Source organism: Bidens hawaiensis, unplaced genomic scaffold (genome assembly GCF_021521415.1).
Source record: "Bidens hawaiensis isolate Kalapana, Puna unplaced genomic scaffold, B.hawaiensis_p1.1 tig00052391_1, whole genome shotgun sequence".
In the NCBI taxonomy this organism is placed as follows: domain Eukaryota; kingdom Viridiplantae; phylum Streptophyta; class Magnoliopsida; order Asterales; family Asteraceae; genus Bidens; species Bidens hawaiensis.
This window is the reverse complement of record NW_027499418.1, coordinates 32,533-104,621: the sequence shown is the minus strand read 5'-3', so window position 1 is coordinate 104,621 and position 72,089 is coordinate 32,533. Positions and strand designations below refer to the sequence as shown.

The 72,089-nt window shown below is 36.2% G+C and overlaps 2 protein-coding genes across 2 annotated transcripts; both read right to left on the bottom strand.

Annotated features, from left to right (window-relative positions):
• Window positions 1–31,259: 31,259 nt before the first annotated feature.
• LOC143599585 (uncharacterized) lies at window positions 31,260–33,131 on the bottom strand. The gene is made up of 3 exons (XM_077077499.1): window positions 32,642–33,131; window positions 32,489–32,547; window positions 31,260–32,004 (listed from the first exon to the last, which is right to left on the bottom strand). Exons 1-3 carry the CDS (start codon window positions 33,070–33,072, stop codon window positions 31,808–31,810), a joined length of 687 nt encoding a protein of 228 aa, XP_076933614.1. The 5' UTR covers window positions 33,073–33,131; the 3' UTR covers window positions 31,260–31,807.
• A 17,442-nt stretch (window positions 33,132–50,573) lies between these two features.
• Window positions 50,574–51,179, bottom strand: LOC143599586 (uncharacterized). The gene has a single exon (XM_077077500.1). The coding sequence runs from the start codon at window positions 51,177–51,179 to the stop codon at window positions 50,574–50,576; it is 606 nt and encodes a 201-aa protein (XP_076933615.1).
• Window positions 51,180–72,089: the final 20,910 nt, after the last annotated feature.

The window sequence follows — 72,089 nt, the reverse complement described above, 5'->3', positions numbered from 1 at the left end:
CAAACGGGACGAAAAACGATGAAAATGGTGGGGAAATAAGCGAGATCTCGCTTTTCCGGCGAGATCCCGTTATTCCGGCAATGGCGGCGTCGGAAAGGCGGCTCTAGAGAATGTGGGTACGAGTATATCAGAGAATGTTCTGACATTCTGACCTAACCCTAATACACTATGTGAAACTAACGAATTAAAGGTAATTCGTTAACGGAGGTTTGACGAACTAGCCTTAATTCGTGAACTGATTCGTTAATGAAGGAATGACGAACCAGCTCTGATCCGTTAAGAAATTCGTTATGATGATTCGTTAAGGGATGAATAACGAATTAAACCCAATTTATTAAGTAGTTTGTTAAGGGAGAACTGACGAATGAACCCCAGTTCGTTAAGGTTCAATTCGTTATAGAAGGGTCCAGTTCGTTAAGAGGACCAGTTCGTTATAAAGGTTCAATTCTTTATAAGGTCCAACTCGTTATAGGGTTTAGTTCGCTATGGAGGTCGATTCGTTATAAAGTAACGAACTAGCCAATTCGTCATGAGAGACTGAAGTAAGAATGAACCCTAATTTTTTAGGACCAAGTAACAAACCAGATGTTTAATAGAATGACAAAACAGTCCCTGGACTTGGAAAGAATGATAAAATTACATATTAGCCCTTGGACTTTGATAAATTATGAAAGATACATTTAAGGGTTAACGAGTAACGATTAACTAACCGGGTAATGATTCAATTAAGTAAAACCGGATTAGACGCGTAAGACTAATTAAGTAGCAATGAGAATGGCTAGAGTGGTATTTGATATTGCAACTATTAAACAGTTAGTCGCGCACAGCTCAAGGAGGAATAACCATTAACGGAAGAAGTAACCGGGTTCAGGTGAGTTTCTAGCCCCATTCCTTGTTATGTTTCCGGGGTTGTATGCATACTCGATGTGATTGGTCAATACACTTACCTTAAGTGGTAAGTGTATGTTATATATGATATATATGATAGATATGAATGATTGCTTGACGATATGTGAACGATCTTCGGATATTGCATGTTCCGCCAGGAGGTAGTTTAAAGATAAGATTGCTATATATATGATGTATGAATGATGTATGCATGTTATATGATATATAAATGATTGACAGTACGTGAACGATCTTCAGATATTGCACGTATTGCCGAGAATAGTGATTGTCTCCTTATATGGATATTAAATAATAAGTTATGTATAGATTTCCCTCTACGAATAGTATATATAGTGTTCCTCTAATGGAAAGAATAGTGTTCCACTAATGGAAAGCATAGTGTTACTTTAATGGATAACATAGTAATAGTTCCTTTGTTAGATATTATGTGGCGTTCCTCTTATGGATATTTATACAAGGTTATAGTATTAATACGTGTCTTCGGATACGTGTAGAAATGTATGAGAAAGAATTGTGTATTGCCTGATTAACTAGAACTCACTCAGCATAGCTGACTTTAAGTATGCACGCAGGTGATCAGGTTCAAAGAGCTAGTACGAGGACGACACATGGCATGGATTGAACGGCTGGCATCTGAAGATGGAAGAAATGATGTTTTAAATATGATGTTTTGTGTTATGGTATCAGAGAAAAGATTTAATGTTTTGTAACGAATAATCGAAGTTAACGTTTCCGCGAAAGTTTTAATTAACTCTGATTGTAAGAACGGTGTTTATGAGTAAATCCGACGCTAAAGTAGGGCTACCGGGTTCGGGGCCTTACAAAATCATCTGATCTCTTAACATAACTAAATTACTAGAGTTCAACACATCAGAAGGCTTCAAAATTTTCACTAGACCACCCTCCCACCTAATAAGAACTCTGTTAATGTTCAGATAGTATAACCATTCTCTCATAAAACTATTAACCCCCCACCCCCCCCCCCCCATTGTTATCTTCAATCCCTGCAGAAATCTAATTAATCGATGTTTTTTCTTCAACATATAGAAAGGTGATGCATGTATATAAAAATAAACATCTTTTATGCATCAAATAATCTTCAAAATATTATCTTTTATTTTAAAATTTAGACCATATAGCTATTTATTATGTTATTTTCTATTTTTAGATTTGGTCTAGCCTCAAAAGAAGAAACGATTAGATACACTAAGAAAAATAAAAAGTATGTATAAGAAGACAAAATTACGCCCCCGTGCTTCACTAAACACGCCCCTAAGGTCAACTTTCCACAAAAGACAAATTATGATAAAGAAAAAATAGGGTTGTGTCTCATAAAGCAGGCCCCATGGTCACTACCCACATGAAACATATAAGAAATAGGCAGTCAAAACATGGGGTTGTGCCTCACTAAACAAACCCTTGTGCTTTTACCTCGCATATACGATCTGAAACGTATTAAATGCATATGCAAAATGATCCACGGGGTCGTGCATGATAACTCTGATTGCCTATATATAGTTTGCATGTCTCATTGCTTTGGGTGTGTTTAATAGAGGTTTTGGACTGGATGATCACTTAAAACACTCATTTTACACTCAAATTGAAGATCAATCAAGGAGGTTGAAGGCTTGGAAGCACCACCATCATCTTAGAAGAAAAAAATACACCAATAATTTGGTTAGATTGTTCTAGTTTAATCATGTATTTAACATCTTCATCTTCTTTGATGTTTTCCATCATGCTCAATATGAGCTAGCCTTCAACTATCATCTGAATCTACGATGAAACTTAAATTAATTTGATGATGGTGTTGAACATGTGATTTAATTTTGGTTACGTAATGATTATTTTGCAACTATCTTTTGATAAAACATGTTTTGTCACCTTAATCCACTAATTCAAGATTGATGATTAACATCTTTAAAACTAACTTTTATAATCATTCATGATTCATTCAAGTTTTTGAAGTCTAGAAATAGTCAAAAAGAAATTCTTGATATTTCATCCAAAACATGTTTCCTTGTATGAATTTTGAAAAGATGCAATACATGCTATAATTAATTTGTCTACATTTGGTAATTCTAAAACAAGATTATTAAGTACAATTGATATTAGGTTAGAAATCAAAGTTAATCTTAATCTTTATACTTCACGAAAACTACTTGATTAATTAAATTGACATAATAAAGCAAAATTTAATTTAAAAACGATGAATATTACTTACGGTTAATTTAATATAAAAATATAGTATTGGAAATACTTCGTGCCCTTGGATCGATACTTGTGTTTCATACCAATTCTATTCTACATATACGATAGACATGTTTGCCTATTTGTGTGTAGTTTAGTCTTAAGTAATCCATTGGAACCCTTTTAGCCTTGAGTAATCCAAATCAATAGATCCATTAGAGCCCATATACAAAGATCGATTAGCCAACATATACTAACCCAAACATTAACTCAAACAACCGCATACAAAAAAAAATTAAAAATAAATAAATAAACTAAACTTGATCTCCAACTAAATACATAAGTTCCTACCGTTAATTTTAGTACTTATATATACTCACATTTATAAAAAAAATAACAACCTAAAACTTACCTGTCAGGATCGATTTTATCATTATCAACCTCGTAACCAACAACTTAATTTTGACAAGACGGTTAAGAATATGCTAATGAAAAAATCGAATGAATACTAAAGGCAGAATCAATGGTAATCAGGATGTTGTTCAAATAACATAAAGATGACAAAACATGCAAGACATTCAAAAGATTTCCATTGATATTAGTTCATAATACAAAGAAATAACTTTAGGGTTTCTGGGTGGAATGTCAGGTGATGCTACTTTCTGTAGAAGGATAATCTGTTTTCTAAGAAAGTCTAATCAGTCGTCAAATCACCGTTTTTATAAATGTGACCTAAACTTTCCTTAAATAAGCATACCTGATGCCTTCTCCAAGCAAGCTTTACTTAGAATGTTTTCCTTAGAAAATATTTTTCAAGCAGACTTCAAACTTCATGATGATATCAAACTTTGCTCGATAATATCCTACGAGCAAACTGGTTCTTCTTGATCTCTTCAACCTTTTGTTGATAACTTATTCTAGCAGACTAAGTGTGCTGGTGGTACTGTAGCTTGCTCGAGATTGAACCATGCTGATAGAAGTCCTTAGTATAATTCCATTAACTTCCTACAAGTGTGCTTGATATCACTCTTATTGAAAACTTGCTTGACCCACCAAATTACTTGGTTTAAGCTTAGTTAAGTCAAGTGTTTTCTCTGAAACAAACCCTGCTCGACTGAAGAACAACCTTGCTTGATGAAGTGTAGTTGGCTAGAACTAAACACTTAGAAGAATTCTAGAAGATAACTTTGCTCGAAGTAAGATACCTTGCTTGAAGTAGTGTTAGGCTTGCTCGAATTCCATACTTAACATATTTCTTGAGGAGGTTGAGAAGATTCCAATCTTCCTTGATCAATTTTGATCCCAAAAATCTTCCCCTATATTGGAACAAACTCAGATGCACCAAAACACCTATATATTACATACACTTGTCTAAGATACACATTAAACTCTTAAAAGCAGTAAATTACATTACTTAAAAGAAAAAATTACATATTCAAAATTGTCTCTAGGACATTACAAATCAAATTGATAATCAAAAATTAATTAGCTCATTGAGATTCTTCTTTCAACAGCTCTTCTATCATGTCTAACAACAACAGCTTTTTGTTAAAAAAATTGAAATCTCCTTATGGAATGGATGTTCAACAAGAAGATTCCATCTCATTATGTCATGAAGATCATCCATGTGGAGATATTCTATATCAGAATTTTCTTTGATAAATCCTAGAGCAACACCTTCAAAGTTTCTCAAGATGAAGCAATTTGTCTTCTTTTCAAAGTGTATCTGAGATATTCTTCCATTTCTTTGTACCTATGAGTTGGGCATTCTCATATGTCTTCTCATACTTTTACACTCTTTCATGGTAGCATAGGGATTAGTAACTTTCTTGGACTTGCCAAATGATAGTTCTGGCATTCTTTTGTCACTCAATCTCCTTTGCCTTTTAGTCTTTTCAGCTTCAGTGTATTCCAGTTTTCTTTTCTTGTTCAACAAAGGAAATCCTTTTCTAGCTTGTTCTTTTAAGTATTTTGATAGATCAGTCCTTTGTTTCCCAGCAAATTTCTCCTTTTACTAATAGTCAAAGAGATGCAGACTTGCTAGCTCTTCCAGCTGCTCTCTGTTGAACTCCCTAAAATCATCCCTGAATATAATCATTTTGAGTAAACCACTTTTAATTATCACTTTTAGTGTCTTGGTCCTAGAATCATAGTATAGAGTCTTTGGTAGATCCACATTTGTTGGTGGTCAATGTTCTCTCTGATAGTTGGACCTAGTGGTAGGGATAGGAGCTCTGGATGTAGAAGCCCTTTGATGAATACAGTCTTTGAGGTTGGGGATTTCTCACATGTCCCCTTGATTCAAAAATTTGAATGATTTTATCTTTGCTCATCATAATCATGGACAAATAGTCAACACCTTCTTTGGACAAAGTTTTTATCATTTCAATGGTCTCCTTGTCCATTTGTTCCTTTAGTGGTGATCTTGGCCTTTTAGCAGCATGTCTCTTGGGACCTGATTACAATGACATAATTTTCTTTTGTTCATCTTCTACTATCAAAGTATATCTTCTCTTCATCGAACAAATCCTTTAACTGTGACTGCCCCAAACCGCCAAATACCCCAGCTAGCTTACCCTTATTTAACATTATTTGCCTTAAGATGTCAATCTTTTCACTGTCTTCCCATGGCTTTAGCTTGGTCTTCATATCAATCTCAACTGGCTTTTACTTTACTTCAATACCCAAGGAGGGAGTTGCAGTTGATTCTTTATGTTTGTTTGGGTTTTTCAACTCCTCCTTGTATTTGGCTAGCTCTAACTCATACAATTCTTTCTTTTGAGTAGCAGTTAGGTTGTTTAAATCACCCAACACGCCTCTTGCCTCCATAAGTCTTTCAAGGAGCTGCTCTTTGTCTTTGGATTGAGCAGCTTTCCTTTCTTCTGCTATTCTAGCTCTAGCTCTGTCAGCAACTATTTTCCTTTTTCTTTCTTCTTCTTTTTTCCCTTTCATTTCTTTTAGTTTTCTTTGTTTCATGTGTTCAGCAGTAATTCTCTCATCATCTTTAATTTTCTTTGTCAACATTTTGAATTTCTCTTCCACTTCTATTTTGCTCATTGATTCTACGATATCAAAGCCATAGCCATGTTCAACCAAAAACACAGTCTTTCCTCCATACTTTCTGAGAGCACTGGCTTTTCTTTTAAGTTCATCAGTGGCTCTCTATTCATTTTTTTTCTTTTCTCCTTCGTCTTCTTTTGCTTTCAGAGCCTTGTTTAGATCTACCATCTCTTCAAAGCTAATATTGCTTAGTTGTTCATCAGAATACTTAGTTCTTTTCGAATGAGAGATATAATGACTTAATAACTTTCTTTTATGCTCTTTTTTCTTTCTCACCTCATCTCTCTTCTTTTCAAATAGATAATCAAGATCTTTGTAAGACAGATTCTTGATCTCTTCATATGTAAAACCATGACCCATTAAGATCACAACTCTTGGATCCTGTATCTTCAATTCTTCCATTCGTGCTTCAATATTTTCAATAGGCACATCAGATAGATGAATTTGCGGTGAAACTGGTTCATCCTCTTTATCTTTAATCTCTTCTAGTTCCTTATCATCTTCTAAATCAGATATGTCATCCAATGCCCCAATTTCAGGTTCATTGGATTCCATATTTTTTTCATGCTCATACTATTCTGGTTTCACTACCTGTTGAGGGATAGCATGGATAGGTTCTTTAGTTGGTTTTTCTTTCTCTTTCGCTTCCTTATCCTCATTCACCCTTTCTATAACAACTCGGATTTTTATATTATTATCTTAATAATCGTTACCCGACCCGTTTTATATTCGGGAAATTTTTATCAATAAATATCACGTTTATCGAGTAAACAAATTATAATGTTATTATCGTTTAATTACTTATTTAAAAATATATATGCATATAACTTTCATATTTTGACAAAAACTATTACCACTTTATGTTTCCACCTTCAAACTTTAGGGACTGAAATTCAAATATTACACTATAATCCATTTAACTTGGTAACCCGGATCCGAACCCAAACCCTTTACCCGTATTCAAACCCGCAACCCATAAACATTGACCCGTATCGATTTCTTGAGCCCTAATTTACGTCTTATTATTGGAATTGATATCGTCAAATCATATGTATGTATATTGCGCCCACACCGACATATCTAATTAAAGAAAAAGATCAAAATCGATACGTATAGTTATTATATCAAACCATCATATAGGGAATGGGTATTAGGTTATTTATACATAACGAAAATTTGATTAAACTCATATGGAGGTTCCTCTCAGTATCGCGATCTAAACCCGTAAATTAATTGGATTATATCGTCATGTATGCTTTGCTTTGATCCCTCTGTGCGCCGTCGGTATTCGTTCATCAATCATCATCAATACCTCGTCGTTTCTGGTAATTCATATATGTTATATGCTCGTTTTCAATCAATAATCAAAAGCCCTAACCTTAATCTAACCAAAATATAGCGGATTGATAGATTGAATGGTCTAGGGTTTTGTTTTAAAATTTGGGGATGAACAGTTTGTACAGGTTATACTAAATTGTTCTGTTTGATAATCAATCAACACAGCAGCCTAGTTGGCTGGTGTTGTTCGCAACTGTTCACTTGAACCGGCTGGGGCGCGGGTTCGACCCTCCCCCAGCCCTGTTTTGGATCAATGTTTTTTTATTATTTGTTTTATGTTATTTTTCAATTAATTAGATTATAATCCATAACAAATATAAATTAAACCGTATTTTATTAAGACTTGACACTTTTAATTCACGTTTTTCTCGTCGTTAAACGTTTTACAAACTTTTATTTTATTATATATGTATTATTTTTTTTTAATCAAAAGTATAATAAATATAGTGGTTAAGTATGTTTTCACCATTAATTGTCGTTAAAAGATTTAAAGTAAACCATTTATTTATATTATAACCTATCACATATTTTTAATTATTTTAAATAATTATTAGTGTATTTGTAATTTATTTATTTAAATATTATATTACAATTATTTAAATGGTTAATTACTTATATTATTTTTGCGATACATATTATATTAAATTAGATACGCATTATTACCATTAGGATAATTCATTTATTTATATATTCATAAATATTTATTATTATATTATATCTCAGCTCATATTTAAACTAATTAGTTATAAATTTGATTATATGATTTTTATATTTAGTTTAACGGTATTTTGTAAATAATAAAAGTAAGGTTCTTATGATTTAATGATAGATAATCCTATTGTTTTTACACTAATAGTAACAATAGAAATCCATTCAATCAATCAATATTATTATAATCCCAAAAATAACCCATCACCTCAAAATCCTAAAACTCATTATTCATTATTTTTTACTCATAATATTATATCATTTAATTAGGAATCCTGTACGGTATATCCTGAAGGGTTCATCTTTCTCACATCTTCATTTTATATCTCGTTCATCCGATCAAGGTGAGTATTTCACTCCCCTATTTTACTTATTTTAACCGTTTTGGGGACATATGCGTTCGTATATATCTTTATATTATATAGTACACAACCGCAACTGTTTATACTTGTGTGTTTATCAGTTTGCCTAACTTGCTATTTGCTTATTTGCCTTGTTTGAATGCTACTTGCTTATTTCGGCAACCGATGTCCATTTTTATGGCACGGTTTAGTCCTTGCTTGGTAACCAATGTCCATTTATATGGATTGGTTGAGCCCTTTCTTTATGGTTAGCTTTCTTTATAATTGTTTGATTGTTATGTGCTATGGCTTATCTGTATATCTCACAGGAACAGTTTGCACTTTTACTTATTATTATATAGTGTCTCAAATCTGGTGTTTTACTCACTCAACCTCGTGTTGACAAAACTATTTTATTTTCAACGCATATGCAGGTCATCGTATGATGTAGTTGAAGTTAGAAGATCGTTTAAGGACTTATGCTAGAAGAAATTCAATGAGAAAATTAATTTTATGATTGTTTTGTGTTTGTTTTGAGATATTGTAATGAATAATTGTTTATTTGAATTTATTAATAGATATTGAAATTTATAATGTTGCATGATAGTAACCTTTGAAAAGCTGTGAGCAATCAGTTCGCCCCAGCATTTCCGCCTTAGGTAGGGGTGTGACACTTTCTTTCACAACCTTCTTCTTTTTCATCATCAATTCTTCAGGCATATTATTCTTTCTAAACCTTTTCCTTCTCCACACATATTTCAACATATCCACTAGCCATTCTCTGTCATTGGTTTGTAAATCTTTGATCAGATCAGCAATCACCTTTTCATACGATGCCTTGGCCATTTCATTTTGAATTCTTTTAGAATCATAATCAGTAACCAACTATTTGTCAACATTTTCAGGAGCAGGTTCATAAGTTGGTATTGTTTCTTCAATATTTTCTTTTTGGAACTTGTGAACAACAATGGCTAGTGGATTCTCAGCATCCTTAGCCTATTATAACTTTAAGAGTCCTTCAAGGACCTCTTGATCTAACTCCTCCTCATCTACTCTCAACTTCTTTTCTAATTCAATTTGTTCCATAATGAGCCTTTTCTCATCTATTTCTTTTTAGTGAGAATGAAGTTCAGAATGTCCCTTTCAAAAAACTCCTTCAAAATCTGATCATGTAACTTCTTTCCCTTCTTAGAAGATTCATCAACAAATAAAAGATAATCATTTGATTCATCTATTTTCTTTTTGAGTGGCTGGAGTTGACTCTCGTCATCTTCTATAGCCTTTCCCTTCTCTTTTCTCCTCTCATTATATTCATCAAGAAGGCTAGATGGTCCAACCTCTTTTATCTCATCTATCTCCCTAAACAAGTCCTCAAGCTCTTCATCTATAGCTTTTTCTTTCATAGTCAAGGAACTTACCTCATCATATTCATCATTTGCAGGATCAAGTTCCATAGTTTCACCAGATAAGATTATAGTTTCTCCTAAAATAATTTCAGTCTCATCTCCTTCTGTATCTTCATCTAATACCACTGTTTCATCATCATCAACATCAGTCACCATTTCATCATCTGCAACCACATCATCATCAACCTCCCTTTCTTCCACAACATCATTCATCTCTTCATCATCACTGACATCATAGATCATTCAATCAGTCTTAGAGAATTTTCATCAGCAGCTACAGGGATATTCTCCCCCTATTTTGGTGCATCTGAGGTCTTCTCAACCTCAGACACCAGGATTTGAATTCTTTGTAAAGCATGTTGTAACTGAGTTTCCAAGTCTTTGTTTCTCTCTCTCAGCTTTGAATTGGTTGTCTTTACATCACAATTTTCAACCAAGAGATCAAAGTATCTTTGTAACATGATCATTCTTGCAGTTGCAAATGATAAATTGACAGGGAAACTTGTGCAGGTTCAGATGATTGAGTTGGTTGAGTTTGGTGTACTGGGCTTTGAAGAATTTGGGAACTTGTGTGTTGTAAAGGGTTTCTGGTTTGAATCAAAGGTATATGGCTTTGGGTGGGTGCTGAAGAGGGAATATCAGTTTTTGTAATGTTTATTGAGTGGGTTGGTGACTGGTAACGTGTGTCTGGCTAGTTTATAAGGTGGGATGGAATGAATTCTGGTATGTAAGGTTCAGGTTCAGTTTTGTGGGTTTGGGTTTGTGGTGAAGGTGGTGGTAATGGGATGTATGGCTCAAAGGTTTATGGTGAGTGAGGTGGTGAAGGGATGTAAGGCTCATGGATTGTGTTTGAGGTGGTGATTGTGGTGGTGGTGGTGAGACAGGTGGTGTAATGGTTGAAACATGGTGTACAACATTAGAAATAATTTCGTAATGAGACACCTCCCCCTCAACATGTGCTATATCATCAGCCACATTCTCATCAACAATATCATCATCTCCTCCAACATCATGATCAACATCACTATCATCAGCTTCACTCTCATCATCATTATCTTCCTCACTGCTCACCATTGGTGAAGCAGGAACCTCCATAATCTCAACATCTTTATTTATTAACCATCGGAGTATATCAAACTCTACTTCCTGATCAAATTGACTTGTTGCACCCAACCTGCTGATCCTCCTGTAAACATTCGGATTTTGTAATACATGTGTACCCCGTAGTTGGTAAGTCGGGATGCAGCATGTTGAAAATAATTTGGAGAAATCTTGGATACATCAAGAATTTATCATTCTCCCTCTTCCGTACATTTGTGACCAATCCTTCAAAGATCATTCTAGAAAAGTTGAATGGTTGGTCGTACAAAACAGCAACCGTGGCTGTAGCAATCTCCTTGCTCATCAGTGTCCAGGTCCCTTTTCTTGGTGTCATACTTTGTATTATGTGATGAATTAGGAACCTGTAGATTAGAGGAAACATTCCCTTCTGGAATTGTCCCTCATTAATATTGCCTTGATATCCCAATGTCTCTTGAAAAATTCGTAACAATCTCTGCTGGGAGTAGGATAATTGTACTTCAAATTCATCATTCAAAAGGAGGCTTGTGCGTATAAGTTGTTCAGTCACTTCAATCTCTCTACCAAGCACAATGGCCTCTATTCTTCTTCCATTTATGTCATCAAAATTTTGTGCATATTTCCAGAAATCCAAGTGATGATTATTGTAAATAATGGGGTTTTCTATCAAAGCAAAATGCAAATTTGAGCGTATCAGTCAATTTATCATCAGCTCCAAGGGGCGATTCACCTATGTGATTTGGAGAAACGAGCACATATTGTGCTTTTTCTCAAATTTATAAGCCATATTTGCACACACACAAATAAAAACACATATTCAAAGTAAAAGTTAGTAAATTTGAACATCAATTGAACATGCATGTATCTATAATTGAAGAAGAAAGTATAAAAGGATAGACTTTATGAACCTGTTCTTCGACAATTTAATAACCTACACATAAAACAGAGATGTTAGTGAAAGTGAAAATTGAAATCCTAAACCCATATAATATCATTTAATCAAAGCTTACCAAGTCGGAATTAGGATGGATGATAGGTTTTAGAGAGAATTAGTGAGCAACGGTTCGATAACTTAGGGTGCGAGCAAGCTGGGTATAATAGAAGAGAGAGAGAGAGAGGGAACAGATATATGAAAATTTTTCTAACTCCCTCTTTTATACTATATCCTTGTGCATTTGAAAGTGGGTTTTAAATGATATTTGTCGTTTAGTACCCGAATACTGCCAAAACCCATTTTTCAAAATTTTCAAACACAAAGTTTGCTCGTTAAAGTATTTTACCGAAGCTTGCTCGTATCTAGAGTTTACTCGTTTTAAATGTTATTAGAAATATACTAAGTGAGAAAAATGAAAGAAGTTTACTCGAATATACTAGATTGCACGAGAAATTAATCACAAGCCACATAATCAAGTATACTTGCTCAAATAGAGAACTTTGCTCAAAATCATTGAAGATCTAAAATTTTGACTTAGAGATATTCCTAAATGTCAAACCTTACTCGAATAACCTATCAATCAGAAGTTTACTCGAATGAACTCAATCAGGCGAATATTAATTTTGTTCACAGATATACTATCTAGTATGCTCGAAGAACAAAGTTTACTCGAAAATACTTCAAAAGTTAATGCATGTGGGAGGACACTTATAATGTGAAGTTCTAATATAGAAGTGTGATGGAAGCACAAAAGTGTGCTCGAGAAACGAAGTTTACTCGAAAACACTTGAAAGTTGCAAGTATGCTTGAAGACACTTGAAATATTAAATTCTTAATGTAAAAGTGTACTTGAATCATAAAGTTTGCTCGATAAACAAAGTTTACTCGAAAAAACACTTGCACTTTAGAACAAAGTAGTCAGACATAATTAAAGCATAATTATATTAAGTATTTATCAAATATGCTTGAATGAGACAAATTGTCACCTAAACATTCAAGTTTACTCAAAAAACACATATTCAGCAAAAATTACATAAGTATACTTAAGGATACTTAGTAATCAGACATAATCAAAAAGCAACTCATGGTGCATTTTGAGATCAAATTTCAGTTTATCAATTCAAATCCTTTTCTTTTATGAAAATATCTTGACATGGGATCATATTGATTGAGTCATATTTCAATACTTCATTCTCATCATTATTATGACATATCAGGCAGGTTAAAAACAGGTAATTACTTAGCATGAATTTCATTACCTTGGTGATATGTTTAAGATTCAATTAGATGCATAATACAAAATTGGATAACACTTATTGCACTATGATGTCTCATATCTCTTCTCAAAGCTTATTTGACCTTCCCTAGATCATCCCAAATTGACATCAACCCCTTGATACTTGGTCAAGTTATCTTTTCATGACTAAACATAAATAATTTTCTTAAGTAAAATTTTCTTTTCAAAACTTTTTAAACTTTGAAGTTGAACACTGGACTTACATGCCACGTAGTTCGGACTTACATGCCTTACGTTCAAGGTGTTTAGGACTTATAATGATGTCCCACATTTGTAGTTCTAGGTTAAACCCTCATGTTTGTAATTGTATCAACTTTTGGTTGATGTATAATCCTTTTGCACAATTTTTGTTCTTTGTCATATATATATAAAATGAATCATATTAGAGTGACCAAATAACAATAGGCTTGTGTATGACTGGGTAGTTACTTTTTTGCCTATCATTTGAAGAGATTTAACTTGAAACATGTATATTTCAACAATGTATCTCCGCATAAGCTTAGAATTTTCATTTAGTTTATATCACCTCAGTTTTTACACATCATGGAAAGCTACCATTCGTATTAATGACCGCACTAATAGTCTTTTCAGCCTCTTAATTCTACATGATTAGTGTAATTAACCAATTTTCTGTCATTTCTCATAAGGTTGGATCGATTTTCATTTGAACCCTTTATAAGCTTCTTTAAAGCTAACTGAATAATCTTATCATATATCGACACATGAATATGCTCTCTTGTCAAAGGCATTTCTCTTAGAATTTTTTCTACATTTTTTTTTGAAAAAAATTCATTTAAACACATAAGTTTTATCACCAAGCAAATTTTGACTAAAGCAAACTATCACATAATCAAACATTATCAGAAATACAAATTTATACGTAAACCCAAGTAGGCAGGTATGAAAATATTTCAAGATAAAACATGCATAATCTAACTTGTTCTAAGCACATAATCATTTCAAAATATCAATCATGAGCAGGTTATCAAACAAGTATGGAGATAAAACATTTCAAATCAGATTTAATTATACTCATTAAGTTATCATGAAACATAAACACAAATTCATACCTAAGCATCATAGATACTTTAGTTACACATATTCTTTTAAGCACATTTTATCACAGCAGACATCACATAAGCACACAAAAGCACACAGAAGCACAAAGAAATCACTCAAGACCTTTAAACAGATAATCAGTCAGCACATATGAACATATATCATCAATCAGACTTCATCAGAGTTGATCATGCGTAAATCTTTTAATAAAAAATTGAATCTAGTCTTATCTAGTGGCTTGGTGAAAAAATCAGCCAAGTTGTCACTAGTTTCAACTCTTTTCATTTCTATTAGTCCTTTCTCATTACAATATCTGATGAAATGGTGCAGTCTGATTTCAATATACTTGGTCTTTGAATGTTGAACAAGATTTTTCACAATAAATAAGGCAAAAGTATTATCAATAAACATTGGATCGTGTAAGTAATTCAGAACGTAATCAAGCAGTTGATTCTGAATCCAGAGGACTTGAGCACAACAAGCAGATGCAGCAATGTTTTCAGCTTCAGCAGTTGAAATTGACACAGTTGTTTGCTTCTTGCATTGCCATGAGACCAGCCTGTCTACTAAGAATTGAAAAACACCAGATGTTTACTTCATGCTCATATTGCATCCATCATAGTCACTATCAGTGTAGGCAAGAAGATCAAAAGCATTGTTCTTTGGATACCAAATTCTCTAGTCTGGCTTTCCTTTCAAGTATCTGAAGATTCTCTTGACATCCATCATATGTGAGACTTTAGGATTATCTTGGAATCTTGCACACACACATTCAGCAAACATGATATCTGGTCTTGAAGTAGTCAGGTACATGAGTAATCCAATCTTAGCTTTGTATTCATGTTGATCCACAGGCTCCCCATTTTAATCAGCTACCATATTTTCATGCGTGTCCATTGGAGTAGAAGCAATATTCAAATCTTGGAATTTGAACTTGGTTAAGATGTCCTGTACATACTTGGATTTACTATTGAATATTCCATCCATCTTCTGTTGTACTTGCAATCTAAGGAAGAAATTCATCTCTCCCATAGAACTCATACTGTATTTTGATTTCATGACTTCTTCAAACTCTGAACACATTTGTTCATTTGTAGATCCTAAGATGATATCATCAACCTAAACTTGAAGTATGAGTAAATCTCTTTTTCTCTTCTTATAGAACAGAGTCTTATCAATGGCTCCCCTTTGAAAACCATTAGCAAGCATATGATTTGACAAATCATCATACCAAGCTCTTGGAGCTTGATGTAATCCATATAGAGCCTTGTTGAGTCTGTATACTCTATTTGGATAATCTGAATCCTCAAAACCCAGAGGTTGAGTGACATACACCTCCTCTTATATTTTTCCATTTAAGAAAGTAGATTTAGCATCCAACTAAAACACTCTTATGTTCTTAGATGCAGCATATGCCAAAAAAATTCTAATTGCTTCTAATCTTGCTACAGCAGCAAATACTTCCTCAAAGTCAATTCCTTCTTCTTGAAAGCAACCAAGAGCAACTAATCTTGTCTTGTTATTCATTACAATGCCTCTTTCATCCCTCTTTTTTATGAAAACCAACTTGGTTCCTATAGCATATTTTCCTCTTGACTTGTCAACAAGTTCCCAGACTTGCAGGTTTCTGAACTGAGCTAACTCAACCTGCGTAACTTCTACCCAACTATTGTCCTTTAGGGATTGAACAATGTTCTTAGGTTCTATTTGAGATAGAAAGAAGGAATACGAACAAATGTTTGCAGTTTCAGAGTCACTTCTGGTCACTCTTTCATGCAGGTCACCAATGATGTTCTCAATAGGATGATTTCTTTGAACAGAAGAAGTTTGAATGATTTGTGTGGAAGTTAAATTTGAATCCGGATTTGATTCATATTAATCAAAGTTACTCAATGATCAAATCTTGTGCTTCATTATTCATTTATGCTTCTTCAACATTTTGATTAGATGTTGATGCAACATTAGTTGACATATTTAAATTTTGAAACAAAGTTTCAAACATTGACTGTCTGTCATGTTGATTATGATCTTTTTGGATATTGGTTTGATCACCAGTTATTTCAATGTTCACTTGTTCTTGTGGGTGACCAATTTGTTCATTTTGCTTATCTTCATTTTCTTCAGAAATCTTCCTTTCAAAAGAGAACTCATGGATTTCATTAGCAACTTTAGACCATAATTTGTCTAAGTTAATTTTCTTTTCAGAAGTTGCTTCAGGAACACTTGTTCTGTAAGAATTTTCATCAGTATCTTCAGAATAGATTTTGAAGGATTTGATCAACTTCTCTAGATCAAACAGCCAACTAGCTCCATAAATAGTATTAAACTGATTTTCATTGAAGGTTATATTAGATGATTCAATCACACTCAGATGATCTTTCACATATACTATATATGCCTTTGAGTGTGAAGAATATCCAACAATGATACAATCCAATGACTTTGACTGAAACTTGTTCAAATAATCTTTGGTGTTTAAGAGGGAACATTTGCATCCTAAGGGCTTGAGAAACTTGATGTAGGGCTTTTCTTTGTACAAAATCTCATAAGGAGTTTTGTTCTGTATTTTGTTGAGAAGGGTCATGTTTTAAACATAACATGCAGTGTTGATTGCTTATGCCCAAAAGGTTACAGGCAGATACGCATCTGCAAGCATGGTCCTTACAACCTATATTAATGTTCTATTTCTTCTTTCTGCAACACCATTATGTTCAGGAGTTCTAGGGGCATTGAATTGCTGAAATATTCCTTTTGTTTGACAAAATTCAGTCAGAGTCCCATTCTTGAACTCATAACCATTGTCACTTCTCATTACTTTGACCCTTGCATCCAATTGATTCTCAATTCTGATTACACAGCTTTTGATCAGTTCTATAGCTTCATCTTTTGAACTTAGAAAATACACCCATGTGAATCTTGAGTAATCATATTATCACCAAACAATACCTCTTCTTACCAATACTTGGAACACTCACATGAACAAAGAGATCCATATGAAGCATTTCAAGAACTTGTTTAATGGAGTTTATGAGTTTTGTTTTAGGAGATGATTTATGTTGTTTTCCCTTTTGGCATGAAAGACATATGTCATCCAGCTTGAACACTCTTGTTGGTAAACCAATAGCATGTTCACCTCTAACAAGTTTGTTCATGTTCTTTAGATTGACATGACATAACTTTCTATGCCACTTTTGGGATTCATATAAGATGCTTTAGAGACAAAGCATGTTCCACCTCTAGAAATGACATCTTTCATTCTTAGTTCATATAAATTTCCATTTCTAGGTGCCATCGTCATTATCATTTCAGGTGGAATCACAAACTCATGTTTCCAAATGAAACAGTGAGATTCATCAAATCCCACTTTATAACTTTTATCACACATTTTTGAGATGCTCAAAAGATTATTTTGGAGACCTTCAACATGAAAAACATTTTCAAAAGAGACTTTCCCATTTGTTAGAATGCCTATGCCCACAATTTTCCCTCCATTTTCATCACTACCAAAAGCAACTAGGCCTTCAAACTTTCCTTCATAGTTGACCATTGATCTCTTATCACAGGTCATGTGCCTTGAACATCCACTATCCATATACCATACATCATTGACTTATGTGGATTGTTCCTGCAGAATTAAAAAGAAAGTAATCAGTTAAGTGGGATATACAGGATATGCTAACTTGTAAATCATCAACAACAACATCAGCTGTTGCATTTGGTTTTGGATCTTCATAGATCACTTCACAAGAGTGATCTGTCTCATAGCCATATTCAAATAAGTTTCCAAAATAGGGAATTATGCTTGTGCATTCTTCAATCACAGTCTCTCTTTTGATGAATATTTTTGGAGCATCATCTTTTGGCTTCCACAAGAACCCTCTTGGTTCATGTCCACTCTTCAACAAGAACTTTTCATCACCATTCAGTTCTTTACTTTGATTTTTCTTGAAGATTTTCTTCTTGTTTAGTTTGATCTGACCACTTGATCTTAAACTCGCAGAATCGCGAGAGCTTGTTGTATTCTGAGACTTAATAGATGAATTATTTTCCAAACTTTTCATGGAAAACTCCTTTTTCTTCTCAAACACATCATTACACCTTTTCACTTCTTCACCAAATTCATCTCTGACCTGCATTCCCTTCAGCAAGAACTCTTCATACATTTTCTTGTATAGACCAAAATCTTGCCAATAAAGTATGGTGTCTGGAACAGAGAATGGTTCTGATATGATTCTTTCTTAGCATGAAAACATTTGATGACCATAGACATCACATATTTTGCACCAAACGTTCCCTTGTGTTCATTTGAAGTTTTCCCAATCTGGAATCTTTCACTTAGTCTAGGAGGATCAACTCCAATAGTTTTTTGGTGTGTGATTGGCTTTCCAAAATCTATGGAGATAGATTGAAAACATTTATCTTCTCAATGCTCTTTTCATTTGAACCTTTGACAAACTTAATTCTTTCCCACTTTCCTTTTCTTTCATTCAATTCCTTTTCTTTTGTTGGGCTCACATATTTTCTTGAAAATTTGGTGGATACTCAATTTTTCTTCTAGCTTCTTCATCATTACTGTTCATTGAAGTACTTTCCCTCTTGTGAGTATTCCTGTGTACTGGTATAGTAACATGATTCTTCTTCTTTTGGGAACCACTACATATGTCAAATGGCTTGTGATCTCTTCTCATTTGTTCACAAACTTTCTTCATTTTTGGTGAAATGTTGGGTAATCTTGGAATCTTTCCCTTTGAATTCATTCTTTTCTTACATAAACCTTTGATACTTCCACAACTTGAACATGTATCACTTGAGATACTTGAGTTATGCTCAAATATCTCACATGAAACACACAGTTCATTTCCACCAAATTCTTCATTTTCACATTCCTTTGACTCCACGGTCGTCAATACAAATTCCCCTTCTCCATTAACACTAACAATCTTGTAATTTTCAATATATTCTTCCTTTTATTTGAACACTTTCTTGAATTACTCCAAGTAAGCTCCCATGTTCTCTTTATCCACTTTCAATGAATAATTGTCATTAAAGAGTGGTGAAACAACTTTATATTTATCTTCTTCTTTGATCTTCATCAATTTCTCACAGATGTTTCCAGTTGAAACAAGATTTTTTAGAAAGTCGACATCAACTTTTTGAATACTCAACTTGAAGTTGGGTATTCTTGATCTTTTCTTCCAAATACATCTTTTTCAAACCTTTTATTTCTGTGGCGTATCTTGATTGAATTTCATAAATGTCAATACAATCTTGCTATAGACCTTTGATTTGATTTTCATAACATATCAGGGACATTAATTATGCTCTTCTTCTTAAAACACTCAGATTTTAAATGGCCAACCTCTTTTCTCAATAAAACATTCATATCAAGTAATTATGAGGTTGAGAGAATTGAATGTACCTAATATGTTGAATATTCTGGTTGTTCATTGATTTTAGCCATGAATGCAACATTTGCCTTTTCAATTTCTTATGCATGATTACTCCAGTCAAACAAATCATCTTGTGGTTGTTGGGTTACAACAACATTTCCTTGATTTCTTGGCTGAGTTGCATTGTTTCTATTATGATTTGTAGGACCTTGAGGAGGGACTTGTTGATTTCTACAAAGAGGTTATTATTGAGGAATGATTTTCTGTAGGTTATGTTGTTCAAAGTTCTTGTTATAGAATTGTCGTTGTTGTCCTTGACTTTGATTCTGACACTGGAACTGATTTCTTTTAAGGTTGTTGTTGCTGTTTTGGAATTGTCTTGGTTGGTTGCATTCTCTAGAAAAGTTACCAGGTTATTGACAGTTGTAGCAGATTGCCTTGGATTTATCAAATCCAATCCTATCATTTGGACCAGAGAATGTAGACCTGTCAGTCCTGCTGTACAATCTTTTGCTTCTAACAGCTAACATCATAGCTTGCAATTTTAGATCCATATCTTTAAAATCATCTGCATCAGTCTGTTCCAAATCCTTTTGTACCACACTTGTGTGTATCAGGTTTTTGGCCACAAAGGAATTGTAAGATTCAGTAAACATGGAAATAAGGCTTGTATTCATTTCCTAGGCTTGTGTTTCTAGGAACATATGGAGGATGTCCACTTGCCATAGAAGATGTATCACCATCATCTATCATTTGGACATTAAATCTTTGCTGTCCGGATTGGCTACCGGATTAGTTTGCCATATAAGTTGTTGGAGTCATAGAATTGAATGTACTAGGTTCTTCAATAATGGGAATTTGTTGTTGATTCTTAGTTGACATATTTCCCATTGGAGCTATTAGAGCATTTTCAACTTGAAAGTTTGGTTTCTCTTCTTTTATCATATGATTATCAATCATTTCATGCTCAGCTGCTTACAGAAAACAAATAACATCATCAAGCTTGATATTGGGAAAGTTTGCCTTCTCTTTGATAAACTTGCTTGCTATGTACCATTCACCAGATAATGAGGAAAGCAGTTGCTTGTTTAGATCAAAATCAGTAATAGCAAGATCATTTGTTCTGATTTCATTGACAATTGCTACAAATCTCTTCAACACTGATTTCAACATTTCTCCCTCTTTGAGCTTGAATCTGTCAAGTTGTTGCTTCAGCCTATCCTTTTTGATGTCTTTTAATTCAGTATTTCCTTCAAACATCTCAACCACGGCATCATACATAGCTTTTGCAGATGTGTTATGATTCACACTTGTCAATATTTCACATGATAGACCAAGTTTTAACATAGAAAGAGCCTTTTGATCCCTTTTCTTCCTTTGTCTTTCAAGAACCTGATTGTTGTTTGTTGCTTCAGTGGGAACATAAGGACCATTTTCTATTGAATTCCACATTTCAGTGTCACTGTAGCAGACAACAGCCTCAAACAAAACTTTCCACTTGATATAATTTTCCTGACCTAACAATATGGGAATCTTGTTAGTAGACACTTCTTAGTCATCCATTTGTTTAAAAATATTTTTGGTATTTTTAATAAGATTTCAAAATGAAAATTACTTTAAAACTTTTTTAACAAATTTTGAAAAATACTCAGATTTGAGGATAAAATCCTTTAATCTGATGAAAACAAATGGGTTAAACCATGATCTGGACTCAAAACAGACAATAATCAAAGTGAATCTGAGATTATAATACTTTTAAACCTTAAATGTTTGTAGATCTGAAAAATGAAGAACATAGCAGCTGACGTCACAACTCAATGAAACAATGCTCAGCTGACGTCATCGTCTTCTTCTTCAAAATCAAATAATATTCAGTAAAACCTTCACAATTAGTTTTCACAGCAACACGTTGGTCTTCACAAGAGAAAAACGAAGCTCCGATACCACTTTTTAGGATCAATTTTATCATTATAAACATCGTAACCAACAACTTAATGTTGACAAGACGGTTACAAATAGCTAATGTAAAAACCCAATGAATGCTAAAGGCGAAATCAATAGTAATCAAGATGTTGCTCAAATAATACAAAGATGACAAAACAAGCAAGACACTCAAAAGATTTCCATTGATATTAATTCATAATACAAATGAATAACTTTATGGTTTCTAGGTGGAATGTAAGGTGATGCTATTTTCCATATAAGGATAATCTATTTGTTAAGAAAGCCTAATCAGCAGTTAAATCACCGTTTTCATAAATGTGACCTAAATTTTCTTTAAATATGCACACCTGACACCTTTTAGAAACCCTAATCATTGGAAAACATATTCAAATGTATTCAAAATTATTACAAGTGTAAACAGGTCTTCGAGTAAGCTTTTGTCTTTGTCATGCAACCTTGTAATCTATAAGTGTGCTGGAACAGTTCTCCGAGCAAGCTTTACTTAGAATATTTTCCTTAGAAAACATTCTTTAAGTAGACTTCAATCTTCATGATAATATCAAACTGCTCGATAATATCCTACGAGCAAACTTGTTCTTCTTGATCTCTTCAACCTTTTGTTGATAACTTATTCTAGAAGACTAAGTGTGCTAGTGGTACTGTAGCTTGCTTGAGGTTAAACCCTGCTAGTAGAATGCCTTAGTATAATTCCATTAACTTCCTACAAGTGTGCTTGAGATCACTCTTATTGAAACCTTGCTCGACCCATCAAATTACTTGGTTTAAGCTTAGTTAAGTTAAGGGTTTGCTCTAAAACAAACCCTGCACGACTGAAGAATAACCTTGCTGGATGAAGTGTAGTTTGCTTGAAATAAACACTTCGAAGAATTCCAAAATATAACCTAGCTCGAAGTAAGATACCTTGCTTGAATAAGTGTTGGGCTTGCTCGAAGTACCTGGTTTGCTCGAATTTCATACTTAGCATATTTCTTGAGAAGGTTGAGAAGATTTCCTTGATCGATTTTGATCCCAACATTACCCACGTAACATGCGGGCTAAAAGTTAGTAAATAATAATTTATCATAAAATTCATGAGTGAGAGTCAGGTGTACACGGGCTAAAAACTAGTAAATAACAATTATCTATATATTATAAACTATAAGTTCGGTGTCGCATTAGTTTTGATTGGGCCAACGTTTCGTTACTGGTTCACACCATTTTTTTTCTTTTTGTTTTGTTTCGTTACCACCATTTTTTTTCTTTTTGTTTTGTGTCGTTACCATAAAGAACGTAAAGGATACCAACCGAATTCGTGTCGACTCACCGCATAGGACCAATAACGTTCAGGTTTTATCAACGCACGAGTTTACCAACCCTTTTATTTTAGTTCCGTTATCATAACGAATGTAAGCAAAACTAACTGAATCCGTGTCGACTCACCACCTCAACATCGGTTTTACCAACGCCTGATTCTACCGACTGACCGCCGCAACACTCGAGGTTTACCAACGCCCGGTTTTACTGACTCTTTTGTTTTAGTTCTAGTACTGTAACGAATGTAAAAAAAACGATCGAATTCGCGTTGAGTCACTGCCCGCTTGAGATCGACAATGCTCAGGCTTTACCAATGCATATGTTTTCCATGGTTTGTTGACCCAAAAAACCTCATTTTAAATACTTTATTTATTAAATGTTAATTTACCGAATTTTTTGGGGCTTTAACGCTTGGCTATACAAACGATGTTTATATTGTAATGAACATAACTGATGGTGACCGTATTGTATTTAAAACCGATCGGATTTGCGTCGAATTACTATCTCAACGCTTGGGTTTTCCCATCGTCTGGGTTTTACCTACCTGTCACACCCCAACCTACGGCGGAAATGCCGGGGCGTGAACTGATTGTCACAGCTCACAAGGTTACTATCATGAAATTATAAAGAGACAATATCTAATTAATTTATTTATTATCAAACAGCATTCATATACAACAAAAATAAAGAAAATTACAAATACAAAACCAACTATTCTTGTATATGTTTTATCCTAAAGTCATCTCTATGTGAGGTTCAGTTCAATAAGCAATCCAAATCTATAACCTGCAAATGCGTACAAAATATATGTTTGTCAACAACACATGTTGAGTGAGTAGATCACCAGTTTTGACACAAACAAAAATGGTAATATTATATAATGATATAAGTGAATAAAAATAGGCAAAATTGTTATCTGTGAGTATAACCTATTAAACCATAGCACATACATAAACAATCAACCATAAAGAAAGGGTTAAACCATTGCCATGCGAATGGGCATTGGTTACCAAAAATGAGGTGTCGGTGAAACCATTGCCAACGCGATCGGGCTCCGGCCACTACGTCGGTCGTATGATCATACTATAATGAGATTATGTTGGACCTCTCCGAATGCGATTCAAGTAAGCAAGTAAGTAAATAGCAAGTAACAGTCAGTCATTCAATTGATACACAACACAAAGATCACAGTTTGCCTTTGAGAAATAATAAGATAAATAATTTGATAAATGGTACGCAAGTGTCTCCAAAACATTTGAAAACAAGTAAAATAGGGGAGTGATTACTCACCTGATTAGATGAACAAAATACAAATGAATATGATGAGAGAGATAAACCCCCTTCGGGATATACCGTCAAGGATTCCTAGTTAAATAGTAATAATAGTATGAGTCCAATTATAAACGATATAACATGTATAATGAATTTAGGATTTCGATAAGATTTGAGTTAGGTTTTGGGATTAGAAAATTTAATGATTGAACGATTGATCTCTACGGATTATTTGTTATTACGGAAACAATATTATTAGTCATTGTTTAATTAAAAGAATCGTTTACTTATCATATAATCTGATTTATGAATAATTTGTTTAAATAAATAGGAGTTGTGATATATTATAATAATAAACGTTTAAACAGTTAATTATAGTAAAATTCATATTTAGAATCTTTAACGAAACCCAAAGGTAAAATATAGTTAATTCGCGTAACACGTTTAAGACGCTTCATTATATTTTCGTTTAAAAAGAATAATATACATATATATATATATATATAAACAAAAGCTTTTGGCAAGAAACAATGACTTAAAGATGTGGGTTCAAATAAAATAATGTGTATTTAATAATTAATACTAATTTATATTAAATTTATAAAACATTAAAGCCATTAGAACCAATAAAAACCAAGAAAGGAAAATAAACAAAAAGAATATATGATGGCTGGGGCTCGAACTCACGCCCTGGCCAGCTTGCAGGTGCTAACAAGCACCCACAAAACCAGTTGGGCTAGCTGGTCTGTTGGTCAATGAACAAGAAAAATAATTTAAATACATAAACTATTAAAAGCCCTAAATCAACAAGAACCCTAAATTTCTAAATCGTTCCGTTAATGGTTTGCTAAATTGAAGATAGGGCTATTGAAAAGCATGTTAAAACGACCCACAAACATATAAGTATTACCATAAACCAAGACGAATTGGTGGAGAACAACAAGCTTACAGCGAACGGCCAAACGTTAATCGGTTCAATGTGTTGGAGACAGTTATACTTCAATTAAATTTGAGGATTTGGTTTCTAGGTGAAGGTAAACGTGCAGGCCCGATTAATTTCATTATAATGAACAGCTAATGGGGTAATGAGATGTTGTTATATGTCGGTTCGGTTAAAATAACCAATTCATATGATATTGATTCAGATTTCCAAATTAAAATGTCTGTCAAGTTCGTTTTGGTATTAGAATGATTTACAAAGATCGTTTCCATGTATAGTGCGAAAATTATGGCTCAAGCAAACAAACGGGTTAGAGAATGGATCCAAATACGGGTATGGGGTTTGGATTCGAATCAGGTTACCAGATTATATGGATCATAATAATGATTTTTGCATTTCAGTCCTTAAAGTTTGAAAGTAGAAACACAAAGAGATAGTAATTTTAGTTTGGGGTAATTTTGTCATTACTTGAAAGTTATAAATATGTATTGTAAATAATTAAACAATACTATAATAACAATTAATTAACTCGATAAATGCGTGAAAATAATTTGATAAAATAACCCGAACATAAAAGTGGATCGGGTAGCGACCATTATGTAATATTCGAAAAACCCGAGTTTTTACACTACCCGCCCGGCGACGTCGGTGCAACGCACCGAGTAAAATACTAGTTTATCATAAAATTCATGTGTGAGAATCAGGTGTGTTTCATTTAAATATACGTTTTTAATATGCCTATATATTATAATTGACTTATTATTTAATTTTCAGAAAAATCAACTTATTCTAATAAAGTAAAATAATTGTGACTGTCAGTTTATGGTTAAATCTCATAACTTTTTTCCCTCCAAAACTAAAATTTTAATTGACCCTAATATATGTCCATATTCACTTTCCTTTTCCATTTTATTTGTATTATTATATTTATACATTTTTATAAAAATAAATATTAACATATTAATTACTATATATTTCAAAATACTTGGTGAAATCAAAAAATTAACCACAAACCATGTTTGTTAAAGATTGAAAAGAAAATAATATATAATTTCAAATGTTATAATTAACGTATTTTACTGTGTATATTGTTATAGATTATAAAGAAAAACAAAACTAGAACATGATTTCATTTTACAAAGTAATTTTTTTTATTATTAAATCATAAATCTATGCTTAAAAGTTGATCCATTTTTTAAAAACCAATCAATTTATCTATTATTATTATTATTGTTATTATTATTATTATTGTAAATTGTCATATAAATTTATAAATGGTAAATAAATTGTTTGGTAAAAATTAACTACATTTGAGTCAAAATTTGTTACGAGTCAAAAAGATAAATCGAAGTAGTTTTAAAAGTTTGAGAATGTAAATAGATTTATCGTCAAATTTGTTATGGGTTCAAAGTGTTGACTTAAAAATGTCAAACTGATGAAAGTTAGAATTTAAACATAATTTGGGTTTCAAATATATTTTCAATGACATTATTGAAAAAAAAAATCAAAATGTTCGAGATTTGGTAAATTGACTATTAAAATTTAAGAATAGATAGTGAACACTTACGATATGTCACCCCATGCATATCAATCATTCTAACTTGTATCGAATTTGAAACATTTGTGTTAGCGTTAACTTTCCTTCAATGGTGATCAGAACGTTGTATGCGAAGCATGTCATGCAAAACTATGCTCAAATAAAGCAAAGTATTCACAAAATTGAATGGGTTAACATGTTATTTGTTATGTTGTCAAACATATCAAAGTATTTTTCATGGTTTAGTTTAAAAAAATAGTTCTTGAAGATCATTTGTCATTATAATGTGATGTTCTCATATCCTTATATGGGTTGTAAATTGATAAATATATTAATAAAGGTAACGCTCCTTCAATATTTAGGCTGAGTGGTCATAACAACTATTGTATAAGAAGTCTTCTTCCTAAATTCTTTCAGTTATACATATATGACACTTACAATGAAAGTTTCAATAAAATGAGCGTTCTCGGGTACGCTTTTGCAAGTTCATTTCTTTATTAAGTTCATTCAAAAAAATCATTTTGAGATATAAATAAAATTAATTTATATACACATAGTATAGATATAAACATGAATGCAATATATTTTTTATATACGTTGTAATTATTTTCTATACTTATAATTTTATAATTTGGATAATCATGTGCAACGCACGAACTCTAAAACTAGTAATAATAAAAGAAAAGAGGGGTCAAAGTCACAAAAATTAAAAACGCAAGAAAGCTACTACATGATTCACAAAACGATAAGAGGTGTGAATCAGTGTTTTATTTCATTTGCTGCATTTTATTTAGTCTAAACATTTATTAAGGAAAGACTTGTACTTTTATAGTCATACAAATCATATGTTTTTTTTTTTTAATATAGCTCTATCTTACATTTGTGTTAGTGTCTATCTTTACCTATATTTTTCTTTGTGTTAGTAGTAGTTAACGGTAATCATATTCTATCATATAGACTTTCATTTATTGGGAGTGTAACCATTAATTGTAAGGGGTTAGTGTTACTTTTTCATGTTTATTTGTTCTAATATTTGTTGTCGCAATTAGTTAACCTCACTTCATGATAGTGTTATGTCACGGGGTCGTTTTTCGTGGCATCATGGGGCGCCTTAGGTTGCCAAGAGCCACTAAATCAGTACTGCTTATGATTATTATTTTCAGAAATTCAATTGATTAATTCAGAAAAAAAAAATCCGAGTTCTATCCTGAATTACAACGACGTCTTTTCTTGTCATTAACTAGACCAAAGTCTTTTCTTATACAAGGGAATATCATATCGCTTCAGTTCACGGTTAGCGCTTATATCTATTGGTACGGTGGCAAACCTTTAACTATGATGCGGCTACTCAACTTGTCATTAACGCACAGTTGCTCCTAATGACTGATTAGCACTGCTCGAAATTAATTCTTAACAGTAGTTACTTGCTTCTCACCCACCATTCTGAGAAGCTGCCTGGGCCGTTATAGCCTAGTAAGTCAAGGCAAGTGTGCCTTCTTAATTCTTATTTTAATTCTATATTGGTTACACAAAATTTTCAATACCTATTCGGTAAAAGATTTGGTCAAGGTTGTCTACTTTGGTAATTATTACAGTAACATATATATCAAGTTGGCGTGCATAGTCGTGACTTTGAATCTGGTCATGGCCTTCCTCTATCATAACTTGCATATCTTGACAACATAGTTCATGCACATGGCATATATATGTGTATCTCTAGGTTTCTTTTCGGCAACTTTTGCGGTCGTGACATAACAATTCACACGCATGAGTTGGCTTGTGATTACTAAAAGCTAATCATGGATTGATCACCATTTCTCAGTTTCATGGCCATGGTTAGGATGTTAATTTCTCCGGCTTTATGTTTTTTTATTTTTTACTTTTAGTTTTATAACTCTCTTTTTACCCTCTTTTCATCACTTGTCGCTTTCAAGTGAAATCTTAATACTAAGCAAATCACTATACTTTCATTAAGCATATGTTGAAATGAGGATATATTTGGATTATAAAATAGGTATAATTGAAATGATATTATATTTTTTACAACAGTGAGCTTGCATTCACTTTATTGTGGTTTCTTGTAGGAACTTAGGATCTACCTTAAATTTAAATCTCAAAGATAAGATATAGGGTGTTTGAGGTAGGAACCTAGGATCTACCTTATCTTAAAATAACTCAAAGACAAGTCACTCTTAGTTATGTAGGTATCCTAAGCTATTATATCGGCTCTTGAGCTTTATTAAGAAACCATTGCTTTAGGGTCGTGATTATGTAATCCTGATAAGTGATAGTGACAAAGTAGTAATTAAGCACCACATTCATATGAAATAAATTCCTCACACTATGCATAAATCTTTGGACTTTAGTTTTTGTTCTCTTTAATTGTTTGCCCCAATTTTGCGACTGTAAAATAGTATACTATATGGATTCTTTAACTTAGCGTCGTTGTTCAAGTCCAATTACTACTACAAAAACAAGCATTTGTTACGGTCAAATCCGTAGCTAACGGGTGTTTGCTACGGATTAGGTCCGTATGTACAAGTCTCGTAGCTAACTTATTTGCTATGGATATTTGCTACGAAATCCGAAGTTCGCTACGATTTTAGCTACCAAAAGAGAGGTCGCTATTTTAGTTGCATTAGCCACAGATTTTGCTACAGAATTGTTGGCTACGAATTTTTAGCTACAAATTATTAGGTACAAATTTTTCTATGATTTTATAACTGCTTTGCTACGGCTTTTTAGTTACGGGGTTTGCTACCGGTTTCAGCTACAACTTTAGCTACGAGTTTCATCTAAAGATTTGCCATGGTCCAGCTATAGAAATTTGCTATGGTTTTTGCTATGAAATTTTGCTACAAATTTTAGATGTTTTTTGCTAAAATTTAGCTACAAAAATTTGCAAATTTTGCTACTGCTTATATACGGTTTTGGTTACTCATTTAGCTATACGTTTTGTATATTTTTCTAAAAGATATCCTGTTTTTTTTCTACCTTTTCTATATAAACATTAGATTCAAAAATTATAACATATCAAAACAAAGTTAAATATCCAAACCAAATAACATAAAATATCCAAATGTACTACAAGAACAATCTAAATCATCCAAAAAGTAACACAATAAAAACTGAAATTCCCATATCTTAACTTGGTGGAATGTTTTGTTGCTGATTTCCTGACAATAGCTTAAGTTTCTCATTCATTTCAGCAAGCAATCTCGCATTTTCTTCAATTTTCTCCAACATTGCTTGCTTTTCTACTTTTCCTTGTTCTAGCTCCGCTATTTTTTCCCGTTCTAACTCGGCTATTTTTTCCTCCAATTGTTGCACCTGTAATTGTATTAAATCAATTGATTATTCTTAAGAACACATAAACATTCAATGTTTTATACATATAAAAAAAGCTTTATGTACAATTTTTAAGTAAGCAATTTTGTTTAATATTAAACCTAATATAAGTTATATAATCCTCTATATGGCGGTCCAATTTTACGACTGGTTTCCAATATAAACCGCAAACAAAATAATTCATCACGGTTTGAAGTTTTTAACAACCAAGGGAAACCCATGAACTCATCTTATAAAATGTGTTTCAAACCTGGACCAACAAGTGTAATTGGTCTGGTTTAGGATTGTACCAGGTGCATGCTCCTCATTGGAGCGAAAAGAAAACCAAAATCTATGTATTGTTTTAATAGAGAATACAAACCTTATTATTTCTCCCCTATGGAAAAGAACTAACGCTACTCGGCAATGATGGTGCGCCCGTCAACACAACATACGGGTCGGTGATGTTGCTAGTCCGTATAGCCGACGTTTTTTCTTTCCCCCCACAATTCTTGACCATAATGCCATATCAAATTCTGGGTGTAAGCTATTGTCTTCTCCATACTTCTTTACAACCAGTTTCTTATATGATTCCTACAATGAGAACTTTAGCAATTAGTACATTCACATTATAAAAATCAAGCACTTAAAACATACATTTACAGTTTAAGGGACTTACATAAGCTTCACCAGCCATTGGGCCAACCCAATCCACATTTTTGTCTTGAATAATATCTTCCACATCATTAGCTTCTTCCAAATCCATATCTACTAACTCGCTACAAACCGGTAACTTATCCAGAGGTCTTGACCCTTTCTTTGCATGTGTTTGTAACCAAAATTCACCAAACTTAGCACGTCGCTTCAATGTGTTGTCCTACGAAGTATGTTTTTAAAATTTAGTAAGAAAATAGTATTGGTGATGTATTAAATAAGCGTGTGTGTGTGTGTATTTCAAATTATAACATGTTAAACCAAACTGTTAGTAACAGTTTGATTTCTGTTTTTGATTTTTAAAAACTGTTACTAATAGACCATGAACATACCTAGTATTAAAGATTTATAATTAACATTTCTTACCATCTCTTTTCTAACCGTAACAACGCTCTTTGAGCCAACAGTATGTCTACCACTTGTTGCGTTCACTATATTTTTGCTGTTTTGAGAAGACCTGTTTTGCCATGAGCTGGTATTCCAAACCTTAATTAGTTCTTCTCAAGAATCTTAACTAATCCATTGTGGCTTAAACGGAGTAGTGACACTCCAATCTCTCCCAACTTTTATACCCTTCTGAAGCGCACCGGTCTTGGCAAATTTCCGAGCCTTACTCAACAAATTAGGAAACTTTCCCTTAATGCACCTCTCCCAGCAAGAGTGAACTGAGTCTTTTTCCTCAGCTTCCCATTGATAGTATTTCTAAAAAGAGAAAAACATTAATCAATAATGTTTATATCTTCATAAGGTTATATGTATTATTATAATATAACTAATAAAATACGCATCATTATAATATGTACAAATGTGTTATAGGCATACCTGAAAACGCTCAAACATGCGTTCGCGATGAAAGATAGGAACATCTTTCCATCCCTGCCATCCGCCCGACCACATCAACTTTAAAATGCAACCAATAATTCGGGAAACCGGATTTTGAATATTAAATCTAGAAAATGGAAACAATGCACCACAATCAACAATAATAATACTTTTTTAGCCACCTGAAAGAGAATATTAATATATACACACACATATGTCTCACACTTACTCGTCATTTTCAACCCAAATCCAAATGCGATTTTCAGGTGCAGGTATCAGAGGTGGAGCAACCGGTCCCCGGCCTATAGCAACTGGCTCATCCTCATCATCACTAGGTTTATGGAGAGGCTCTGTACTACCATGACTGTTAACTTGCTCGCTACCTCGACCATCATCTCCTGTTAAATTGCGTGCCATATTTTCTAAAAAAACAAGTCTTAAAATTAAAGAAACGTAAAACTAAATTATGAACTAGTTGAAGACCTTACTAAAAGAATTCACCCCTTTAATACTTTTCTCAAATTAAACAATTAAAATAGAACTACTCATCAATTAAACCCTACTCATACTTGTATAAAAGCTTATAACTTTGAGTTGTTATCCAAACTGCCTGACCATTTCATTTTAAACTTACATTTATATTTAAGATTTATGACAAACACTACGTAAAAGTGTGAGAAACTAATAGTAAGTCTATTCTAATTTATGCTACCGGTGAAGTTCAAATATATTAAAAGCATATGGTAATAACTATTGTTTCACACAAAAGTAATTATTAACTGATTTATTAATACCCACAACAACTATACTTTGGATTTCATGTTATATAAGAATACAAATCAGATTTATATTATTCATAAATATATGATAAACTTAAGGTTATAGTGTTATTACCGTGACCGTTACCTCGCCTACTACCTCGACCTCTACCTCTACCACCTCCTGATGCATTGTGTGTCACAATTCTTACAACAAAACAAAAGTATTAATACTCACAAGTACTCTTATGTATAGGATTAATAACTAACATAACTTAAAATTTTAAAATTAAAAGCACACCTTTTTTCTTGGCGTTCTATCAACTCCCTACCGTCTCCATCACCACCACCATCATCATCGTCATCAAAATCCTCATTGAAATCATCATCATTGTCATCAAGGATATTCTTTGACACGTATTGTATTGTCGTAGTGGTATCTGACGACCCAGCTAAATTAGTCATCAGATCACCACCATACACACGGCTACGACTACTGGTTCCGCCTCTGCGCAATGCGACTCCAGGACCTCTTGCAGGCCGTATCATCACATACGGCCCATGACTCCAAACAATAGGTTTATCATGTGCACCTCTATTGGGATCAAGCTCCCGAGACTCAATGTCACTATCATTACGTCTCAATGCAACTTGTTTGGACTTTCCACCACGAAGACCACTACCAGCACCATGAGCACCACCACTACCGGAATTATTTTTACTGTCATTCATTATGTATACAACCTACATACAAATATAATTAAACATGGTCAGCTTCAAAAGATAAAAAAAAAATAGTTTCTTTCAAATTTAAAGTTGTGAGCATATTTTGGATCTTTGACAAGAAAACTACTGTAACCTCATTAAAAGTGCCGAGTACTCAATTTGGATATGCTTCTGCTCATGAATATCATTTATCTAAGACATAATAATCAACTAGCTTACTCAATTCAATACTAGTTACAACACACACCATTAATTTCACCTAATTAACCATTACTTTCTTAAAAAACCAAACATTATCAATCAAACATATCATTCAAACTTTACAAATTTCCACATAAAAATCAAGTCTTTTTACATCCACCATTCCAAATAATTATATCTTAACTTCAAAAGATTAAAAAAATGGTTGCTTTCAAATTTAAAGTTAGAATATTGGGTATCACTTATCTAAAACTAAAAAACCAATAATCTATAATCAATTTAATAATACTGGCTACAACAAATACACCCAATAATAATAAAAAAAACAAAACTTTATCGATAACCAATGGCATAACCATGAAACGATTTAGTATAGCTAATATCTCTATGGAACATTATTGAGCATAACCATGAAACGATATATTCTATTAAACATAATAAACAACTAAAAGTAATTCCAATTCTACACAAATAAAAAAATAACAGAAATTACCTTTGAATGAGGAGTCCGATTAGGGTCCAATAAGTCCAATCAAGGAGAAGAATCTGCTTAGTTTGACTATGGCTAGGTTAGAGCTTCATCATCATTGATGGTGGAGAGGAGTGATTCAATGGGAATAAGAATGGGCGGTTAGGGAAGAAATGAGCGGGCTAAATCCAATTTTAGCAACTTTTACCACTAGTAAAAAATATCTTTGGCGGTCAAATGTTTTTTGTTAGGGCGGTCACTACCTGAAAGCTCCTAAACTAAAGAAATTCCTATCTTGTTTGATTGATGTTTATCTTTTTGAATTAAAATATTCAATTTAATGTTTAATGTTTTGAATAAAAATAATTTATTTAATATAAAATATATATTAGAACTCGTAGAGCCAGTATACCACAATTCGTATTGAGGTTATCTTTAATATTTAATTATTATTGTTTTGAAAACAAGCTCACGCTAATACAAAATATTCCAATTTAATTATTATACGTTTTAACAAGTTGAACGCCTAGTTTTATGATAGGTTTAGTTTTAAAAACATTAAATGTAACATAATTTGTAACATAATAAAGGTCCAAGCTATCAAATGTAACACAATAAACATCCGAAATATCAAACGCTAACATAATAAATATTCAAATCTAGTTTTTATACCAACATATACCCATATCTTGATCATTTTATAAAACATTAAATGTTTCTCTACTTTATCTCGTTCAAATTTTCCATGTTTCCCTTTAATCCTTGCGCCTAATTTTGAGTCGTGAGCCATATTTCTGCAACATAAACACATAATATTATTATTATTATTCTTATTATTATTATAATAATAATAATAATAATAATAAACAAGAACATTGTATATGTTTTAGAATAACTCTCCAATAACATAACTGAGATTTATAACTCAAAAGTCAATTAAAATCTCTCAAACCATTAATCGAATTATCTCTTAACAAAACCCTAACCCGGATTTATCTATCTATAGGCTCACCCAAACTTAGTGAACACAAATATAATACCCAAATTAACTATTAACAAAATAGGTTACTTGGATTGGGATGGGTACTCATACCAAACGACAATCCCCCCCCCCCCCCCCTCTTCCAATTGTTGTACCCGAATTTCACCCTTAATTTTTGACTTGAAATAGGCGGGCCTTCAACTTAGATATTGTCATCTTTTTCTTGATTCTCTGAAGGAAATTCGTGATCTCTTGTGGTGTACTTTAGGCTTGGCTTGAACAAACATTTGCTTTTCTTGATTATTACACGTGTTTCTTTGTGCTTGAATATTTTCCTAGACCGAGCTTTTAGTTTCTTAAAAATTTTTATTCGGACATTGAATTTCAGAACTTGGATCCTCGATTGAAATTCGACCCCTACTTTGCTTTTCTTCTTTAAGGATAATTCTTAGAAGATCTCAGTCTGCAAACTTTTTCATTTCAATGCTAGCTCGTGCATCGCACTTGCTACCTTTGGTCTAATCCTGTACAAATCGTTTCTTGGTCTTTGCCAATTTTCATCAAAATCTAACATGTATTATCATTAATGGTTAGCAAATTGTATTTCATGTGAATGTCACATCATCCACCTTCCGTTGCTTGACCGAGACTTATGATATTACTTTGTAGGCTCGGGATGTAATAAGGATTACTCGATAGGCGTTGCTCCCCTGCTTTTTTCCTTTAATAGCAACTGACCCTTTCCCCGAATATCAATACAAAACCTGTCTCTGAACTTTACCTTTGCCCAAGATCTATTAGACGGATTCAAACTCGAGTTTCGTGTACCGAGCTTTTCAAACCAATTATTGATACAAAATTTAATAAACTTTATAATAAATTTATAAGTACCAAATATATGTTTTTACATATATGATACATCTTTTCTTCTCTATATAATTAATACACAAACACGCATAAGGTACATTTATGAGAAAACTGCAAAGCTATTTGAAAGTAGAAAAACTATTACAACCAATAAACTTTTTTAATTATTTCAAGCTAAGAGAAAGTAGGAAAACTATTACAACCAATTAACTTTTTTTTTCATTTCTTTTAATTATAAGATTAGTATTAGAAAAGAAAATAGAAAATAAAAAAAAAAGAAATGAATACGCGTAGGTTACGAAGTTACATATATGTATTTCATAAAAATGTGCACACACTGTTGGGTTTATACTTAGTTGGTTTGTACTTAGTTATATATTAATGTAATTCGTGTTTGGGTGTGTGTATGTAAACCGGGATCTCCTTGTGATCTCGGTGGGCTTGGGCTTTATGTTGGGCTAGGTTGTGTGTTTCCCCTATATATAGATGTCTTGTATAGGGTTTTAGGTTGGCCGTTCATATCATTGTGATGAACGTGTGTTTTGTGTAACCTAGTGCTTAAGCACCCGACGTTAATCAAACGTGTGTTTTGAAGCATCATCTCGTGTTCTTACGTGTTATACTTGTCTATATCTTGTTATATTCCGCAATAACGTTGAGGTATTTTATATCATATTGAAAGATCCGCTCTCGGGACTTACAATTGGTATCAGTGCCTTTTGAACCATTCAAGGCTCGGTTTGATATCAAAGGATTCAAGTTTTTTTTTTTTGTGTTTGGTGGTTTTGGTTTAGGTTTCTAGTGGTCTGTGTATCGGAGAAGAATAAGTGTTATTTTTTATCAAGGTTTATATTATCTTTGGAAATAATTCAAATCCCACCAATCTAGGGATTTAGTTGTTACCAAAATCAACTGGTCAAATGAGTTCTCGGGTGTTCTCGGCTGTATATCATAGTTTTCGGCCATATTTGATCATTTTCGGCTTAAAACAAAGAGTTCTCAGCCCAAAACAAGTGTTCTCGGCCAAAACCAAGGGTTCTCGGCCAAAACCAAGTGTTCTCTGTCATCATTTGTTTTCGGTCAAAATTTTTTTTCGGTCAACGTGGGTTCTCGGTCAACGCTGGCTGTGATCTAATATGTTCTCGGTCAATTTTATACTTGGGCCTAATCAATTCTGTTTGGGCTTTGACTCTTGGACTTTAGGATAACTGGACTGTGAAATTTAAGATGGACCTAATAACTAATGGTAATGGATCATCCAATGCTACACTTCATCAAGAACTGGACTCGATAATGGGAACTACTACTCACATACCCCGTATGTTGTCTCATGAGGGTTTTAGCGAGTGTAATTTCATATTCGAGAAATACGTTAAAATGAAATATGCTAAAGTTTGGAGAAGCATGGTTAGAGGTCCTCAAGTCATCACCTACCAACGTGAGAACTCTAAGGAAGTTGTTGTGAAGCCCGTTGAGTTGTATGATGATGATGATGATTTTGCTAAAATAGAGGAAGATGAAAAGGCACTTTCAACTTTGACTATGACACACTCACCTGAGATTGCCTTGGGCTTTAGAGAACTGCAATCTGCTAAGGCACTATGGGAAGCATTGATTGAAGTATATGAAGGGAATAAAGACATGAGGAGGAGGAGTCAAGATCTGTTGCGACAAAAATTTAACATGTTCAATCACATTCTGGGAGAGTCATTGGAAACTCAGCGTCATAGGTTCATAGCTCTTGTGACTAAGATGAGATCTGCAAGCATCAATCTATCAGCTGCTGAAATAAACAATAAGTTGGTGAACTCATTGCCTCAAAGTTGGGATATGAACGTTGCAGTTATCAAGAAGACGAAAGATATCAACAGCCTGACACTATCTGAGGTTATGGCCATCATCAAGGCATGTGACATGGATGACAAACAACATGCTATAAACCATGCAAATTCCTACAACACAGCGGGTTACAATGTTGCCTCAAACAATGCACTTATCTCACAAGACAACTGTTCAATGTTCAAAGCTACCCAAGGGCAACACCAGTTTCAACCTCAAAATAACTTTTCGATGTTTACGTCCGCTCAGGGTCAATTCTCCCAAGCCTCACACAACCAGCTCCAGTGTTTTTTGCTAAACCTGCTCAACCACTTATTGCTACCGCTAATCCTCCAATATCTGGTGCTACGTTTAGTCAAGGCTCCAGTCATATTCCTACCATCTCAAGAGAACATTTCCTTGATAGCAGGGTTCATGAATTGCTACAACGTGTTTCTTGCTAGAGATCTGGTTCAACCCGTAATAGCTGCCAAACTTGATCAAATTCATCCTGATGATGTGGAAGAGATGAATATCTCCTGGCAAATCGCCATGGCAGTGTTTCGCACTAAGAAATTCACTAATAGAATGGGCAGAAATAATTGGAATGTGCCAAATAATTAGAAGGTGGGTTTTAATAAATAAACTCTAAGATGTTATAACTGTCACAAGCCAGGTCACTTTGCTCGTGAGTGCACCAATCCAACTAAGGAAGGAAACATGGAAAGGACGTTGGTTCCTTTGGGAAATGCTAGAGAAGAAAGTGGGGGTAGTTCGGGTGATGGTGAACGGGGTATGGTGGCTCAAAAATTCTCCTGGAATGAACAGATGGCTGCTCTCAACATAAATAATCAGACTGCCAACTTTACTCGTGTTGAAGATACTGAAGAAGAAAATGTTGCTGAGGAACAAGTCAAGGAACTTCAATTTGCTTTTATGGCATTTACTTCTTTCAGCTCATCTGAGGTAAGTTCTCAATTATGTTCTCAAGCTTGTATTGATAAAGTAGATATCTACAAATCTCACAATAGTAACTTGCTTAGAGAAATGGAAACGGTAAAATCCGAAAACCATAAAGTTAAGAAAAATGAAAAGGCTTATCAAGATAAAACCTAGGCAAAGAAAAAGGATATTTCCAAGATAAAATCTGATTTTAGTTTGAAACGTTGTCATCATCTAGATGCCAAACAGAAAATTATTGAATTAACTGCTGAAATGGAAGCCTCTAAGTTAGAAGTTTCAAATCTAACTAATAATTATAAAAGGGTTGAACTAGATTTTAGAAAGTTTGATGGTTCCAGTAAGGTAGTCAATTCCATGATGGAAAATCAGTTGTGGTGGAAAGAGAATGAAGGTGAGGGTATAGGATATTGTTAAGTACCCCCACCATACAATGACAACTATACTAGTCTTCCTCTTACCAAAGAGTAGGAAGAAAGGTTAAAAGACATGACGTATGGTAAACCTGTTAAAAATGAAAAGGTTGACTTAGTAAAGGCTATTTCTTCCACTTCAGAAGTGAACGATTCTAATGTGTTTGCCTCATGTACAGATAAAGTAACCATTGAGGATTGGACTTGTGAGGATGATGATTCATGTGTTTCTATTAATAAAGACATTAATTCTGGTGTTCCTTTAAAATTACCTGTTTTGAATTCTGTTATTCCGACTATTTGTGTGGGCTCTATTTTTAAGAGCAAAGATACTTGTGTGGTTGATTCCGTTAAAATTTTGAATTCTGATAATGTGGTTTTCAATAAGTTTAAATATTCAAAAAATTCTAATAAATACTCATTAACTAAGTTTGTTAAAGAGGGATGCTATAATGACAAACAGGGTGGTAAGTCAAATCATGTGTCAAGTAGTAAACATCAGGTGTTTACAAACTGGTCCACACAACCAGTCCAAACAGGAAGTTGATCAAATAAAATTCTATATAAAACGTCAACCCTGTTTTAACTGTGGCACTCCCGGTCATATTGCTATAAATTTTCCACATCGTCCATATGTTCCTTATTGAGATTTTATCAGAGGAATATGCCTCGTAATACCTATAAGAGAAATTTCAGGTATAATCGGGCTAGTCCCTCTAAAGATGATTGGAACAGAAATAACTCTGATAGAAAGAGTGTTTCGTTTTCAAAAAGGAACACGACTTCTAAACCAAAACAAGTGGAAAATACTAAATCATTTGTGTCTCCCACTCAAATACAAGAGACCAAGTCATCCATTCGTACAAATAGTGCCAAATCTTACAATGGTATACTTGAATCGTTGCCTAAGTCTTCGGTAAAAGAGGCATTGAATTCAATATTAGAAGATCGAAAGGATGTGTCATGGCAACCCGTGACAACTTTAGATGAGTCAAGTTCACCCAGTGTAACTATGGACTGGGTACCAAAGTCTAATTAATCTCGCACATCGTGCAGGAACAGCTATGGAGGAATATCATCAGACCTTGGTATGTTGATAGTGGCTGTTCCAGGCACATGACAGGAGACATTTCCCAGCTAAACAATATTCAAATCTTTAATGGTGGGTATGTTTCCTTTGCGGGAGGAGAGAAAGGGAAGATTACGCAGAAGGGTACTCTAAGTAACGGTGTTCTAAAATTTGAGAATGTTAATTTTGTTCCAGAGTTGAAGCACAGTCTGTTAAGCGTGTCACAGATCTGTGATAAAGGTTTCTCAACTCATTTAACTAATAAAGAGTGTTTGATTTTAAACCCGGTATCATCATACCAGAAGACTGGATTCTTGTTCGATCACAAAGAAAATATAACGCTTACGTGATCTACACGAACAAAAATGTTCCTGATGAAATAACCTATCTGTTTTCAAAAGTGTCAGAACATAATGCCATGCTTTGGCGTCGTCGTCTTGGTCATGCAAATGTGAACAACTTAAACCGTCTTGCTAAAAATGATTTGGTGCGAGGTTTACCCGTCAAAAATTTGTTACTATTGAAAAATGTGTGGCTTGTGCTTTGGGTAAACATAATCGAAAAACTCACAAACCAAAATTGATTAATACCATTTCATCAGTGCTTCAGTTATTGCATATGGACCTTTTCGGTCGTTTTGAGTCTTTCTCGCAGTTCTTATTGTCTCGTTATTACTTATGACTACTCACGTTTTACTTGGGTGTTTTTCTTGTCAAATAAGAGTGAAACTGCAGAATTGATCAAGAGGTTCGTGGTCCTTATGGAGAATCAGCTCAATTTGAAGTTGAAGGGCATTCGCTGCGACAATGGCACGGAATTCAAAAATGCTTCATTGAATTATTTTTGTTCTGAGAAGGGGGTGCTTCAACAACACAGTTCTGCTTGGACACCGCAACAGAATGGTGTTGCTGAAAGGAGAAACAAGACTCTTGTCGACGAGGCAAGGACCATGTTGTGTGATTCAAAACTGCCGTTATCCTTCTGGGTAGAAGCTATTAATTTGGCGTGTTATGTTCAAAATCGGGTGCTAATCAACAATTCTCAAATGAAAACTCCATATGAGATTGCCTGTGGTCACAAACCTACAGTTGCACATTTTAGAGTGTTCGGTTGTCCGTGTACTCTACTGAATCTTGAGTCAACTCCAAAGTTTTGGACTAAAGCTGATGATTGTTATTTTGTTGGTTATGTTGGTCATACCGCCTACAGAGTCTACAACAAGTCAACCAAGCAGATACTTGAATCATATGATGTACGTTGGTTAGAAGAAAATGAGACCGATGCCCGCGTTGGTCCCGACTGGCTGTTCGATTACAATGAACTCTTCAAACCTTTCAATATACTTCCTGTCATCAACACAGAAATTTCAGGTGCCGCTACCATAGATACCGAGAAAGAATGCTTACATGTTGTCTCTCATATATCTCCGGTTCTGGATGATGATCTCACAGAATTACTCGATATCACTTTGTCTGTGTCTGTCAATCAACAAGAAGAAGTTACTGAAACTGCGTCCTCACCAACTTCATCAAAAAATACTCCAATAGTTGAGGGGGGAGTCCTATTCGTCAAATTTTCGGAAGCACTTTATTTCCATATTTCATTCCGAATAAATATGTTGCCAGCACCTCGGACTCACATAGTACGCCGGCCTCTGGATGGAAGAATCCCCTCACTGAGGTTGATGAAAATCTGTCAAACTTGCCTTCTACCAGTGTTGTTCCTGAACAATCAATTCCATCAAGAATTCAGCGAAATCATCCAATTGATAATGTCATTGGTCCTCTTGAAACAGGCGTGTCCACCAGAAGTCAGAACGAACACATAAATAGCTGCTTGTTTTCTTGTTTTATCTCTCAGATTGAGCCAAAGTCAGTAGAAATGGCTCTTCAAGAACCAAGCTGGGTGGATGTTATGCATGAAGAATTGAATCAGCTTGATAAGTTACAGGTCTGGAGGTTGGTTGAACTGCCGGTGGGAAAGAAAGCGTTGGATACGATATTGGTTTTCCGAAACATGCAAGATGAAACGGGGGTTATTGTTAGAAACAAGGAACGGCTGGTTGTTCGCGGTTTTCATAAGGTTGAAGGTTTATACTACACTGAAGTTTATGTTCCCGTGGCTAGACTCGAAGCTATTCGGATTTTTCTGGCTTATGCATAGTTCAGGGTTTTATAGTCTATCAGATGGATGTTAAAACCACGTTTCTTTATGGCGAAGTTAAGTAGGAAATCTACGTGGACCAGCCACCGGGGTTTGTAGACTCAATGAATCCCACTCATGTCTACAAGTTAGATAAAGTGTTGTATGGTCTTCATCAAGCTCCTCGGGCATGGTATGCTATAATGACGGCTCATCTTCTGGGTCATGGTGATAAAAGAGGGACCATTGATCAAACTCTGTTGCTTAAAACCGTTGGGAAAGACATGATTCTGGTTCAAATTTATGTGGATGACATTATTTTTGGATCTACTTGTGCTCTGAATTTGTAGAAGTGATGAAGAAGAGGTTTGAAATGAGCTCGTTGGGAGAAATGACAAAGTTTCTAGTGTTGTAGGTTCGTCAGAGTTCGACGGGAATTTTGTTGCATCAAGGAAAGTATGTTGAAGATATGCTTTCCAAATTTGAATTTCAAGATTCCAAGAGTGCTACCACTCCTATGGCGGAAAGGCCTCTTTTTTCCTCTGATCCTGAAGGGAATCCCGTAGATCAAACATACTATCGATCGATGATCGAGTCCCTGATGTATCTCACCGCCAGTCGCCCTAACATCATGTTCGCTGTCTGTCGATGCGCCCGTTTCCAGGCTAACCCTAAACTCTCTCATTTGATTGGTGTTAAACGTATTTTTAGATATCTGAAGGGACGACCGAAGTTAGGTTTTTGGTATCCTAAAAACTCAGACTTTGATCTATATGCTTTTGCTGATAGCAATTATGGTGGAGATGACATTGAAAAGAAATCCACATCTGCCGGTTGTTAGTTCTTGGGCGATCGTCTCATCTCTTGGCAATGCAAGAAACAACAAACGGTGCCCACATCGACAGCCGAGGCTGATTATGTTGTTGCGTCAGCTTGCTGCTCACAGGTTATCTGGATGCAACATCAATTACTGGATTACAGTTTGGAATTTCTTGTCACCCCTATCTTTTGTGATAATGATGCTTCCATTGCAAATGTTAAAAATCCGGTTCAGCACTCAAAAACCAAGCACATTGATATCAAAATACATTTCATTCATGACTGTCACGACCGTAAATTGATTCATCTTGAACAAGTTCACGTTGATAATATTGTGGCGGACTTATTTACAAAACTAGTCGGGACAGCCGGATTTAATGTGCTTGTAGGTTTTCTTAAAATGATTCATTTCGAGGATTGAGTCTTTTTAGGTTAAATTTGTACATATTTTCTTAATTTGCACAAATTTAGGGGGGGGTGGGAATTTAAAATTTCAAAAAGAGTGTGTGTTTTTTTTTAAATATTATAAAAATCATTAAAATGTTATTTTTCACTCTCGCTTAAAATTATGTCGGTTGCTCCAGTTGGAAGGACATATACTTGTATATGATTGGTCTTGTCATTTATTCGTATACTCACAGAATAGCCATTCACCTAAAGACTAAAAGCATCCGGGGCGATTGTGATGCGGTTTTGTTTTTAAATTCTTTCACTTAAAATTATGTCGGTTATTCTAAGTTAGAGGGACATGAATTCTTATATGTGTTTGGTCCTGTTAACCACTTGTGGACATATGGGATAGCCATTCACCTGAAAACTAAAAGTGACCAGGGTGACTGAGTTTTAAAAATGTGTCTTCTGTAATTCTCTAGAAAGTGATATGATTATTCAGTTAACAACTTTTTAGAAGCTTTATAATATTTTCAAATGAAAATTGATCCAACCTTTGAAAAATGATAGAAAAATTGTTTCTGTGTACCTAACGGGTGAAGTTATTAAGCTTAAAAGACTCTAGAACAGTCATTGATTTGTATGGTAGCTTTCCATGATGCGTAAATGATGAAGTGATATAAATTAAATATGATAAACTCATTGTGGAAAGTTATTTTGAAGAAATGTGCATGTCTCCATATACATCTCTCCGAATGATAGGCAGAAAAGTAATTATCCAGTCATACACGAGCCCGTTAGTGTCTTGATCATAAAAAAATATTGTGTTGTTTTGTTAAAAAAAAATTGTATATATAATAGAGTTGTTAAATCTTTGGTTTTTTTTTCAAAAGCTTAAAGGATCAAACTAGAACTACAAGGGTGGGGCATTCAAATAAGTCCTAACACTCTGAATTAAAGGCATGTAAGTCCGGATGGCTTGTAAGTCCAACGTTCAACCTTAAAGCTTAAATGTTATCTTGCTTTCTATAAAATTTTTGATCAAGCACTAGGGGATTGGAGTCAAATTGGGGTGATCTGGGGAAAGCCAAATACGCTTTGAGAAGAGATTGGAGGCATCACAGGTCCATAAATGATGTCCATATGAGATTTATGCCTAATTGAACCTAATCCATATCACTGACGCAATGAAAATCATGCTAAGTTTGTTATATCTGCCATCAACCTGTCTCTTTATGTCACAATAACGCTGAACATGAATCCTTGTGAAAGAACCTTAATCAATAAAATTCCATGTTCGGATCTTTTCATAAAGACGGCATTATAATCAAAAACTGAAATTTGATCCCAAATTTGCTAAATTACTAGAAGACAAGTGTTTCATGTTATGTTCTAAAACTATGTTTCTTTTAGTTCTCTTTTTATTTTAGCTATTTTGTTTAATTTTATTTTATTTCATTTTATTTTATTTCCATCTCAAAATTACTCTCATCGAAACAAGCGCTATAAAAAGGCTATTTTTTATTTTGATTAAAACGTGTTGGGCCTAAGGTTTGTTTACAGATTGTGTGATAGTTTTGATTTGGGCCAAATATTTGGCTTGGGCTTGTTTTATTGGATTGGGGTCCAATTGGGTTCTCGGCCCGTCTGTACTATGGATTTAAAAGGTTTCAAATCTCCATTATTGATATTTCATTGCAAATATATTCTCTCTAATCTCTTGGCTGAAAACCCTAAATCTTCAAGCTAATCAAGTTGAATCTGATCGTGTGTTTTGTTTGTTGATTGCTCTTTATTCAATAACATGTAAGGGATCGACGGATGATGTGTTTGATACTTTATAGGTTTGATTGAGATGTGATATTGATACTTGTTCAGTTTTATTTGATTACTCATATAATAAACACGTATTATATTGGACATTTGATTTGGTTGAGACCATTGTTGAGGTTTAAGAGTTAGTTGTTGGTTTTTCTTGGTCCATGGTGATTTCGGTTCTTCTGGAGAAGATGACACGAATCACGAGGCAGAATTCTTTCAGTTAGTTTGACCGAAAACCCTTGGTCAAACCAAGAGTTCTCGGTTGACTTTGTTGACCGAGATCTCTTATTGTTGACCGAGAACTCCTAGTTCTCGGTGGGATTGGACAAATAACCCTTATCTTGACCGAAAACTCTAGCTTTAGACCGAAATCCATCTGTGTGGACAGAGAACACCTATTAGGACCGAAAACTATTATAAAATCGTTATTATTTTTCATTTATGGTCCATATAATCTGTTTCTTTCATAACTGGTCCTTAATGTCTTGAAAATTAAATATATGCCTTTAAATTTATGTTTGTTGACCAAGTTAAATAAATGATTGCTAACTTAACTCGTTTGTTTCAGTAATGGTTGATCAAGCACCACTAAAGTTCGTTGATACTTATAACATTTCTGGACATCTGTTTGATCCACCTATGGCACATAAGGAGTTTATGTCGATGATCGACGGTCTCAATACTTGCGGGATTTCTCACGCTTTACGAGAAACTCCTGTCATATGCAAGAAGATGATCACGGAGTTCTGGAATAATGCTTCTATCAACCAACGAGAAATAGGTGGAGCTGTTACTATCGACTCCAAAGTTCAACAGAAGTCGGTCGTCATCTTTGAGGCCTTTATACGCGAGGTACTTTTATTCAGCGATCAACCTAACTACCCAACGGAATATCCGACTGATGTTGTTGCTGAGGTTTTAGTCAGGATGGGTTACGAGGGATCCTATCCTCCTGCTATCAAAAAGCTTTTTCATCCTTACTGGAGGTTTTTGATACACACGTTCCTTACTTGCGTGTCGGGACATAAAGGAGGATCTGATGAGATTAGCCACATTCAGATGTCGGCAGTAGTTGCTCTGATCATGGCTGGAACTACAACTATTCCAAATTCGTGTTTGATGAGATAATGAGCAACTTAAAGGGAAAGAAGAAGAAGATGTTCCATATGTATCCTCGGTTTTTACAGATGTTCTTCGATTCACACAACAGTGATCTTGTTAAGTCTATCGAGACGCTGGATATGAAGTCAATGGGACCCAATTCCTTTGGATTGATGAAACAGTCCAGGAAGGGATCAAAGGTCGTTTATCAAGGCCTTCACGAGCTAGTCAAGTTCGAAAAAATTGCTGAAACTGAGACTGTTTCTGTCAGTGCTCAGGTTGCTGAGAAGCATGTGACGCCGATTCAGAGGCGTACTGCTACGTTTGAGGTCTATTCAGATGACGATGAGATAGAACACCAAGAAACAGAGACTACTCCTTCTGCTGATCAACTAAAGGAGTTTGAGAAATTTAAGGAACTACTTCAGTCAACTGCTTTGAAGCCTCCTCAAGTAGCGGCTGAAACTCAAGATGAAGACACTCCAGAAGAATCAGATGTTGATCTTATTCCACGTAAAAGGAGAAGGAAAGATCCAAGACTAGGCGTACTGATTACTGAAACCACAACTATAACAACATTAAGCCAACAAAAGGAACGTGAGTTGGACACTATTGAGACTCACGTTGACACAAGTCCATCCGCAACTGAGGGTTAATCTCAGGAAAAGATTTTTGATGACATTGCTTAGGAATTTGATTTCAAAGCTAATATTCCTGTCTTTGACGAGCCATCGGGATCATCTAACCCGACTGGTCAGTCAAGTTCTAGTGCTTCAGAGAAGATTGCTCATATTCTTTCCATGCAAGACAACTTTTTGCAGAATAAAGAAAAGGGGGTTGTACTTGATGATGTTCACGTGGATGTGCAGGCTTTACAACGTCGAGTCTTTGAACTCGAACAAGATTTAGTTGTAAAGGATGTGCGTATTCAAGAACTTGAAGCGAGCAACTCTGACAAAAATTCAAAGATTAAAGAGATTTAGTCAACATGGGTGGTTTGACTGCTATGTACTTAGACCTTCAACAGAAACTCGTTCAGAAGTTTGGGGACGAATTCAAAAGCAGTGAAGACCCTGTTGTGAAATCAACCACCGCTTATCAAAGCGGGAGCTCCGATGCACATACCTCTGCACATGGTGATGCATCTGAGTAACTAGAGCACTATCTCTCCATTCCACCCAAATCTGCTGTACAGTCTGATTGACTTTAAAAGAAGATTCTTGTGATGAAGAATTCTAATCAGAATGTGGAGTTTTCCGATCATCCAGATAAGTTTATTATTACTTTTAAGAAGGGTTTTTCAGATAAATATGGTGATCGTTCTGGGGTTATGTCATGGGGTTTTGATACTGACAAGAATATGTGGTGGGTGAAACGGAGGTCCGAGAATACCGAGTACTACTAGAAAAGGATTTTGGATCCTGGATAAAAGTATATCTCAGTGACCTCATCAACACTCCGTTTCACAATCCAAGTCATGACAAAAAGGCTACAGATTTCTGGAACTTTTTAAAGAGGCAAGTTGATCAGGGATTTCCTAATATGACTACTGCTGAGTCATTTTTGAAGAAAGCTAAAGGAGTTCAAGATCCACGGACAGGAAAAACAATGGTGAACGTTATGTGGCCTGCAACAAATAAGGTAACTCACATTCATATGCCGAGTGCTATTCCAGATGGTTCTCTTGACGATATGCAGTTATGGGCTTATGACAATGAAACTGCTACTGTTGTTATACATCTACGAAATGGGCACTATTGGTTTATTGATCCAAAAGACTTGCTGAAGCTGGGTGAGAGAGATATCAAGACACTTAGTAATTTCCAAATTGTTGTTGAACCCATTTTTGAAGCAACTGCCAAAGAATATACAAAGATGGTGGCATCGATTATCATAACGGGGTTTTGGGCTGGTGGATTGAAGGATGCGGATGTGAATATCTTGGAACACGACAAAAAGACGAAGCTACAAACCAAGGGGGAGATTGTTGGGTTTACATTTAGTTGGTTTGTACTTAGTTATATATTAATGTAATTCTTGTTCAGGTGTGTGTATGTAAACTGAGATCTCCTTGTGATCTCGGTGGGCTTGGGCTTTATGTTGGGCTAGGTTGTGTGTTTCCTCTATATATAGATGTCTTGTATAGGGTTTTAGGTTGGCCGTTCATATCATTGTGGTGAACATGTGTTTTGTGTAACCTAGTGCTTAAGCACCCGACGTTAATCAAACATGTGTTTTGAAGCACCATCTCGTGTTCTTACGTGTTATACTTGTCTATATCTTGAATCACCTCTTGTTATATTCCGCAATAACGTTGAGGTATTTGATATCATATTGAAAGATCTGCTCTCGGGACTTACACACACACACACATATATATATATATATATATATATATATATATATATATATATGTCGCATACACGTAACTCGCTTGCTACATACATTTTTAATATTGCATTTACTTATTTATTTTACTAGATTAATAAAAAGTGAAAAATTAATAGGATCATTTAGACTTGTAAGTCTAGCTAAACTTGGTATATAAAGTTTAGGCTTGGTTAGTTATTCATTGAACTTATTTCCGTACACGTATTTAAGCTTCTTTAATTTTAGCTTTTATTCGTATAGCTCATGAGTAACTCAACTTGTTTATTCTCCAAGTTCTGCCACATCAACTAGCTGGGTTAAATCTCATATCAACCATTGAAAAGAATTACATAAATTCTAAAATGTAAGGTGAAGTTCAAACGTAAGATGAAGTTCACTAAAAAACCAACTTTAAGTAGAGAACTTCAAAGTCAAGGACCATATAAATACTTTTGAATTATTGCTTTAATTATAAAGTGTCACACCCAGCCTCAAAGGCTTAATCGTAATTGATATTGATTTGGTAATACGTCAGAGTCTGAGTGGAAGTTTTAAAATATTCTTTATATTAAAACATCGAAAATTAAATATCCATTTTAGTTTTCACAAATAGTGTTTAAAAACAATCAATTACACTTTATACTAAATGTAGCCACAATGTTCCAACATTGACGGCGAATTAACATCCTAATGCGAGGTGAAAGTAGTATGAAAAATGTGCTAATTTTTTTAAATGTTTGTTCACATAATGTTGAGTTTTAAAATTATAGAAATGATTATTATCTTAGCTAAACCACACACAAATAGGCAAGTGTACCTATTGTAAATGTAGTAAAGTATAGGTAAGAACCAAATATCGATCCACGGACACACTTATGGAGTTTTACTATTTAATCATTGTATTTATTTAACCAGAAGTAAAGATCATTTTTGTTTTTGTTTTTAGCGAATAAGTTTTAAGAGAAATAAAGACAACATTTTTGGGGTTCTTTTTGTATATTTTAATGTGGAAAGAAAATCAAAGATTAAAAGGGTATTATCTTGATTAAAATTCTTCTTAACTAGGGAAAACATTGTGCAGATTCCTCTATCGTTGGTCTTGCCTGGGTATTTATAGCCTCGGAGGTTGAGAAGGATTGGTCCAGCTGTCATCCTTTATCGAACCTTCTACTAGAATGGTTCAGTATGTTTATATGGTGTACCAGGCCTATACAAGCAGTTGAATACCTATACAACTTGTATAGGTTTATATGGGTCGTATATGTTGAAAAAACTGGGTTTTATTTTCTCGTCTCATACACTTGTCAGTCATGTGAGGCCTATATAACATATAGATCCAGCATGGAGATGATATATAAAGATCACATCTCATAATTTATCAACAATAACTAAATATTCATTCATAATATTTAGCTTATTCGTATTTTATCATATTCGGCTTGACTTGGGGACTACATTGTCTAGCGGGTGACATAATTTTGTTGTGTTTTTATTGTTTAACTTGGTTTTATACTTTTAGTTTGTGTTAAGCCCGACCTGACCCGGTCTAAACGGACCAAAGAAATTCAATATTGAGCAATTACCAACAAAATCACATAAAATAAATTCCTAGTTCCGTCAACAATCTTCCACAACAAGAATCAACATATATTTAAAGTAGACATCGGTAAAACTTGTAGCAACATTCCACTACCCCCAAATCCCCAATGACATTAGAATTTTAGACATTAATGTCATCCACTACAACCACCATTCAAACTAAACCTATTAACCATTTAGATTTAAAATTACATTTTAACCATTATAAGAGGTTTTGAACCATTAAAAAATAGTCTCTTAATAACTGAGGCTACCGAACAGCCCATAACAGATGCATCTCGTTCAACATTAGATGTGGGTTGATATCAAACTCGTATGTTGTAGAATAAGAAATATATTATATATTTAGTAATTGAGACTTAATTCATCCATAACATCCACAAAACTACCCACGTACTTTATAGCCTTCAACGAAAACAAAACAATAGTCTCCGAATACACCACTAAAAAGACAATAAATACTACTAACTTACCATGTTGCAAACATTAATCCTCATAGTCGTCCTCATCATCACTTAAATACTTAGAGAGGTTAATATACTCACTTTCTTCACCAATCTCTTGCCACTTCCATCGACTAATCACACACCCTTCATGAATCGGGTTCTTACACGCCCGACACGCCACCAATTTCCTATCATCCACACCCATCGCCTCGCAACAAACTGAACACTTGGCCCCATTGTCCACACTCACATTTGCATTATCCTTAACCCATTGTTCGTACAACTCAAGAAACTTATCGCGAATATGTTGACACGCGAACGCTTCTTCGGAGACCGGTGCGGATAGGAGGCGGGTGAGTTCGGGTGGAGTGAGGGTCTTTTGGCGGAGAATTGGGTCGGTTTGTGGGACCGAGAGGACGCAAACGTAGAGAAAGAGAATGTGTTTGCATGGGGTGGTGGGGTCGGGGCAGTTGCATGAGGGGGTGTTGGAAAGGGTGACGGTGTAGACGTTACCCGTGGCGCCGAGGATGAAGAAGTCGGCGTTGGAACGGTGGACGACGTCCAGAGGGTTTTGGAGAGACCGGAGAAGTCTTCGGGAAAACTGTGAGTAGGAATATCTATATTGTGAGTCCGAGTCGTAGTCCATTATTGTGATTTGGTATAGGAGTTTAGGCGGTGGTGGTGGTAAGTTTTGATTTATTTATAGGAGAATATGAAACGATATTTTTTAAAGAGAGAAGATATATGTTAATGTAGATTTATAGGAATTACCTAAACTAATTTATTGAGTTTGTTGTAGGTTGTTGTGGGAATTGATTTCCTAGATTTATGCAATGTACGTAAATTATTAAATTATTTTACTCGATTATATGCTTCATGTCATATTTAATTTTACCTTTTTTCTATTAAGTAATTATAGCATAAGTAATACTTTGTTGTATAATGTATACTTGTACAATACATGTCTAGGGTTGAACAAACAAGTCCTCTCCAATGTAGTGGAGTGGTAGAGAGCATGAGTTTCTCAATAGAGATCTAAGTTTAAACCCTATTTACAACACTTTGGAGGACATTGGTGGCTCAATGAATGAAGACTGAGATCTTTGTGATCTTCAGTTCGATCCTGAGGGCGGCTGGGTTTTATCACTGGTGGGTCTTCGGGCGGCTGGATTTCCTCCAGAACTGGAGATAACTTGGAGCGCTTAAGGGCTTCGTACGACTGGGTAGGGCCAGCTAGCGGTGGCCTTTTGCAATTAGGTCATCCTGTACGTAGTACTTAGGCATTTTATGTTTGTTGGTCGTTCAAAAAAAGGGTTGAACAAACAATTGAGCCCGGACCCCTTTGAGGATATTTCGGGTTTGGTTTCTCGGTTTTTTGTGTTTAATCAATTAAGACTAACTTTAAGTGTGAACTTGAGGGTGGAACATACGAAGAAGAAGATGATAAGAAAGAAAAAGACTAGTTTTAGTCTTGGATACAACTTGAGAAATTTCGTATGAGATAGCATCACTGGTGAAGTCTAAGTTTTGGTTTGATTTACTTCCTTCAACTCCAAAAGGAACTAGATGAAGTGTGTGAGTTGATGACCCGTAAAGGAGAATGAGAGAGTTAGATCAGTGTGCGCGATTTGATTCAGTTATTAGCTTCAACCAAGTTAACCAATCGGTTTTCATTCAATCGATTCGGTTTAGTCGGTTAATTTTTATTTTCAGTTAGGTTTAGCTCAATTAGTTTTGGTTAATAACCAAAATTAAATTTGAGAAAAAATTTATGCGTATCTATAATATATATAAACGAAGACATAAATGAAGGCTTCCCATTTTTTTGGAGTCACCAGAATTGCTTGATTTTTAAATGAAGGCTTCTCATGCATTTGACCCAAATTCATGGGTATGGGTCTTACCAAACCCAGATATTCCTTAAACGGATTATAACATCTCATTAAATTAAAAATTATTCTCACCAAATTATTTATGTAAAAATCCTATAAAATAGGATATAATAAAAAATAATATCTTATTTATTTTAATATATATATATATATATATATATATATATTATTTAAATTAAAAAACCAATTTGATAGTAAAAAAATAAACGGGTCTTGGGTCTCATCAAACCATAAATATATTATTAACTTTCATAAATATTATTTATAATTAAAAAACCAATTTCATAGTAAAAAAATAAACGGGTCTTGGGTCTCATCAAAACTATATAGCTTTTAAACCGGGTTATAACATCTCATTTATTTATGAATCAATTTATCATTAAACCATAAGTGTATTATTAACTTTCATACAATAAAAAATATAAATTAAAAAATTAAATAAATATTAGAACAAATAATATAAAACAACCCCCGTAATACGGGGGATAAAAACTAGTAAATACATAAAACACATGCATAAATACATTATTAAATGGTGGTATAAATAAATGAAATGGATATATATATATATATATATATATATATATATATATATATATATATATGGGATGGTTTAAGAGAGAAGTCATCTTAATGTGAGAAATGCGATAAATCAATCTTAACCATTGATAATGTGTATCAATGGTGGACATCAAGAATGACATGCTTGTAATTACCATAACATTAAAATTAGTTTTTTTAGTAAAAAAGGTAGAAATGTCATCTGCATGTTAGCACAATTAAATTAACATTAATGTTTGTAGTGTCTTTAAATATTAACAATCATCATGATATGTAGATATTATATGTTTGTGTTAATTTGCAGGTGTAGGGGTTGTTTAGATTTTAAAGTATGTTTGTTGTAGTATATCATTTGTGTAGAGTATTACTAATATACCGTGTAGGGTATTCTTATACAACTTTGTATGTTTCGTGTCATATGTGTAGGTTATTTTGAGGTAATAAAAATATGTTTTGATGTAGTATATTGTTCGTGTAGGAGGGTATTAAAATACTGTGTAGGGTATATAAATATACAACTTGTATGTCGGGGGTGTCATATGTGTAGGCTATTTTGTGGATGGAAAATAATCTAAATTCATTTGTGCAGGCTATTTTCTGTAAGGTTACATGCAGGTGTAGTTTGTGTAGTTTTGTGTAGGTTTTTAAAATATGTTTTGTTGTAGTATATATATTATGTAGGGTATTACTAATATATTGTGTAGGGTATTCATATACAACTTTGTATGTTTGGTGGCATATGTGTAGGGTATTTTGAGGTAATAAAAATATGTTTGGTTGTAGTATATCATTTGTGTAAGGTGTTATTAAAATATTGTGTAGGTTATATAAATATACAAATGTGTATGTTTGGTGCTATATGTGTAGGCTATTTTGTGGATGAAAAATAATCTAAATTCATTTGCATAGGCTACTTTGTGTAAGGTGTATCTTTTTTTTTCGAATGAAAACTATATAAAAACAATCGTGTAAGATTATTTTCCAATTGTGTAGGGTTTCATTAACTTTGTGTAGGTTATTTAAGTAACATGCATGGAATTTGGATAAGTTTGAAATTAATGTGTACTTAACATAAATTGTTTGTTATAAAAGAAACCATGGAATACTAATGTTATCTGCAAATAATGTTCATGAGAAGGTGTAGGCAATAATATATGTTATTGTATAATTAACATGAAATATGCCAAGGTCAATTAAAAATGTTACATATCACGAGATGCTGTGTTCTATTAAGTGTGGTATGTGTTGTCAACGAAGACGCTAAAAAAAAGTGTTAGTATAAACCAGAATTGGAATTAAAATAGTTTAATACAATTGAAAGTTACCAAAAAAAACATAGATGGTTACCATATAAAAAGAAGGTATGGTTTACTATCATATCCTTATATTTGATTAAATGAGAAAAAGAAAAGAAAAAATTTGATTGGTTAGAAGGACTTCTCACACTTCTCGCATTAAAATGATTTCTTTCTTAAACTTAAACAAACACACACACACACATATATATATGGAGAAGATCATGAGAGAACTCCATTTTATGGAGAGAACTAGAGAACTAATAATGAAATATTTTTAATTTAATTAAAAAAAACATTTTTAAATTTTTTTTCTTTCATCCTTCTTATATATTGTTATTCTTCACCACAAAAAAATAGAAAAAAAATAAAAAAAAATTAACGAGTAATGCATATATGCAATACACCGACTTTTTTATAATGCATATGTGCAATAGTGTGCATTTTGATATTTTAAATAGTGTTGAATAACATATATATAGTTTTTTGCATTGTTTATTTGCAATAGTGTTATATTATATACAGAAATTAAAAAAATCGATATAGTGCATATGTGCATTAGTGTTGTATTACATATATGCGATAATGTGTTTTGCATACAATTATTAGTGTCGTATTTGCATATATTCAATAGTGTGTATTGGATAATGCAATTGTGTTATATTATATGCAATAAAACACATTGTATATATGCAATAGGCATTAGTGCACATATGAACTACATTACTACATCGACAAGTTTTTTTTTTTAGTATGAATATCATCTTATTAGAATGAGGAAATAAAAAAAATCACAAAATAATTTTTTTTAAATAACTAAAAATAATTCTTTACTAGTTCTCTAGTTCTCTCTTTAAGAGGAGTTCTCTCTAGATCTCACCCCTATATATATATATATATATATATATATATGAAATTGAGATATAAGTACAATAAAATGATGGTATAAAACATGAAATAGTTGAAATGAAGTTATAAACATAGAAATATATGAAAATATGAATTGTTTGGTTTGGTTAATTTCGGTTAACCGAATGTACATCAATCACCGATTTTTGGTTAATTCAGTTATTGGTTATTTTATGTTCAATTTTTTCGGTTTTCAGTTCAGTTAACGGTTCAATTATTGCTCAAACTAAGTTAGATGCATGGGAGTGCGAGGAAGATGTTAGATATATATGGTTTGGATTTTTTTTACTTTGTAGTAATAAAAACATTTCATATTATGACAAAAACGTCTTTACTATATGTTGCTATAACAAAGATAAGACCAATGATAGTGAAGAGACTGGTTAGGCTAACAAGCTTCAAGGGTTCAGGTTAACCTAACGCAGGTCGTGGTGTTTCTCTACGTTTGCAAAACGTAGAGAGAGGTTCAATAGTTTGTTGTTAGTTGTTATAGTTCACCGGAGATCCAAGACCGAGGTGTTTGAGATCGGTTTTTGGATGAAGTTCTTGGTGAGACTATGATGTTTGTGAAGTAAGAAAGAAATAAGCAAAGTGCTAATTTCTCAAGGAAGAAGAGAAGATCAGGGAGTATGTGTTAACTCTCCAGATCTGTTGTTCTCTTGTTTATGGCTGGATTCTCCTTTTATAGAGGGAGAGATGCAAGCCTTTTGTCCAGTGGATAAACTAGTTAGCCTCCAGTTTGCTTAGAGAGTTGACCTTTTATAGGCGGGAACCTTTTGACCGTTGGTCCATGATTATAATAATATTACTTTTTCTGAGCATGTCCCTTGTTCAGAGGGAACAGTGATGTGAACAGTGATTTGACGTTGTACTGTTGCACGTGCTTACTGTTCACGTACTTGTTTACATAAATTTGGGCGGGAAACGAAGCTTTTAACCTTTTAACCCTTTTAGCGTTAATATGTGAAAGCCATTTTATCAATTCCTTGGGCTACCCCCGTCATCAGCCCCCCCAGTCAGAGGTGTTTGAGAAGTAGGCTCAAGGGCTTCTGACGTTTGCACGCATTTTGTTATTGCTTAAAGGCTTCGAGGCTTTATCCGATTTTGGTGATTTTTTGAATTTCTGACAAGACAGTTGATTGGATGGTTACTGCATGTTGCAGTTCCCAATAACTACTCTTAATAGTGGTTATAACTGTTCACTTTCTTCAGAATTTCTTTTAAACTTTCACAATACTCTCTCAAACATTCATCAAGTTTCTTTCAATTCTTCATCAGGTTAGTCAAAATCCTTCCTTTTTCTTTCGATTTTATGGGTGCTCGTAAGGATTTGTCGGTCAGTTTTTCTCGATTAACCCAAGAGGAGGTTGAATCTTTCTGCCTCGATTGGGGTATAGGTTTTTGATCTAAAACCGGTTGCTCCGCCGGCCGATTCGTCAATCGATCGTTGTCAGGCGGGTTTTGCCGCTCTTTATTGCCGGCATTTTGAATTCTCGAACCTTCGCCATCCGTTTTCGGTTTTTGTTTTGAATGTGTTGGAGTATTACTGTGTGTCGTTTGGTCAGATTCACCCCTTAGGGCTTGCTAGGGTTTTACACTTTGAGGTTTTATGTAGAGCTTTAGGATATGATCCGTCGCTTTTGGGTTTTCGCCGTTTCTTCCGTTTGGCGAAGAACGGCGATTGGTACACTTTTGAACATACTCAAGTTGATACATGTTTAGTTTCCTCACCGGTTACAACCCTCGGTTCTTGGAAGGACCGTTTTTTCTTTATTTCCGACTCCATCCTTCCTTTTAAATCCGTTTGGAGACAACCCGAGGCTGTTTTGAACAAACCGGATCCAGCCGAATCGGAGTTCAATGATGTGTTTTTGAAGTCGATTAGGAAGTGTCCATCGCGTCTTCGCTCTCTTACCGAATATCTTCTTGTGTTGTTAGGAATTAGCAAATTATGGGATAAGCCTAATCGGGATCCCGTGCTTATGAGGGATGATAAGGGTATGCATTTGCTTATCTTACATGTGCTTTGTTTTCCTTGTATGCCTTTTGATAGATTTCTTTTGTTTTTGTAGTTATGTCGGCCTTGGATTTTTTGAAGAGTGATGATACTTCAGACGTTGGATTTACGGATGTTGCAGCTACTCCTAGGGATGATGTTGTGGTTCGAGGGAAAGAGGGTCGGTTCGAAGGTTCAGGGTATGTTGGGGTTACGAAGGTTAAAGGCTTTACCAAGGCTGTTGCTCCTAAGGCTTCAACTCGTCGTTCCACACGGCGTTTGTTGAAGTCTGTTGGCCCATCATCTTCTCACCAACCGGTTAAAGTTAGTGATGATGTTCAAGCTGCCGATGATCAAGGTCCCAGTGTGGAGATGGAGAAGGGGCAGGGTTTGGTTATTTCCAAGAAAAAGTCAACTGGTAAGAAGGCTGTGATGGCTACGGTTCAAGGGTTGGACGGAAATCAGGTTTATGTGCCTGAGTGGAATGTGAATGTTGGAGATAGCTTCAAAGACCCGGAAGTCTGTGCTGATGTGTTGGCTAACTTTGCTCCTCCAGGGGTTAGAAACACTATTTCTGAAATGGAGGGTGATTCATGTTGTCAAGGTTGATCCTTAGTTCTTGCAACCTTTCTGCCCTTTTAGCAAAGGTGTGACTCGTTTTCGAAAGGGGATGCAGGAGTATGAGGATTTTTCGAAGAAGAAGGAAAAGATGAAAGCTTATGACAGCCATGAAGAAAGAAGTTGATGGTTTTTTAAAGAAGGAAGAGGGTTATGTGAAGAAGATTGATGAGTTGTCCCGTGGCCATGAGATTGAGATAGCAAGGTTGAAGAAAGCAATAGAAACTGACAGAGCTAAGTTGGATGCTGACAGGGAAGCCTTTGAGGTGAAGAGGAAAGCCTTTGAGATGGAGAAAGAAGGCTTGAAGGCTTCAGTTACCCAGACTACCAACGATAATCGGTGGCTAATTGAGCACGGGTTTCATCAGGTTGTGACTTACCTGCTTCATTCTTCTGAGTTTAACTCGGTGTTGGGCGATGTTTATACGAAGCTGCTGGGCTATGGGAATCATTTGGGCTTTGTTGCTGGCTTCAAACATCACGAAGCTGGTCAACCTATGGAGCAGTCGCCCATGTTCAACCGTGAAGCTTCCAAGCTTTTCTCAGACTCAGTTCGTGCAATGGAAAGGCTCACTTACCCCTATGTGGGTGAAGTTTCGTCGTGTTTTGGTTAGCCTCTATCCGTTTTGCAGGGCTTGAAACCAGCCGACCTTGATGAGAAAGTTTGCAAAGAGGTGCTTGAGTCCTTGTCTAAGAAGTGTTCCCGTTCTGGCGATAGCGAAGAAACTTTATCTGGAGATAGTGACAGGTCTTATGTGGCAAGCCTCGAAGGTTCGGCCGTTGCTGGTGGTGGCCTAGAAATGAAGAAGCTGAAGAAAGGCAAGGGTGATGAGGCTAGCACTTCAAAGCCTGTTTCTGATGTTTAAATAGTTTATTCGTAGATTTCTTAGCATTATTAAACAATGTTATGTATCTTAATCAATTTAGGTTTAGCATGAAACCCTTAAGATTTCTGCTTTTATGGTTGTGTTTGGCCTTTTTGGCCTTTGAAAATTCTCATGGGAATCCTTGTGATTTCCTTTGTTTAGCCTAAATGGCTTATCATGTATGATGTTAGTTATGGCCCTAGGAAGCCTTGCTTATGAATCGTAATGTTTTATATATTATGTTTTGGTTGCTTGTCTTGTTAGTTTGATGTGTTTTTAGCTAACTTTCCTTAAAAAGTTTTAGTGCTACAGTCATTTTAGCTTCAAGGCTTCATTAGGTAAAAGCAAATGTTGTCTATCCTTTGTACCGTTACTTGGTGTATATTTGTTTCGTAAACTTTTTCAAAGCTTAAGGAACGAATTGATGTAGGCTGTTCAGACCCGTCTATGAGACAAGTTTTGGTTGAAAAATTTTCTAAGTCTCATGGAGTAGGATTGATATAGGAACTTTTTCAAATGTTGTCTATCCTTTGTACCGTTACTTGGTGTATATTTGTTTCGTAAACTTTTTCAAAGCTTAAGGAACGAATTGATGTAGGCTGTTCAGACCCGTCTATGAGACAAGTTTTGGTTGAAAAATTTTCTAAGTCTCATGGAGTAGGATTGATATAGGAACTCACCCCTTATATAGGTTCATTTAACCCTTGAACCTATTGAGCGATGTGGCCTAGGAGCTCATCCCCTTACATGGCCCTTTCCATGGAGTTTCTTGCTAGGTTCTCAACCTGTTTATAGGATAGTTAAGACAAATGATGATAAAGACTTCATCATTCATTCAAAAGGTATTTGTTTACAAAAAGGAGAGTTATATATCTCTTGAAATATATTCTAAGTTCTTGACTAGGCATGGAACCTTTTAAGGGTTTTGCCGTTTCAGTGTCTTGGAAGCTTTTTGCCTTCTGCGTCGGCCAGCTTGTAGGATCCACCCTTGTGAGCTTCAAGGATTGTATATGGTCCTTACCACTTTAGGCCTGGTTTTCCTTGGTTTTCTTTCTTGCTGGCCTCGTTGTTTCGGAGTACAAGATCTCTTGGCTTGAAACGTTCATGTTTCACTCTTGCATTGTAATAAGCTTCCATTTTTTGTTTGTACTTAGCCTCTTGTATTGCGGCTTGATCACGGATTTCTTCGAGGAGTTGCAAATTCAACATGGTCTCATTGTTTTTTGATTCGATGTCCATGTTGAGTGTTCTTTGAGTCACAACTCCGACTTCGGCTGGGATTACAGCTTCTGATCTGAACACTAGGCTGTAAGGTGTTCGTTTGTGGCTTGTTTTTTCGGTTGTTCCTATTGCCCATAGAACATTTGGGAGTTCTTCAAGCCAATTGTTGTTATGTCTTCCCAGCCTTGCTTTGATACCTTCCACAATGGTTCTGTTTGTTCTTTCAACTTGGCCATTGGATTGTGGATAAGCAATCGAGCTGAATACTTGGGTGATTCTGAATTCCTTGCACCATGTGCTAAAAGGCTTCTCGGCAAATTGCTTCCCATTATCCGTGACCAACACTCCTGACAGCCCATAGCGACAGATGATGCTTTCCCATACAAATTCGATGACTTTTTTGCCCGTTATTTTTGCAAGTGGTTTGACTTCAGGCCACTTAGTGAAGTAGTCCACGGCTACTAACAAAAATTTTACCCTTCCCTTGGCTGGTGGGAATGGACCAACGATATCCATTCCCCACTTGTAGAATGGCCAAGCCGAAGAGATGAGAACCAGATCGTGTTTAGGGCTTTTGGGAACCGGTGCATGAATTTGACAAGCTTCACATTTCTTGACCTGTTCGGTTGCATCGCGGTGCATCGTGGGCCAGAAGTATCCAAGGTTCATCAACTTTGCAACCACCATTCTTGGCCCAATATGAGCTCCACATATTCCCTCATGAACCTCTTTGATCAGATATTGGCTTTGTTCAGGGTCCACACATCTTAGTAGTGGTGCAAGGTAGGCCTTTTTATAAAGGGTTTCTCCTTGCAACACATACTGTCGGGACTTGATTCGAACCCTTTCAGCCTCTGTCTGGTCCTAAGGTAACTCACCATTTTTGAGGAACTTTTATATGGGAGTCATCCAATTGGGACCTTCTTCAGTGATTACATCTTGAACCTCCAGTTCTTGGATTGAAGGAGTCTTCAACACTTCAACCAAAACTCTCTTGGTGAGGTGTGCAAATGTGAGGGATGCTAGTTTGCTCAGGGCATCGGCTCTTTTGTTTTGTGATCTTGGGACTTGCTTGATAGTGCACTCTTGAAACGTGGTCATCAACCCTTTTTCCTTTTCACGATACTTTTTCATGTTGGGCTCTTTTGCTACATAGCTATCATTGACTTGACTTGAAACAAGCAACGAGTATGTGAAGACTTGTAGCTTTTGGATCTTCATCTCTTTGGCAATCTTCAGACCGGAGATCAATGCTTCATATTCAGCTTCGTTGTTGGTGGTCTGAAATTCAAGTCATAGAGCATATGTAAATTCTAACTTTTCGGGGTTGATTAAAATGAGCCCAGCTCCTGACCCTTCGATGTTGGAAGCTCCATCGGTAAAAAGCTTCCAGGCTTCGGGGTCAGAAGGTTCAGTGAAAGTTGTATGTACTTCAGGAGTGACTTGCTTCGGGATTTCTACAATGAAATCTGCCAAGACTTGGGCTTTGACAGCTTATCTTGGAACATAGGTGATGTTATGCTCATCTAGCTCCACAGCCCATTTGGCCAATCGGCCTGAATTTTTGGTTTTTCAAGCACACTCTTGATGGGTTGGTCAGTGACCACTTGTATAGGGTGTGCTTGTAAGTACCTTCGAAGCCTTCTGACCGTTTGAATTAAGGCTAGGGAAAGTTTTTCCAAAGGAGGATATTAGATCTCTGCCAGTTTTAATGTTTTACTAAAGAAATAAACGGGTACCTGAACTTTGTCTCGTTCGATGGTTAGGACTGCGCTTAGTGCCTCTTCAGCGCCTGAGAGATAGACAGAGATCAGTTCTCCCGTTTCGGGAGCTGCAATAGCTGGAAGTGAAGCCAAGTGTTGCTTCATTTGGTTGAAGGCTTCTTCTGCTTCTTCCGTCCACTTGAAGTCTTTTTTGTTGGTGCACCCCTTTAGCGTCTTGAAGAAGGGTAGTGATTTTTCAGCGAGCTTGGAGGTAAAACGCTTCAAGGCTGCAAGCCTTCTGTTCAGGCTTTCCACTTCTTTTTTGCTTTGTGGAGATTTAGTTTCAAGAACAGCCCTAACTTTGTTGGGATTGGCTTTTATGCTTGGTTTCCCCACAATGTATCCCGAAAACTTGCCTTCTTCGAACCCAAATGAGCATTTTCCAGGGTTGAGTTTCATATTGATCTTCCTCAAGGTTTGGAAGGTTTCTTCTACGTCATCAAGCATTTGATGCTCAATTTTGCTTTTGATTACCAAATCGTCAACATAAGCTTTTAAGTTTCTGCTGATTTGGCTGGCAAATGCTTTATCAATCAAACGTTGATACGTTTCTCCGGCATTTCGTAGGCCAAAAGGCATCTTTTGATAACAAAAAATACCCTTGTCCGTGTGGAAAGCGTTTTTTTTCTTCATCTTCCACTTTCATGAGAATTTGATAATATCCCTTGTAAGCGTCAAGAAAACACTTGAAGGGATGGCCGGTTAATGAGTCAACCTTGAGGTCCATTTCGGGTAAGGGATAGCAATCTTTCGGGCATGCCTTGTTCAAGTCTTTGAAATCTATGCACATCCTCCAAGACTTGTCAGGCTTTCGAACCATGACTGGATTAGCTACCCAAGATTGATATTTGACCTATCGTAGGATTCCAGCTAGGACAAGCTTTTCAACCTCTTGGCATGCTGCCAAGCTTAGTTTATGAGCCAGGCTCCGTTTCTTTTGGACAACAGGCTTGACATCGGGTGGTATTTTTAGCTCATGTTCTGCAATGCTTCGAGGGATGCCGGTCATGTCTTCCGGGCACCAAGCAAAGACATCATTGTAGCGTACTAGAAGCTTCTGTGGAAAGGCTTGTGTTTACCCGTACCTTTTGTTCAGGATACTTTGGGTTTATGATCAAGCCTTGTTCGTCATCTTCATTTCATGAGCTTTCCCCTTCAACCGTGCAAACCTCTTGGGTAGGTTGAAGGGTTGAAATTCCCATATCGGTGGGAAACTTTACGGCACCTTGACCAACCAAGACATCCATGTTGAACGCACATTGTCCTGGCCTTCCTATGATTACATCATAGTTGGAAGGTATGCTGATAACCACAAAAGTGAGTGGTTTGGTTTTCTTCATCTTGCCTTCACTAAAACAGACATCAAGGGTTAGTTAGCCTAAAGGCTTCAAGGGTATATCGGCGATACCTTTTATAGAAGACCCGGAGGGTTGAAGCCTTGAGCGTTCGTCCTTGCTTAGTTGATTGAAAAACCTTTCATACATGATCTCTGTGGCCGCCCCTGTGTCAATGTAGACTTTGCTTGTTTTGAGTGTTCCCACATTCGTTTCTACCACCAAAGGGTTTGAGAGTAGGTCACCTTGAGGTGGTGGGAAACAGACGCATTGAAACTCCCAAACCTCCAAGCGTTGTCGTTTGTGGGAAACACCTTCGTCTATATTCACCATATTCACTTCTTTGCTTTTTCTTTCGGCCATCTTTTCCTTGACCCCCTTTACCAAATGAGCCAATTCTCCGGACTTAACAGCTTCCTCAATTCTTCTCTTGAGTTGAAAGCAATCATTAGTGTGGTGACCTTTTTCTTCGTGGAACTCACAGAACTGAGTGGAGTTTTCGTTTTTCTTGCTTTTGGACAAGGGTCGAGGAGGTCGGAAGTTGTGTTTCACTTCTTCAGTGGCAAGGATTTCCTGAGGGGTTTTGGTTAGAGCTGTGAAGTTCACAGTTTTCTCCCTGCTTAGAAGGTTCCGGCCTTCAGGCCTTCGTTGATCGGAGCTCCTTGGGTATTTATCATAGGGATTGTAGTTCCCTTTCTTTCGGTTGGGGCTGTTGCCTCGCTAACTAGGACCTCTTTTTCTTTGCTCTTTGAAATCAACGGCCTCTTCGCCTCGGATATGAGCTTCAGCTCGTTCGAGAGCTTCTTCAAGGGTTTTAGGCAGGCACTTGTTAAAGTCCCTTGTGAGGTACTTGGAGGTGATGGCGTTCATGAAGCCTACCACCCTCAATTTTTCGTCGGCCCCCACATATGTCAACCCTTCTTTCTTGTACCTTTCGATGAAATCTCGAAGGTTCTCATCATTTTTTTATTTTATCTGAAAAATTACCGAAGCATCCTTGACATACCTCCTTTGTTGTGAAAAGTTGGCCAAGAATCATTTGCTCAGATCATCGAAGCTTCGAACGCTTTGGGCAGGAAGGTCGTTGAACCATATCCTGGTTGATCCGACAAGTGTTTGCTGAACATTAAACAACATTCAGCGTGGGATCACTTTTCGATTCTAGCAGCACCGGTAAATACCTGGAGGTGGTCTTCGGGATCCTCGGTCCCATAATATGTTTTTATATGGGGTGGCATCTTGATTTTCGTTTGAGAGTCATAATTGGCAATTTGTTGAGAGAAGCATGACAGGTTACCGGGCTTATAGGGCTTGGCAAGGTCTTCTTCTACCCTTGTATCAGGATTATGACTTGTTGTTCCTTGGTGAGTACCCAGCGCTTGGTTGATGAGCTGGGTCCAAGGGAAGTGTGCCATCATCTGATTCATCATCTGAGGCATGAGGTTAAAACCTTGAAGGCTTTCGGGGGTTGCTGCTGTTTGGTTTGTTCCCATGGGGGTGCTCATTGCTGCACTCCGAGCCAAGGGAAAGACCGACATGGCATGTTCCCACGTAGTGGCTGTAGGAGGAACACTTGAAGCTGGTGACTGCCATATTTGGTCGAGAGTGGTCTCGTGCCCAAGGGGTTGTGATGTGAACAAAGGAAAAGTCGTTGGGCTTGGCCTCCCATAAGTATAAGGAGGGGGGTTAAAAGGTTGGCATGTTACACTTGGACCAGCTTCTAAATGAGAAGCAGCCGGTCGTGAGCTGGTTGGAGGGGAAGGTGGACGTCCGAGTGATAGTGAGGGCTCTAGATCGTCATACTCCAGCCTTAATCTTATCCCCTTTTCTCTTTCTTGGCTCACGTGTTGGTTAAGAAGATGCCTTAGTTGCAAAAAATGTCGTGATATCCCTTCCATCGTCAAGTCAACACGCTCCGGGGTGTTCGTAACTCCTGCATGAGGAGAAGAAACTCCGGATCGTGAAGGGGTCGGAGTTCGAAAAGGTGAAAACTCGAGGAACAAAGGTTCCGTCGGAGTTCCTCTCGGGGTGGAAAAAGGTGTGGTTGCTGCCGAATTTTCCTGGCCGGAATTTGGTGTCGGTGTAATTGACACTTGGTCGACTTCATTGGGAGATCCACCTTCCGACATGGTGATTTTGATGAAAATGGAGCTACACTACTGGTCCTTAAGATAAAGTAAGCGGCGTAGCCCCACGGTGGACGCCAGCTTGTTGCTACAACAAAGATAAGACCAATGATAGTGAAGAGACTGGTTAGGCTAACAAGATTCAAGGGTTCAGGTTAACCTAACGCAAGTCGTGGTGTCCTTCTACATTTGCAAAACGTAGAGAGAGGTTCACTAGTTTGTTGTTAGTTGTTATAGTTCGCCGGAGATCCAAGACCGAGGTGTTTGAGATTGGTTTTTGGATGAAGTTCTTGGTGAGACTATGATGTTTGTGAAGTAAGAAAGAAATAAGCAAAGTGCTAATTTCTCAAGGAAGAAGAGAAGATCAGGGAGTATGTGTTAACTCTCCAGATCTGTTGTTCTCTTGTTTATGGCTGGATTCTCCTTTTATAGAGGGAGAGATGCAAGCCTTTTGTCCAGTGGATAAACTAGTTAGCCTCCAGTTTGCTTAGAGAGTTGACCTTTTATGGGCGGGAACCTTTTGACCGTTGGTCCATAATTATAATAATATTACTTTTTCTGAGCATGTCCCTTGTTCAGAGGGAACAGTGATGTGAACAGTGATTTGACGTTGTACTGTTGCATGTGCTTACTGTTCACGTACTTATTTACATAAATTTGGGCGGGAAACGAAGCTTTTAACATTTTAACCCTTTTAGCGTTAATATGTGAAAGCCATTTTATCAATTCCTTAGGCTACCCCTGTCATCACTATAAGTGGTACATATTTTGTGTCTTTGCGTTTAGTATTTAAGTGATGAAGTGATGATGCGGACTATGAATATTAATGTTTGCAACATGGTAAGTTAGTAGTAGTAGTAATTATAAAAATATAAGAAATTGATGCATTAGGTAAACAATTGAATTGTTTCAGACTTTCAGATATATTAAAGCATCGCTAGGTACAAATATAGCGTAAGGAGATTATACTCTGACCAATCGATGTACAACAAGCTTAATAACGACTGTCGGTGGGTAGTTATATCCTTTAAAACCTCATAGCTTGATTATGTTTTAAAGTACTTTGAATTTGAATTTTATCACTAACAAAAATATCATAGCTCCCGGATAAATGTATATGTATGATAAGACTATGAGTAGTCATAACTCTCCACCCCGAGGCATTATACGTCACGTGGCGCCCAGTCAGAGTTGTGGTCTTTTACAAAATCAGTGTGTAGTCATAACCCGCCACCCCATGCGTTATGCGCCTCGTGGCGCCCAATCACTTTTACACTTTTTGTTTTTTTTTTATAAAGCTTTTTGTATAAAATATATTTTTCTTAACAAACCATACCCATCACAAACACTCCCACCTATATCAAATCTCAACCACAAAACACAAACACAAACACTCCCACCAACCAGACATCCTACACCAACCAGACCTCCACCACCGGACCTCCGCCAACAGAGGCGAGAAAGCTCCGATCCTCATCTGCCTCAACGAACTCTGATCCTCATCCTCATCTGTTCAAGAGCTTCCCGATAAAGAAAACGTTGTTCATCCTCATCTTTCAAGAGCTTCCTGATCCTTATCCTCATCTATTCATCCTCACCTGTTCAACGAACTCCGATCCTCCACCAACCGGTATATATCTATCTATCTATATATATTTATATATACACACCGGATATATCCTCAACGGATACTTTTTTTGGATTTCGAGCCATTTACCGCGTTATATAGAAAACGTTGGGAAAAAAATTACCCAAAACGCCAGGGGGGGTGCCCCAGGCGTTATACCCCAAAACGCCGGGCATAAAGCCCCACTATGCTTGGTCTAAGTATCGTACATTTCTTTGCTAGTCTTAAATTTTATTCTGATTACATTACTTTTTATTAAAAACAATTAAAGAATATAATAATATTAAGTTAGGGAAAGATGATGAAAGGCCCCACCGGATATGGTGTGGCGACAAAGATGTTGGTTTATCAAGTAAACAAGGCCGGATTAACGAATGTAGAGACCTAAATCAAAATAAGATTTTGAGGCATGTTTATGACAATTGTTAAGAAAAAAAAATATTTGCTTACTACAAGTTTGAACTCATAACCTGAACTTTAGTCACAACCAAGCCTACTACCGCAACAATACATTACTTTGAAATTAATTTACTCATTATAATATATATATAATGTTTTTTTAAACTTAGAGACCTTAATTAAGTGTGGGCTAAAAGCCCTAACTTGCTTTCGCTGACCCACGGGTCGGCCCTGCCAATAAAGGCGAAGGTTCAAGCCTCACATGACACAAAATATGAAAAATAGAAAAATAAAAGTTGTTAAAAAAAAGTAAAATGATAAAATACTAAAATAAATTGAGATTTTAAATAATAACCATTAAACCAATGAGGCAAATGTCCTAATATGGTGTAATGGTAGGGAGTTTGATTTTCTCAATGGAGACCCAAGTTCAACTCTCATTTAATACACTTTGCGAGAACGTGGGTGGCTCAATGAACGAAGACTAAAATATTTGTGATCTCCAGTTCGATCCTGAAGGCATTCGAGTTTTACCATCAGTGGGCCTTCGGGCGGGAGAGTTTTTCCCGGAACTAAAGTGAAGAGGTAGGTCCCAGCAGAGCCCAGTTGGACCCGCAAGACTCACCTTGAAGAGGGACGTCTGCGCAAGGACCAACTGGTTCCGCAGGACCCACCATGCTCAGAGATGAAGACCTTACGCGCAGTACGCCAGCTGTTCCCGCAGGGAAAGCCTCCCAATGGTGAAGTACCCCGCCTGTCCCCGCAGCTGCGGATACAAGCCATCAGGGAAGGCTACCCGCACTAATAGCAAGGCTACACGCACAAGGCACTAACTCTCAATAATTCAGTGTCACCTGAAGGAATGAGCAAGGCGGGAATACTCCCGCCCAAATGAGCCAGTCCGTATGCTTCTGGAAGATCTTTTGTACTATACCTGCCAAGGTATGGACAAAATAGACAAGATCTGACTAAAGCAGCCCATGAACCAATCACAGGGTGATAGCTCACCGACAACAGTACGAGGAGGAGCATACTCTAGTACTGTTTGTCACTATTAGCCGCTGCCTACTCACCAACCCTTGTCGTGGCACGCACATAGCCTGCAGTTGGTGGAAAGGGAACAGTACACAGCCGGCCTTGTCACTATCATCCGCTGCCTACCCACCAACCAGCATGGCACGGGCGTAGCCCATAGTTGGTAGAACAGGAATATTATACAGCTGGCTGTACCTGCTTGGAAACCTACCTTCGGCTATAAATACTCCAACACCTTGGAACGGTATGATCATCTGGTATTTTACCTTCACTAGCTATTTCTCTCAATATACACTTATATTCAGAGCAATCTAGTCTGATTCTCACGCCGGAGAGTGGTCACAAGGAGGAACCCCCCCTCATTCTCAGTGACGAGCTCACGGTGTTTGTTTTGCAGGTCATCTGAAGAACATCCTTCTTTGCCGGTCCTAACCCTCGTGGGAAACATCTATTTAACCCCCAGATTATCCGTAATCTGCCCGGGGTCACTTAGTGTTTCTTCATTGGCGCCATCCGTGCATAAAAGCTATAACTAATTCTCAGTTTTTTCAAAATTTCTGAAGAAATGGTTAACGTTACTCCGGTCCCAAGGCCAGTAAGTGACCAGGAAACCCGATAACCACAACCCCAGCCACTGGGAGGAACACCGGCGGTTATACAAATTTTACGAACACTACCCCGGTTACCCAAGCCGGGGCAAGTGCAGTAAACAATATTTCACTGGGTTCACTGATGCCCAGTTGGATAAACAGGCGAGGCTCACTCGCCAAACACTCGATCAAGTTAAGGCGTGGGCCGAAGCACGTCAGAAAGAGTTCCAAGCTGAGTTGGATGAACGTTTGCGTTCACTCCAACAGGTTGACGAATTCGGAAGTACTCGACAACAGCTCAACATGAACAGTGAGTGCGAGTACTCGGACGATGATCGGGAGGAATCCGACACCGACGCAAACCCACGCCATAGGGCGAAAAGGAAGCGTAAGGAAACGGACTTCCAACCAAGAAGGAATTTCGGAGAAACCTTCAAACCAAGGAATGCGGGAGGAAACCCACGTGACTTCTCCAAAACCTTTAGACCAACTGCCGCAAATGCGGGAAAGTCGAAGTTTGCAAGGGACATTGCGGAAGCAATCGCCCCGAGAAGTGCCAAACAGATGTCCAACATCGGCACTTATGATGGTATGTCCGACCCAGATGATCACTTGAACAGATTCATAGCGGGGGCAACCGTCAACAGCTGGACGGAACCCACGTGGTGTTATATGTTCCAGATGACGTTGGTTGGAGCAGCCAGAGCGTGGTTCGATCGTTTACCGGTCCACCACATCTATGATTGGGCGGACTTTCAGCACAAGTTCAGCCAACACTTCAGTCAACAGAGGAAATATACAGAAGAACAATGGACGATCCTCAACTGCGCCAGAGAGGATGATGAATCTTTACTAGACTTCATCACTCGCTTCAACTCCAAAAAGCTTAGTCTGGGCGACATAAGTGAAGATCTTGTTCGCGCCGCTTTCATCCAGGGCGCCGAATACCCAGAGCTTATCCGCACGTTGACGGGTAAGGACGGCATGCCATCAACATGGGATGCCATCATGACGGCGGCCAAGCGCTTTGCCGAGACAGAGAAGCAATTGGGTAGGGACCTTCCCCAGAGTACACATTTCTACACGCAGAGGACCAGAGAAAACAATGTTCGGATCGCCCGGCAGAACAAAAAGAGGAAGCTAGGTATTTGGCAGTCAAGGGTAAACTTTGACACCTCATCCAGCTCTCGCCCTCTTGTTGGCGGAAGGGATAACACGCACCCTTCAAGCCGAAAACACAGGTGGACGCCACTCACCAAAAGCGTCATGGAGATATTTGCTACCGAAAAACTCCCATGGCCAAAAGCTCCAATGATCCGGCAACGACCTAATGCGGATCAGAGCAAATTCTGTGACTTCTACGGGACAAAGGGTCACAGTACAGAGGAGTGTACATCCTTGAAGGATGTAGTTGAAACATTCGTCAATGATGGAAGACTTGCACACCTTGTGGCATCAATCAAGAATGGAGGGAGGAATGAGAAACGGTACAAAGGCAATGGACGAAAGCCCGTTGACATCAGCATCCACATGGTTCATACTAACATCACAGAAAGAAAAAGACGAACGACAGAACCATGCGCGTGGAAGGAAGCTGAGGTGCGCTTCCCGCGAGTGCCAGGAGGACCCAGCAATGAAGGCCCTATCGTCATCAAAAGCCAGCTGGGGCACTACATCACTTCACGCACTCTTGCTGACAACGGCGCCTCGTCAACGGTGATGTACAGGCAGTTCTTCGACAAGCTAGATGACGAAGACAAGGAACGCCTGGAAACGGTCTGCGCCTCGATGGAAGGGTTCGACGGCAGCACAAACACCCCCCTGGGTATCCTATCTTTCCCCGTCACTCTCTCGGACGGGAAACACTCCCGCACAGAAGATGTGGACTTTGTCGTAATGAGGAAGCCACACCACACATACGACATTCTCTTTGGGAGAGACGGGATGGCAAGATTCAACGCCGTGGTATCTTCAGTCCACGGCTTGATGGGATGGCCAACAGCTGAGGGTGTAGCGATGATCACCGGCATTCCCCAGGTATGCATCGCATCTGTCTCATCTAAACCCAAACCAAAGATGGCTAAACCAACCATCACCGAACCGGAAGAATAGGCCTTCAATGGCAAATATCCTGACCAGGCCGTTACCATTGGCCCAACAGTCATTGATCCCACGCGCACCTTACTCAAACGCTTACTACTGAAAAACGCTGACATCTTCGCATGGACACCAGCTGACATGACTGGTGTACCTCGAAGTAAAGCAGAGCATAAGCTGAAGTGTGACCCGGCTTTTACGCCAATCATACAAAAGTGCAGAGTAATAGGGGCGGAACAAGCTAACGCGTGTAGAACCCAAGTCAGGGAACTCCTTGACGCGGGCATCGTACGCGTTAGCAGATATCAAACATGGGTTGCAAATCCCGTTATGGTACCGAAGAATAACAAACAATGGCGCATGTGCATAGATTTCAAAGACTTAAACAAAGCATGCCCCAAAGATTGTTATCCGTTACCCGAAATTGATCTTAAGGTAGATTCGTTAGCACCGTTTCGCCTTAAATGCTTCCTGGATGCGTAAAAGGGGTATCATCAAATCCACATGGCCGTTGATGATCAGGACAAAACCGCTTTTCGGACGCCCGATGGCACATTTTGTTATCAAATGATGCCATTCGGACTTAAGAATGCCGGGTCCACATATCAACGACTGATGGACAAAGAGTTCATTGCCCAAATTGGGAGGAACTTGGAAGTCTACATGGATGACTTGGTCATAAAAAGCCCTGACGCAGAAGCGATGTTGAAAGACATCGAAGAAACTTTTAACACGCTCAGGAAGATAAACATGAAGCTCAACCCGAGCAAGTGTTCCTTTGGGATGGAAGAAGGGAAGTTCTTAGGGGTCATCGTCACTAAAGATGGCTTTAGAGCGAACCCTGAAAAGGTCGAAGCCATTATCAAAATGGAATCACCTACTACCATCAAGCAAGCTCAGACACTGAATGGACGACTAGTTGCACTTAACCGCTTTTTGGCAAACCATGCGGATAAGCCGTTTCCTTTCGTGTCAACATTGAGGAACTGTTTAAAGAAAACTCACTTCCGCTGGACACCAGAAGCGGAAGCAGCTTTTCAGGAGATTCGGTCACGCTTGATTGAACTCCCAACGCTCACAGCACCAGAAGCGGGGGAGGAATTATTCCTATACCTTTCCGCCACAGATAGAGCAACCGGAGCAGTCCTGCTAGCAGAGCGGAAAGGCATCCAGATGCCAATCTACTATGTTTGCCGTGTCCTAACAAACGTTGAAACCCGGTACTCC

What these genes read in the sequence shown, in the direction of transcription:
- LOC143599585 (XM_077077499.1), bottom strand. Translation starts at nt 33,072, where the DNA reads ATGAATGACAGTAAAAATAATTCCGGTAGTGGTGGTGCTCATGGTGCT. An exon ending in ATAGAACGCCAAGAAAAAAG is followed by an intron (nt 32,548 to 32,641) that starts GTGTGCTTTTAA and finishes TTTTGTTGTAAG; the next exon opens with AATTGTGACACACAATGCAT. An exon ending in AGGTCGAGGTAGTAGGCGAG is followed by an intron (nt 32,005 to 32,488) that starts GTAACGGTCACG and finishes TTGTTTTTTTAG; the next exon opens with AAAATATGGCACGCAATTTA.
- LOC143599586 (XM_077077500.1), bottom strand. Translation starts at nt 51,179, where the DNA reads ATGGACTACGACTCGGACTCACAATATAGATATTCCTACTCACAGTTT.